General features: G+C 47.6%; 1 protein-coding gene across 1 annotated transcript; it reads right to left on the bottom strand.

The window, feature by feature from the left end:
- Positions 1-41,652: 41,652 nt before the first annotated feature.
- On the bottom strand, positions 41,653-57,499 carry LOC114860722 (neurexophilin-1-like). Its single transcript, XM_029159517.3, has 2 exons — positions 56,928-57,499; positions 41,653-45,755 (listed from the first exon to the last, which is right to left on the bottom strand). The coding sequence occupies exons 1-2, from the start codon at positions 56,979-56,981 to the stop codon at positions 44,982-44,984; spliced, it is 828 nt and encodes a 275-aa protein (XP_029015350.1). The 5' UTR covers positions 56,982-57,499; the 3' UTR covers positions 41,653-44,981.
- Positions 57,500-72,089: the final 14,590 nt, after the last annotated feature.

Raw genomic sequence — 72,089 nt, 5'->3', positions numbered from 1 at the left:
AAACGAAACCATGGGAATTTACCTCCGAGCCGCTGCTCTTTCCTCCTGTTGGTCTCACCCCTTCTTTCTCCTTTACCTTCCTGCTTTTTTGAGACCAATCCGTTTGGTCACAGCTGCTGTCTCCGCGTCGCGTCCCCTCCTCACCCGTCCTCCCCTGCTGTCGCTGCCCTCCTCCTGCCCTTTCTGGGTCTGCTGCCTCAGCCTGGCGCTGACCATTACGCCGAGCAAGGCACCACTTGGTCCTCAGAGGATGGGGTCAGAGGTCAGCTGGTGGTCTGGGCGGGGGGGGTCAACCCGTGACACGACGCACACAGATGAACACACGAGCAGACATGCCAAGACACACACACGCACGCACGCACGCACACACGCACACACACACACACACACACACACACACACACACACACACACACACACACTCCGTGTATTATTTACACACGACAAAACATGAAAAATGTCATTAAAGGCCACACAGCGGTGGGCGTGAGCCCAGCGCCCCGAGGGTGTCAGGAGGGTAACGATGGCCACAGGGTTCTCTGGAATCAGCTGACTTCTGTAGGAAACGAAGGCCACAATTAAAACTCAGCGGAAAGTTACCGTCGAACTTCGTTTGCTCTCGATTTTGATTCATATCTGAGAATCTCGAGCCGCACAATGACAGCGAAACTCGCATATGATGTGACAAAACTGTGACTCAATAGATATCATCATCGTGTGCCCACATATTTCTGATATTTAAATGTTGCCTTTATATTCCTGTGATGTTTTTCTCCTCCAAAGCGACCTGCGAGGTTAAATATTTAAAAATATAAAGTAAATAACAGCTCTGCCAGCTGGTATGACAAATCCTTAATGTCTCAGAGCTGTACTCCACACAGATGGAGTCACATAATCCCAAACTCTTGAGGAGCTGAACTGTGTGTGTCCTCATTTTCCACTATTTGTGTGTCCATGTAGTTTGTTTTCTTTCAACATTCTCTCACCTTCCTCTTTCATTTTCAACCTCCTCCCTGTGCCTTCCTTCCCATAAGCAGGCGGCGGATGAAGGGGACATCAGGCTGGAAGTCTGTGGTTGACTCTCACCCCCACCTGGTCGCAAAGGCCTATTGTTCCCTACACACAGAGGAACAGAGCAGAATACAGGATTCACGATGGGGGTGAATACTGAGATGTGAACCTGGTTATTTATGGGTTGCAGGGCCTACACTTTGGTGCTGGAGAGGTCAGAACATGAAAGGAAACCTCTGACCTGAACAAAACAAAGAATGAGATGGCATCAGAGGTAAGAGAATCATACTGGAACAGGAAGTGAGAAATTATTATTATTATTATCATCATCATTATCATCGTCATCATCATCATCATCATCATCATCATCATCATCATCATCATCATCATCATCATCATCATCATCATCATCATCATCATCATATTATTATTATTATTATTATTATTATTATTATTATTATTATTATTATTATTATTATTATTATTATTATTATTATATGTTAGGTTATGTTATACCCTGTCTACTCGTAGCACATTTCTACCCTTCTTTAAAGACAAAGCCCATTTAAGTACAGTAAACACCATTCTCATTGTTCTGGCCTCTGAACCTGTGAAACGCAGACAACGTGAATGTCTCCCCTGCCTGTCGTGTCTTTTCTGTCTTTGATGTCCTTATATCTAATTATGTGATTTGGCCAGTTAGCGAGTCATTAATGCACAGCCTCTTTCAACTCGCTGCCGGATCAGTGTGAGTGAGTAACACGTTTCTGTTTCACGTTTAATCCTGTCGTGATCAAAGTTGCGTCCCCGGTGCCCGTGCTGCTCACCTCGCCCCATCGCATGCAGCTGTGCAGCGTGTGGACTCAACCGCGGTCGCGGGCCTGTTTGACTTCTCCGCGGCCTCGCTTAAAGAACAGATAGGTTGTAATTACTTCAGAGAGTCGGACCTCGCTCCTGGACACAGGGAGTTCTTTGTGTTGACCAAAGCCGAGGCCCAGCGGGCTTTAATGAAGCTCATCCGTGAGCCCTGCAAAGCGCTCCTCATCAAACAGTCGGCCCTGACCAGCCGTCCTCAGGGACGCTCTGGGTTCTTCCTTGGCACGCATCAAACGGATGGGAAGCCACATTGTGCATGGTAGAAGTCTATGGAGTGCATGAAAGCTCGATTAAGCAGTCCCAGCATTTAGAAATGCTGAGGTCATGTTTTGATGGCGACTCAGTGTTGCCAAGTTTAATAAGACATAAAATAACAGAACTTACAGTTCAGTTATTTTAGGCATTTTTCAAGTAAAGGTATTCAAGTGAACTTACACACTGAGTGTGTTAACAGTGTATTTGTGTGTGTGTATTGATTACTGTATATATTACATGGGCCAAAGACAATAATCTATGTTTGTAAATTCAAGTTCTGTTATTTTGTGCAGCCTTAACTTCTTCCAGCAATAATACACATGTATTATGGATTTACACTTACAGTATTTTGTGTATTGAACTTTTGTTTAACTCAAAATATACATAAATAATAAGGAAAGCGCCTTTGGTTGTTAGTCAAATTTGAGTTATTTCCCACTTAGTTACATGTGGAATCGAGCTGAAGCCAGAAAAAGAACAGGATTTGATAGCTTACATTTTATAATGCATGATAACCCTCAACTAAGCCTGCAGCCAATATTTCAGAGTTTGAGAATTTCCCTGTAAAGGTCAGTGTGTGTGTGTGTGTGTGTGTGTGTGTGTGTGTGTGTGTGTGTGTGTGTGTGTGTGTGTGTGTGTGTGTGTGTGTGTGTGTGTTAGCAGGCATATGGTGCTCTCTGAGTGGGCATGCATGTCAGCACAATGTGCTTTTTTAGGACTGTCCCTGAGATAGGAGGAGGCTTTGTTAACTGAAGTCGGGTCTGCCAGTGTGACCTTCTTCATATGAGCTGGAATTTGAGGCATTAGGGTGTTGTGTTTTTTTTTTTTCCTTTGATAGTCAGCTTGTGCAGCGGCGTAGAGCCGAGCGCCCGTGTGCGTCTGTGTGTCTCCGTCGGCCTTAGATGCGACAGGCAGGGAGATGGATGGAGCGCCGCATGTGGAGAGGCGTCCTCGGTGGTGATGCATGCTGTATGAGTGTCACTCCTTCCTCGCTAGCTCGCCTTGTCGTTTTACACTGCGAGGGGGGGGCGTGAGGATTCCTAGGTATGTGTTACTCCACCATCTCCGAAGACGAGGAAGTGCCGGCCACAGATTGATGCCTGCTGGTCTGGGGAGGATGAGGACACTGTTGGGTCTGAGCCTCCCTGGGTTCTGATTTCAGTGCCGTTGAACGAACGCCACCCACGAAATCCTCCCTATGAATAAATGATTGGGGTAATTTCATTTAGAACATTTTATTTTCTTTTATGTCCTGAGGAAACCCGCGAGATAAAGGCGAGAAAAGCTCAACAACACTAGTAGCACTGTCTTAGTTTTCAATACGTTTTACTTGTTCCAACCCAACACTTTCTGACGACTTGCTGCTCGTTTTTAATTCAAATTTCAGTCACTGATCACATTTAATGAGCTTTGGTAATTGTTTTTATTTCATGTTTAAGTGTTGAGGTAGGGTTGCAATCTGTGTCGGAGTCACTATCACCATCACACTGCATATTACAACCGTTGTTAGGATGGATTTGAGCACATATTCCTCATCATATCCCAAGTAATCCACTCAGATGGCATCGTCTGTGACAGGCGAGGGAAGCTCAGACCTTGGGGCAGAGAAATGGAAGGATGAAGTGACAGGGGTAATGGATGGCTGGGGGGATGAAGAGTGATTGGGTGTCATACAGGTGGGATAGGGCCAGACAGATAGTGAATGAAGGCGTGATGGAGGATGGATGGCTGGAGCACCTCAGACAGTGACGGCGTTGGGAGATTTGTCTTCTTTGTACCCCATTTGTCTTTCTGCTGCGGCTCCACTGCGTCTGAGCAAGTTAAATCTCATAAAAGTATTTACTTTGACTGGCGGTCGCAGCGTTGATACTTTAGCCCACCTGCTCTGGGTTCTCAGCAGACGCCTCTTCAGGAGAACAGTCCGTTCTGTGACGACTGTCCTGAGGATTAAGGGACAAACAAGCTGTGATCCACGGTGAACTGCCGGCTAATAACGCCGGATGAAGAAATTAGGGGCGAAGGAAGAGCAGACGTGGGAGCTGAGTCTCACACAAACACAATTACACACATAAACACAAGCTGCTAATTGCTCTGTGTGCATCAATCCGTCCTGTGACTGTGCAGGTGCAATATTGCGGTGCTGTGGGTGTTTGCCCGGCTCATAACCACAGACCAATGTGGTGGAGACAGGCTCATATATTAAGATAACCCCGAAACGGAATGGAATTGTATTTCCCCGGCGGTTCAAACGACTTCTGTGGTTGTAAACTGATAGTGGATGAGATCTGGCTTTAATGAAGCAAGACTTATTGTGCACTGTGCAACAGAGGAAGGTGCATGAGTGTATGTGTTTCATCAGTGAGTGTGTGTTTGAATGTGCATGTGTCCACGCATCCATTTTTTTTCTTAACAAGCATCTTTGTTATCTATGGCCGCATGTTTGCTCGCGCTCTCAAGATGGCGAACGCTATTGTATTGCTTTCCTTTGCTTTTTTTTTTTTTTGCTCAGAGGTTGGAGTGTGTGTCTGAGGGCTGTGATTTATTTTGCCTGAAATAATCAAGTGAAAGGTTTTTATTTTGTACTCGCCCCAGGTGTAATCTCTCTCAAGGTTGTGTGTCTATGCATGGGCTGTAAGAGTGTCATCTTCATCTGTTTATTAGAATGTTCCCTACCGGCCTCGCCGTAATGAGACCTGTGGAGCCACGGAGTGATGGAGTTGAACTCATCAGGACAACGCAGCGCGACAAAGAGAGAGAGAGAGAGAGAGAGAGAGAGAGAGAGAGAGAGAGAGAGAGAGAGAGAGAGATGAAGCAAGAAAGGGTAGAAAATGAAAGAAACCTGTCTGTTTTCAGTCCTGCGAGGTTATTCAAATTATGTTTGTTTTAAGTTGGATTTTTATCTGATTAGTGATTTTAAATCCGTTCAGACACATTATGGGTTTAGTTGTAAGACGGCTGCTAATTATCGGGTAACATAATCTTTGTTATAAAATAAACCCATCCCTCTTGTGAAAGTCACAGCATGTACTTCAGTAATGACCAAATACCGTCTGGAATTATTAGCCCAGTTACTAAGTAGCATGGGAAATATTTTCACTACACCCTGTCCACTGGAGTATTACTGTAATCCTGTCCAAATAGGGCTGAAGATGTGAATGAAAAATAAATGGGGCCCTGAGCCTTTTGCAGCCCACATTAGAAGAGAGGAATGGAGCTAGAGCAGAGGTTTAATCTCCCACAGGTGCAATTTGGTTTACAGACAGTAGTCACGGTAACGGTTAATGTGGAACCCTAATTTCTTGCTGTGTGGGTAGAGTTCTCTGGCCTCTCTGGGCTGAGGGTAATAAGTCGGCTGTAGTTTCTCTTGAAAAGTTGTCTATAAGCGATAGCAATACGGCAACATGCTACTTTTCACTGTGCTCCTACTCGTATTCTGTGCTTTTCCTTGTAGAACCAGGACAAATGTGCTGTAGGTGCTAATGTTCTTAAGGGACTCAAATCAACGTCAAATAGTAGACGTATATATGTAAAGGGCGGAACATAATGAATAATATTATTTATTTTAAGTAGTTCCACATAATGTTAGTAGACAAATATGAATCATAACACAATCTACTGCTAAACAAAGCAAAGAGCTGCTGTCTGAAGTTTAACACATGCTCAGTGGCCCCTTGGGCTAAATGCTAATGCTAACCTGCTGAACAGTAATACGTTATCCATTCTTTTACAGGGTGCTAGCATGCTGTACTTTACTATTCACTGCTGACCACAAAGAACAACTGAGGTTAAAGGGAATGTGACTTGGTTTTGAGATATTTGACCATAAACTAAAGTATTGAACACATGCAATTTATGACTTTCAGTGACGCTAGATAAGGCTCAGGAAGTTATTACAGTTCTTCCCAAGGGGGGCGTGAATATCTGCACCAAATTTTATGGCAGTTCCTCCAGTGTTTTTTGAGATACTTCCCCCAGTCTGACGCGGTTAGCTTCATCCACTGGGGACCATGAACATAACCTGGACTGATAATTATAGCGCCAGATGCAACACTGCCCTCCCCAGAGGCCGAAACCCTACAAACAAAGTAATTAAACAATCTAAAAAGAGCGAAGGCGACAATCAGCAAAGACAGCGCCGTCTTGCCACATTTGCATGACATAAAAAACATTTTTATGTTGCTTTGTGAAAAAACAAAATCCTAAAAACATAAAATGAAATGTCTCATCTGACAGTTTGCCACTTTTACAAGAGCAATACACACGCTGCTAGCAGACACGCTGACAGCTTGGAATAAAGCAAATCCATGTTGAATTGGCTCAAATATATTATAAACACAACACAATTTAACAAGCTCCTACCAAAAAGTCCACAAGAACAAAGTAGAAACCTTTGTAGGGGAAATATTTAGGCGTTTCTTGTCTATTGCTTACACACATTTTGCAAAATGTAGCTCATTATGTCAAAACTCAACACACAAGCCAATCAGAAATGATGATTTGGAGATTAACAACCTACATCTTTGCCCAAATGAAACACTGCAATCAAACCTTAACACTCCTTTCTAAAAATCTAATTGTTGCAACAAAACCTTACACACAAGCTCCATTAAATGACCCTTTTCGTCACCAGCAACACTGATGAACTTTATATAAAACACTCCAGTCTTTGTGTTTCTATTTTTAATTCTAATTTGCTCAGACTCTGCAGTAATCAAACAATAGTTTTCACACACAAAACAAACATTCTTACAGAAATTTATCAACAAGATCCAGAAGAAACAGTGTGTGTGGTGGGGGGTTATGGATCCTTTGTGGGTCTGTCCACAAGACCTCATCCCATCACAGGCGATGTCCGCACGGGCATCAGGGAAAATATGGCCTAGTGTGTGTAATCCACACACAAGGTCTCCTTCTCAATGTCTCACTGCTTGCAGGAGAGTCATGTGGGTGTATGTTTGCTGATCATATACTTTCCACCATCTCAATTGCATTTAGAAAGGGGCTGTAAGGGGGAGGTATAAAACTGTGAACTGGTTCTGGTTGTTGAACCAATCCTGGACCAGAGCTGGACATTGGAAAGTCACGTAAACCTGGGCTGCTCTGGTCTGTGCTGCACAAGTGCATACAGTATCCACGTCCAACTCCTCTCTCTCTCTCCTCCTCTCACTCTGACTCTCATTGCATCTATGTTTGCATAGTTCTCCACACGTCTGACCTGGGGCCTATTTGTAGTGCTGAGGCTCAGACTGTTTGGTGTTGTGTTTTTTGTGCAGGTTTTTTCAGGTGTGTGTGTGTGTGTGTGTGTGTGTGAGTGACTACAGTTACCAGATGTGCACTACTTTTTGAACAGAGTGTTTTCCCAATGATTTAAGCTATGGTTACATTGTGTTTGACATTGTGCTACAAGAAGTTTAAGCATTGAGGCTTTAGTCTAAGCATTTGCTTTTAGTGTAAATGGCTGAATGTGAGGCAATACAAAGTGTGAACTAGGCGACGGAGGAGCTGCACACTGAAGGGCGTCGCAGGGAAACCAGAGCCGGGCTCGTCTCACGAGCGCCGAGGTCCATTTGTTACCTGCGCGTGAGTAAATGAGAGCCCTCTCTTAGCCTCGTTAAGCATGATGCACGGCCTCAACCACCGGCGCAACGCTGATTAAAATTCACCCTCCAGAGTTGGTGTCGGCTGCAGGAGCTGAGGCTGCAGCGCTGCTCCGGCGAAGCCAAAGGGCCAAAGGTTCAGGGCGCGACGACCCCCACCTTATTTATTTAGCCTTTAGGCTCCACATGCTGAGGGAAACAGACCTTAATTCAAGCTCCTGCTGGCTGCACTTCACACACATGAACCGTTATTCTTCTCCTCCCACAGTACACGATCAATAGCATATCGACAGTTTCCAGTCATGCAGTTTGAGTCGATTGCGCAGATATAAAAATATTTGTAGTGTCGAGCAATATTACGCCTGCTTTTAGCGGCGTGTCTTAATACGGCACAGCAAATGTAATGATTGAGATGTTGATCTTACGCTTTGGTTGTAGAACTTAATAACCAGGTAACGACCATCGCCCGTGTTCTAAAAGTTTGTCCAGATGATTCTGTCACTGAAGATTCACAGAGGAGCAAACTTGCAACTTTCGAAGAAAAAAAAAATTATATAGTATATAAATATATATTTTTTAAATATATATAATAGAGAGAGAGAGAATAATGCGAGTCTTATGTTGGCTGAACCGTGAGCCGCAAACGTTTCGGTGCTTTGATGGTTACAGTAGTTGATGGCGCTAACGCTTGCTAAACGACGCTACACTTGCTAAAAAGCGCTAACGCCAGCGTCCAGCTGAGGCACATGTTCCTTCAGCTCCGCAGATGCGAATGAGGAGAACCCGCTTGTTTCGGTGCTTTGATGGTTTAGCTAAATGGCGCTAACGCTTGCTAAATGGCGCTAACGCTTGCTAAACGGCGCTAACGCTTGCTAAACGGCGCTAACGCCAGCGTCCAGCTGAGGCAGATGTTTCTCCAGCTCCGCAGATGCGAGTGAGGAGAACCCGCTTGTTTTCGGTGCTTTGATGGATTAGCTTGATGGCGCTAACGCTTGCTAAACGGCGCTAACGCTTGCTAAATGGCGCTAACGCTTGCAGGTGGTCGGCGAGCTGACCCGCCTCGTCTGGAGGAAGCAGCCTGTGATGTACTTTTCTTCTCACTGGCGCGTTGCGATATGAAGAGTCACAGAGCAGTTGGGTTGTGAAACGCGGCGTCACGAAGCATGATTCATGGTTTTTTTTTCTCTCCGTCAACTCTTTGCGCCATTTGTCCCATCTTTTAGCCCAGCTCGGCGTTTGACCCCCCGAGGCGAAGGCTGACATTGCTTTCTTCTCACATTCTGTTCTCAACACTTTCCTTTGCATTTCGCTCACCCCTCCAACTCTGCCCTTCCCTCACCCTCCCACTCTCACCCCGTCTTCCAGCCAATATCTCCTCCGCGCCCTTTCCCCCCCTCTCTCATGGTCGGCTACCTCTCCATCCCTCCCTCCAGCCTTCCTCATCTTCACTCCCGCTCGTCTCTCCCTTTCTCTTCCCTCCACCTCTGTCTGTTCTTCCCCCTTGGTTCGAGGTGCAGGTCCAGTGAGGTGTAATTGGGTTGTGCTCCGTTAGAGAGCTGCTGGGAGAAGGAGCTTTAATCTTTATTTTCGCTTAAAATGTAAAGCGAAGGCTGAAGGCTCCTGGCCACCGCAGATGCGTTTTTATTTTTTCTTCTCTTTACCACACCACACGTTTGCATATTCACCTTTCTTTCTGAAGACACAATACATTAATACATCTGGAGGATTATTCACTCGCCGCCTCAGTCATGCATGAATCCAGCAAAACACACAGGATCTCTCTCACACACACACACACACACACACACACACACTGGTCGCATTTCCTTCGTGGCAGCTCTCTCCATTCAGTGTCAGTGCGTTCATGAGACAAGTGTATATGCTGGTTCTGCCCACAGCAAGTAAAGCGCATTAGTGCTCTCCAGGTGGTGTGTTGACTAGATAATGAGCACTGAGGTAATTGATTGGAGGTTGTAATTAGTGGTTGGCTGTCACTGATTAATCACAGTCCACTACTTCCACCGTTATCATCCCTGAGCCTCACATTGTTTTGAGCATGTGTATCTGCTTCACCAGGCAGCAATTGTTCCTTTATTCCCATCGTCACGGTGCTTAGCTCCGACCCGACGCCACCAATCAATCGCACACATCCACACACTTACAGTATTTCTGCTGTGTGTTTGTGTCTTTCCAAGTATTTTTCTTCAGCGGTTGCTCGGTTTATCTCGTTCCCTCACACGCACTCTTCTGTCCTTTTACAAATATATAAATAAACGCGAGTCTGCAGTCGGCGCTCGGCCCCCGAGGCGATACTATTGTCATTTGTGATTAGTGATGGTTGGTCAAATTAGCCCACTTAATTCTCACAATTAAATGATTTAATAAGTTCTGCAGTTGTATCAGATTAAACTTTTGTAAGTGACTCATTTGTATGCCGACGCTTGTAGAATCATTTCTGTTAATGGGATAATTTTGCCGCTAATCAGCAAGTTTTTGCTGTGATGAGGTGCTGCTGAGCCCCGGATTACTAACACGCAGGTAGAAGAAACGGACTCCTCGCTCCCCTCTTACCTATGCACACAGCACATACATACGGCGTGTGGTTAGGGTGTTGATTGATAGTCAGGGTGCAGACTCTGGGCTGCCAGTGTCATGGAAACAAGCCCAGACCCACAGTAGCTTGACCTTCTTAGATTTAGGGGATGTATGTGAACCTGTCTACAGACACGAGTCTGGGTCTTTGTGCTCGTGTCTGGTTCTGGTACAGTAAACCCAGGACCTTGGCTTTAGGATCAATACCCATTTAAGATGTTTGCTTTATATATATATATATATATATTGTTTAGTGAGGTGTACTTCACATTAAAGGAATAAAATGTGCATAAATCATTGTGTATTTGGTTTATGCTTCAGTCATAAGTATTTCAAGCCACAATCTGTCCAGTGACTTGAGTTTCCTGTTAACATCTTAACCCCCCTTTCATTTTAGTTGCACAGACGTGGAGGCTTCTGGATATTTATGCCTCTTGTGTTAAATGAAGCTTTCGGGATGCAGCGCAGCTGCTGGGAGGAGGCAACACACTATATTTTGCTTGAAGAGTCCGGGGTTACCTGCGGAGTAAGATAGAAAATCCCTCATTTCACCCCTGTGCAGAGGGAAGCCAGCGTGATGTATGAGGTCAGTTGTCCTTCAAGAAGCTTTGCTCCATCCACTTTCATCAGGCCTGCTGTGCCCCCCCACCCCCCACCCCCCAGCCCACACACAGCTCCATAAACAAGCCTGCGCACACCTCAAAGGTCACGGTGAGCAACGTTGCTCCATCACTCTATTACCCTTCATTAGCTGTAAAGTATCTCCGTCCAGCTGACTGTGTGGAATTGCGGCTGCTTAGAAGACGTTTTTTGTCAGGGGCTCATGAATTCTTCAGGCGGCCGATTGCCCTCCTCCTGAGGTCCCTCGTAGCTCAGGTGGGCTGACGGGCCCAAACCCGAAGTCATCACACATTCTCCTCACGGCCGAGCGGGACGGGTGGGTGTGTCGGTGCCACACACGTGTAACAGCAGCACAACTACACACATAATGCCACCTGGTTAAAAATTCCATCAAAATCCCCAAAGCTGACGCTGTTTTGTTGCTTTTTGTTTATGTACCGCTGTATTCCTGCCTTTATTTACATTCAATTCAAAGTTTTCATTAAAATGCAAAGGTTTTTCCCTCTTTTACTGATTCTTCTTCAATCTGTCAATTTTCTCGTACTGCACTTGAAAATTATCTCGACTGCCGAGGCTTTGCAACTTTGTCCGTGTCTGTTTCTTTGCACATTCTCTCTTTTTCTCATGTTTGTGATTTTTCTCCTATTAGTTAATTTTCCAATTATTAACCCCTGCTGTTTCTGTTAACCTCATGTTTATGTTCATGCATCTTAACATTATGTCAGTCAATTACTTACTAAATCTTATGTCTCTGACCTTAAGGTTGATTTCATTGTGCATCACAGCATCATGATGAAGGATACAAATACTGTGCAAACACTTAAATGAGGACAAACGACCGACTGCACGTATCACTGAAAGGAAACTCATGCATGACTTTTTCCCTTCCTTGACACGATGCATAACTTTGTATTGGGTGTAATTTATGTAAAATAAATGTAACCATAAAGAATCCAGCATGCAGAGTCAGAGTGATGGAGCCGGTGGAACATGACGGGAAAATAGAAAACACTATTTTCTCCTTGAAACACTCTCACAAGTTCTTCCTCATTTGGATTAAGCCTCGTCAGCCGTGCAGGTGTGTTTGCGAAAACCTCCTCTCTCTTTATTTACGACGCGTCCTCGTTCGGTAATTTAGCGGGATGTGATTCGTTTAAAGACAGGCCCTTCTAAAGCTGTGCAGAATAACGCGTGTTGTGATAATGAGCTACATCATCATTAGAGCCAAAGGGAATAAATAAATAAATGAATGAATTACAGTAGCTGCACAAAGGTGTGTGTGCAATGAAGGGATTAATAATTATCATTGTGCTGTCACTCCAGTTAATGACTGTGAGCATGATGCCTTGTACAATATGTAGCAGTGGTTCATTGCTGCTAATTTGCAGTATGTAATTTAAGTCTGTCTAAATTAAACAAATCTCCACTACAGCCTTTCATGGCATTTAATTCGAGCAGTGCTGCTGAACTTTCTTTTAGCGCAGCTCCATTTTATTGTCCGTTGAGCCGTGCCGAGTCTTTATTTCTTCTTCTATTTATCACAAACCCTTAATGGCACACATAATTGCCTTTACATGTAATTCTTCCTCAGAAATGAGAGCAGCAGCCGGACTCGCTTTTCAGAGAGCGGCCATACAGTAAGTAGGCTGAATCGCTCTTGTGCTGCAGGGGTCTGAGAGTTGCATGAGCCGCTCCGCTGAGTGTCCATTAATAAGCGGCTGATGACATGATGCACGCCGTAAAGCAGAGCCGGCTGACTGGAATAAAGGACTTTCAGGTACGCGTCTCATGGCTGCGTGCGGGCGAACACGTGGCTCGCCTCGGCCTCAGCGCCAGCGTGGGGAGGCTTGAACAGCTGACATGGGGTCTGATGGGTATTCTCTGCTCTCCTCCATCTATTCTCTCCTTGTTTTCCTCCTCTGAGCTGCAGACGAGGCTCAGATCTCTGTTGGACGACACATCTGTTCAGCCTCTGAGGAAGTTCAGCAGGAGTGTGTATGCGAGCGTTGCACGTGTTGCGCAGAAGAAGCCTGTTAGTTGAGTGAAAACGAACATAATTGATAAAAGATAATGGACATGTTTACTGTGATACCTTCGTGGTTTCTCACTTGTAGTTTTCAGGTTTAGTGACACAAACACTGGATTGAGGCATAAAAGACACTTTACCTGCAGTTTCACTTTGTCAGTCTGACCTTAGTATATAAAGGTTTCGATCAAAATCAGTCAGCGAGACCATATTTCTTGCTTCCCTTCTCTATTTACTTACATTTTTCTTCCCTGCTTCCAACTCAGTCAGCTGACTAATGGTGTTCACACTGTTTTCTTCAACCATCTGCTTGATTCTGTCTCCAGCCTCCGTCGCATCCATCCAGATCCTCAGCCAGGCTTTTTCTTCACTCACCGTCACTGGTGAGTGAATAGCGGGAATATTAAGGGGATGATATTATGTTTCTGTGGCTCTTGCAGTCAAAACATGCAGAATGAATACAGAAATGAATAAATGTATATGTTGCCTCTTTGTATCTGGGTTTGGATTAGTTACAGCTTGAACTTTGAACGTTGGACATGTGTCTTTTGTGCCTCCGTGTACTTGATGCCCAATTAAAAAAATATTATTAATATAATCCGGACAGGTGGCATTTTAAAATATATAAGTACAAATATATAAGTTATATAAGTAATATATAAGTAAGATCACTTAACAGGACAGTTTAGTTATTGACCAGTTAAATCAATGTTGTTGTAGGTGGAATCAGCAAACATTGGTCTGATTTATTGTCTAGCTGTAATTGAAGTACTGTACACACACTAGGGAGGATGCTCAGTACTGCTGCTGCCACTATATTACAATGTAAATACGCGTTGTTCTCGTATGGATGGAGATGTGACGCAATGCAAGTCGCTGACCAACAGTCTGGCGTGAGCGGTTTGCAGTATCTTTAAACTCCTCCGACATGTGGCGATTCAAATCAAACCATCACCTCCCCCAATTAATAGACTTGCTCTACCTGCTGAGCCTCAGCTCCTCAGTCGATGCAGCTCATCCATCCATAAAATGATGCGTCTTAGCAAAGAAAGATGAAAACGTCTGCCCACAGCGCTCGGGTTTCTGCAGTGGCGTAAATGGAGCAGAAGTCTGAGCATAATTTACCTCCTCTGTAATTGTTGTGAGGGATTTCTCCACGATGCACATAAATAAAAATGGATGGTTTTAGCCACTCGACTGCTGAGCTATGAACCAACTGTCACAGCAATGAACATATTCAAATGAATGTGTGCTGTAGTTGGCCAACTCTATTTTAAGCTTTTACTGTACATGTTCTCATGAATTGTTTCCAATTCTGCTTAATATAAGACATCAATTTATTGTTTTGTATTTAGATAATTATTGTTCTCATTAGAAAGATTTATTATTACTTTGAGGAAGTCCTAGTGTGATGGCAGATGATATAAGACTGACGTTGGCTGGACATCAAGCCTAAAAGATATTGGTCCACACTGGGGGTCTTTAGTGATAGAGGTGGTAATAAAATAAAGATGAGACCGGACCCATGATATTTACACAAGGACAATGTGATTACGAGAGGACTGTTAGTTCTGCTATGAAGCTCTCGGGTTGTGATGAAAAGCAAGGGGAAGATATTAAACCTGAACCGTTTTGTAAAAGGCTGCCTTTTGCCATCCACACCTGCCTCTGAGAGAACCTTGGTGTCATGTAAATAAAGCGAGAAAGGAAGAAGGATGATTGCTTCAGAGGGAGAGGGACAGCAAAGCGATGGCGGTGGTGGTGGAGGGGGGTTGTGGTCTGAAAGAAAAAGTGAAAGGGGCTGAAAAATGTGTCAGTGAAATATAGAGAGAAGGTAAATGGAATCTTCTGAGAAATGAAGGATGAAGGACGGCATATTGAAACCTGGGAGGGAGAATGTCGGGCTGAGGTAAAGATGAAAAGTGAGGGTGTGGGAATGACAGTCAGGGGCCGAGGCTGCTCGGGATTATGGGGCAGAGCGGCAACGTGGGAGCAGGAGCTCCTATAACGTAGCACAGGTTCAGCGCCGTCTGTGTGAAGCATCAAACTACAGCCTTAATGCTAACGCATCAACACGAGCGTGCTCCTGAATGCATGAACATGGTTTTGTAATACTATTAATAATACTGACTAATATTTGCTGTGGTTCATGCTCTGATAACACTTTTGAGCTGCAGTGGTTTTAATCTTTCTGGGGTGAAGACTGGGATGTTAAACGGAGTCAGAGCCAGATATGAGAACTGGAATATGTTCAATTTTATAGCAACAAAAAAGATTTAAATTACTCATTATATGATCAAAACCAGTTTAGGCCACAGTAACCTTGAGTCGCTCCGTTCATCTGCAGGCGTCACCATCAGAATAACAAACTTTAAAATAAAAAATTAAAATCTCATTCACTCATATGTTGGGTTGAATATTTATTCTAGCACTGTACCTACAGTACCTTGGAAAGTATCCTATACTTCTTAAATATATTTGTATACGATATCATAGCCTGTTTTCCAGCTTTCAGCCGACTGCACGTTCTCTGAACCGCAGACAAAATCAGAATTAGAACCTGACTCGTGAGACATTGTGATATGGATCGGTGTTAAATATCGTGAAACTGCTTGCACAGTGTGACACTTAGTTTAATCCAACCTGTCAAACATAAGGGTGTCTAATTAAATCCTGAGTGGATGAATTGCATTGAGCAGCGGAACAAAGCCATTAATAATGCCATTAGTTGTGTCAAATGATGTGTCCAGTGTGACACGGGTTAACCTGGAAGCCTCTGCTCAGCACCTACAATAAGTCCTTACAAATACATTAAAATACAGTCAACTGCTCTGTTTGTGAAGTGTCATCCTCATGTTAACCTCCATAGACAGTTTCTGAATGCGTAACCTGACAACGTACGGCACCTTTTAATGCTTTGTTTCCCCACGCAGCTTCTAAAAAGCCTAATAGCAAACGTCTGGGGTCAGTGAAGGTGTCTTGTAACAGTTTGGGGGTCACTCGCAGGGGCCTGAAGGTCACAACACTCCACCAGTACTGAGCTACGCGGTCATTTCTACCCTGCTAGTAGAATTAGCAGGCCATCTGTTTTCATGCAGCGTGCCAGCCCGGAACCCCTGCTAATTATGTTATAATATCCCGTTCAACGGCAGTCGTCTTTTTAATATTCCCCCAGCAAACACTCCGGGGGCAGGCTCCAATAAAAGCAGGTGGCTAGAGACAGAGATGCAGAAACACAAACCCACATGCTCCGTTCTAATGAAATAACACTGTAGCTGAAAGTGTATATCTTACCGAACTGGGAAATATGTTCAGAGCCTGAGCCATGTTGCCAGGCGACTGCTGCCTGGAAAGGCGTGCGTGGCCGTGGTGACAGACAGATGGAGGGAGGAAGGACGCGGCGGCGCCAAAAGGCTGGAGCTACAGTCTCTCTAAGTCTGTGTTTGTTTGGAAGGAATGGGCCGGCGGTGCTTGGCCGCCGTTAGCGTTAGCGGCATCGCGCTTTAGCACATCGGGGGGGGGGGTGAGCGGCGCGTTTAATAACCTGGCTGGGTTCCACCCCTCCGTATAAAAGCGCTGCCGCCGCGTCAGACGTTGCTCGTAACGCGTCTGCCGCCACGGCCTGTGTGCGCGGCCGTGTTTACAAGGCCTAGCATTGTTTCCTCTGCGCGCCCTTGTGTTTGCCGATTGACCTTGCCGCAGAAGGCGCGCCCGTCACGGCGCTCACGGCGTGCCTCATTAAGCCAGAACGCTGTCAGAGGGGAGCTGAAATAATGCCGCTCCGGCCATCGCGCGTCCCCCTTTGTCATGTGAACGACGTCGGTTCCATTCCCGCTCACGCTGCCTCTCGCCTTTTAACAGATGTAGATACTGATCATGTTCACGGGGGACGTCACACTTCCGCCTTCACAGCACAGGCCGCTTTATGAGCATCACCAGTCTGAACATCATACCTGGATGATGTTGGAGTCATTTTATTAAGGCCTGATGCCTCCATCCAGATCACAGTAATTTCACGTATCAGCTAACAGAAATGACAGCCTGTTGTTTTGTGTCTGCGGCGTGCTTTTGTTGTATATTATTGATCATCATATGGGACTAATTTAGTTGTGTCTCATCGTCATCCGCTGAGCTCAGCGTTCCCCTCATTAACTTTGAATCTTAAGGGACTCCTCAGAGAGGACGGAGGCATCTTTATCTCCTCCAACATTCTCCCGCTTTGAATGTGAACAAATTGCCCGCTGATTAGCACATCAGGAAGGCGGCCATGGCGTGGGCCCACGCTGATGTTACAGGAAGAGGCGAGATAAGAACGAGACGAGAAATGAACATCACTTTGAAAGCGGCGGCGGACGCTATGTGGCGACGCCGCCGCCGCTGCTCTGACAAGTTGTGTTGATTGGGATTTTTCCCCTCGAGGTGAAAGACCCCGCGACGGGATCCGGGGCTTTCGCCCGCCGACAGATGCATGCCTGTAATTTGTGATTACAGCACAAGCAGAGGAGGTGGGAGGGATTAACTCAATCCAACACACAAATCTGATTCCCCATATTTGCATATTAATGACAACGAGAGTGTTTTTGGCAGGTGGCAAAGCAGAAGATGGTTACAACTTGGAAATTTGGATATTTACTGCTCTTGTGTCTGGCGAGTTGAGGTCAGTGTCTGGTGTTGCATGTATTAGCATACATTTGCATCTAAATGATGCGATACTTGTAGAAATTCCAGTGGCTTTGTGCCGCTTTCCCTCCCACGGTTTCATGTCCATTCATCACACTTTAACGCGCCGATCACTCACTTGTACGATTCTCGAGCAGAGTTTGGTTCCAACCGTTGCGGAGGATCGGCGGGTTCGCGGCGCTGGCCCAACCCGGCGACCCGAGGTGACGCAGGAATCAACAGTCCCCCCACTCATTCGGCTCCTGTAATTAACCTTGAATGAGGGACTGTAAATGATTAATGAAGGTTGAGTGGGTCACAGCCACGCGCATGTTATTGGAGCCTTAAACATTTCTCCTCAGACGCTCGATTCAACAAGCCGTGTCGCTGTTTGAGCTCCGGCTGCCTTCAAAACGTAGCTTCACCTGAAGTAAACCACAGTGTCAGGACTGCAGAGCGGAGCAGCACCTATAGAGTCGTAGGAGGCTGAAAGAACCAGCTCTTAAAGTACCTCAGCATTACCCTTAACTACGGCGCTCGATGCGATTGCCGGTCTCCGTCTGATTGCCGCACGCTTGAAGCTACCAAAGTAGAAAACAAGTAATGACACAAAAAATGGGCTGTGCTCACGCTTTCACTTTGGCCCTGAGACGTGCGACGCTTGAGCGCCGCGGTGCCGCGGTCGTTAGCCGCCTCGCGCATTAGCTCCCCCCTCCCGACCGACCGGCGCCCGCGGCCGCCGGCGTGCGATTCCCGGCGGCTGTGACTTACTGACTCGTGCGCCCGTCGCCCCGGCAGTAACATTTCTCTGCAGCAGCCTTGAGTGAAGCCGGCTCCCGGTTTCTGCCGCAGTCGGATGAGGTTGTGGTTTATGAGCCACGCGGCCAGCCCATTAAACCCGCCGCTCTTTTGTAAAGGTTGTCTGCCTCTTAAACGGTGTCATCTTTATTGATGTGTTTCCCTCTCGGCCCCCCTCCTATCATGTACAGAAATATGTGAAATGGCCCCGGTTTAAATTCAGTCCTCCAACACGAGCTGTTTATTACCGCAGACAGGCCCGCCGCCGAGCTCCGGCTCCGGAGCCAGGGAGAAGCGGGTGCGTGAAAAGGGAGGGAGGGCGACTGTCCCAGCATGAAGCGATACAGCAAATTAATGTCTTCCTTTCACAGATAGCTGCACAAGTGCGCACACATGAGCGCCGAGAAATACACACGGCGGCGGCTCCGCATGCCACGTCCCGCTTAGCCCCGGCGATATAGCAGCTGTAAAAGTGGCCGCCCGTGTGATCGGACACACAAATCACAGCGGGGGGCCGCTCGGAGCGGCGGGGAGGGCCGCGGCAGAGGACAATCTGCCAATGGAGCAGTCGCTGCTCTTCTGCAGCCCCCCCACACACACACACACACCCATGCATCAGTGTCATCTTCACAAGCCCACTTTGCTGCATGTGGCCATTCCTTATCTGCGGAAACGGCCGACTCGCGGCGCTAACCTGCCTCCTATTTGCTTTCGCTTCCACATTATCTTTTATGCTCCTTTCGTGCAGAGTCACCTTTGACATCAATTTCACATGGTGGATCTTGGAGCTGCCGTGTCAATATAAATGTAATACACTGAGTAATAAGTCTGGATAAGTATCGATCCTCTGGGATTCCTTGACTGTGTTAAGTACTCCATCTCATCGGCTTCAATCTCCACATGACAGACAGCGCGTCTATGCCCTGGTTATTTTGTGGTGGCACCGCATGCTGATCTCGACCCCACACAGACAAACACAAAAGAAAAGCACTGGCTGCGGAGGCTTGAATGACTAGAGAAGCCCCCGGTAAGCTCCCGTCATGCTGCTGCTGTCTGTTCCCTACTTCAGCGCTCCCCAGCCCCTCACACTCCCTCCTCTGTTCCCCAGAGCTGCTAATGACTGCTAATTGTGGCACAGCAGGGGGGGCAGCACTGGCCATGCCTGGCAACGCCACTGCCCACCGGCTGGGAGGCTGGTGGCCGCTCGTCTGTGCGCTGGGCTTGCTAGGAAGTTGTCTCAAGTTCTGCGTATTCAGGGAAGCAGCCTGAAAAACAATGTTGGCATCCATTTGTGTCTCAAGGAACAATTCACATTGATTGGTGTTCGAAAAAAAATCTCCACCTAGTTGGAAATCAGAGCTTTCATTGAGGCTGACTATAATGGCTTCTGTTAACATTCTGTTGAAGTGTCATCAAGCAGCTGTTTCATCATTTGCTGTCAATAGAGGCCGGATTTGTGGCTCTCACCTCTTAGAATAACAGCAACACTCTGCTTTACTGCAGGAAACATCAGTCAGGCTATGAAAAGTGGAGGATGCGATGCCACACACCTGGATCTGATACAGTACGTAGGTTAAATATTAGAGGTTAAAACTGGGAAACATCTATCGGAGGAATCCCATTACGCAAAATCCAATTCCATGCCTGTTTTTTGTGTGTGTGTGTGTGAGTTGCAGCTTATGAGTTGATTCACTGTTCTCTATCAGCGAGGAGCTGAAATGCCAAGTTAGAGCCTGTGCATGAGCTCCTATTCCGTCTTCCAGGAGCTGCAACCTCTAAAGCAATTTTCTGTGACAAGCCAGTCACATTAGAATCAGTTTACAGCCAGTTAAATCAATAATTCACCGCTTCCGTGTGCATTTCAAACAGACAACTGATGCTGAGATTTTTCTAGTGTTTAGCAAATATTTATATTGAGGATTAAAACGAATGAGAAGCATTGTTGACGTACAAAGGTCTACATGCATTTTGTGTCTTTTCACTGCAGTGATCCTCGTCCTAATACGCTGAAGGACAACGTGATGGGCAGCTTTCGGAGCTTATTTCCAGGAGGGTCATTTTTTAGAGAGATGGGTGGAAATGGAGCCTGTGGTGATGTGTTTGGTGACTGAGAGTCCTGTCACTCACGCTACGCTCCCAGCTCCCCGACAAATTCTGATGATGTCTGCAGCTGCGACGTGATGAATGGTGCCCGCTAATTCTGTGCTTACATTTTGAATTACTTTGACCACCTCAGTCCATATGAAGTTAGAAAGGAGATTTTAGCTTCACTCAACATGAAGTTGTTTTATTTTTAAACATTAACTGTGTGTTTGTGACAAAATTGTCTCCAAGGGGCCGTGGGATGAACAGGTCAACCCGGTGTCCAGGCACAGACGCTACAGCTTCGCTATATTTCAGCTCATTCAGCGTCTGATAGGCTCGTTGCACTCGGTGTAAATCCACTGTTCAGCCCTGTCCATCCTTTAGTCCCGGCGCTGTCTCGCCCGCTGAAACTCGCTCTCACCTTCGCCTTCCTTTTAGTAAGTTCCCCCACGCTCGGCTCAGACGGCGCCGCAGCCGAGACGGGACAAAAGGAGGACACGCTGTAGCCGTGACAGACACGCGGGGATGTGCGTGCTCTATATCCCCGCTACTCCTCCACTGCTTCTCGCTGTGTGAAGTGTGAATTATAATACCTGTGGATGAGAGATCAGAAGCCATGTATGCAATGCTGTGAGGAATTTCTATTGCCATCCCTGTGGCGGCCTTTCATTTGGAATAGGATTTGGCAGAGGGGAGAATGTAATGCTCAGATGAAGAGCCTGACCTGCTTCTTTGTCCAGCGTTAGCTCTCCCATATCGCTCCATCTCTCATTTCAGCGAGGGGAAAATTTCCCTCTTGTTTCAAACCCAATTTTTCTCCCGAACCCCCTGCATCAGCAGCGGCCCCTGCGCTCGCCCCATCCAAGGCACAGTGTCCAATTAAACTCTCATATCCATGCGCCAAAGAATCATTTCTTCCTCACCCACACAATCCATCATTAATATCATTTCCTCCCGTTCCTCAGTTAGTGTTCCTTTTCTCGCTTCCTCTGCCTTGTTAGAAAAGCAGACACGCCCGCGTACAATATGAAAGACTAATTACAGCCGAATGCAGAGCGTACATTTAAATGACACATCAGCAGCTTTTTGCACCTTCCGAGCGGTGTGTTTCCCAGGGCCTGCTCCCTGCCTGCCTCTCCCTGCAGCAGATGGCTTTGGTCAGAGGTGGACAGGCAACAGACGACACCGTGCCTCCCCCTCAGGGTACCTGGGCCCTGCCCTGCCCCACCTGTCCCCCCTCTCTCCCCCGAACCTCCCCCACCTCTGTCGCTCAGCTTTTCAAACACGCCCGGCCCCTTTGGCTCCCTCCGTCGGCCTCCTTCCCCTCCGTGCTCCCGCGTGTCATCCCCCCCTCCCCTCTCCTCTCCTCTGGGCAGAGTCTGTTGGGCCAGCTCACCCCTCCTCCCCCCAGTGGTGCAGGCCTTCTGGACGGAGCAGATGGCTAGAGAGGGCCAGGAGGAGACGTCCTCTAACCTGGGAGCCTGGCCAGACCTGGCCCACAGCGGATGCCTGATGCCTGCTTAATAGACCTGGACTGGGCCTGCAGAAAACCTTCTCCCTCCATGTGTCTGCCCGTGTGCGTGTGTGCACGTGCTAATGTGTGCTTTCCATGGCGCCAACATGACAACATGGGTTTTTGCTGTAGCAATTAGCGATGTAAGTTATTGGAATGTGTGTTATTTAAAGGCCAGAGTTTGAGCATTTGGCTGCGAAGTTTCACTGAAGCCTAAAGACTTGGTCGGTGCAAGGCATTTAATTGCAACCAGGGGCATATACGGTATATATATATATATATATATATATATATACACATATGAGCACAACTTCAAATTGAATTTGTTCTATATTTTAATTATGATGTTTAATTATTGGTTAAGTAAGATGAGATGAGCTGTCATAAAACTTTATTGATCCCCAGGGGGAAATTCATGAGCACAGTCACTCAGCACAATATAAAGTCAATAAAATTATTCCCACCGACAAGCTGCTACTGTAAGTCTGCCGAGGGCTTAATGCACCAAACACTCTTCAATAACATACACTGCCTAATAATAATCCTTTGATTGAACATCTACTGTTGATTGCGTGGCTTTTAGTTTTATCTGGCAGCATTATGAAGGTAAATCCAACCCACAAGTGTTTCTGTAGTTGCCTAAACGCTGGTGTGCTTTAATCATAAGGTGACTTTTTAAAAGCTAAGAAGTTTTAATTTGAAAACTTAAAAACATGGTGTTTGGCCTTTTCTGCGTGAGTGTTGGGTTGGAGTTGTGTGTAATTAAAAATATCTAAACTGTTCCTATGGCAACGTGCGCATCCATGGGCTGAGGTTGAAGACTCCTGGTTCTCCAGCACTTGCAGAGGTCATAGTGCGACAGTGTTTTGATGTTTTAATAGGTGGATCTGTCGCTGGTCAGAGGGAAGTTCAAAAGGATCTCTGAACTCAGGACTATTTGCTTTTTGATGAGGATTTGAGGCAAATGTGAGTTGGATCTCTATAGAATTAGAAGCTGATAATGAATAAAAGTCAGATCTATCAAATCAAAAGTCTTGATAGGTTCCACATCTGTCCCACGTGCAGCTGTGGTTTCAGGGCACCTTTACAGTATAACTAAGAAACAAGCACTCGGTCTTAAGTCGAAGCAGAGACTCACGACCCACTCACTGTTTTCAAAATGTATTTATGGCTATTCTCTAAAATTCATTTAAAATTCATTAATACCACAGGGACGAACTCAGTGAGCTCAGCCTAGTTTTCCTCATTTGCCCAGCGAGTCCAAACGGATTGTTGTTCTCCCCAGACTCTGCTCCTCTCCAATCTCTTCCTGTTATTAAATATTCAAATCTCCACTGCAATCACTCTGTTTAGTAAACACTCACGGGATCTCACGAAGCCTATTAAAGCAGAGATGATTGCAATAGTTTGTTTTTGTTTAGTTTTGTTCCTTGATGTGGCTGTTAATTGTTAAAGCATTTCCAGCTAATAGCTAATAGTCCCATCGCTTGGCTGGATCTCGTCGTTTTTCAGCCCACTCTTGTTTTTCTCATCATCCATGTTTGCATTTAATTTATTATTATCTACACCCATCAGATAAGAACGCACACGCGCTCAAAATGTGCTTCCGCGCGTCGTGCTCTTTGATCCGCTCTTAAGTCCTCATCCGCCGTCAAGAGATACGAAGGAACATTACATTTATCTTCCATTTCCCCGTTTTACATCATTTATCACCCGCGTTCGCTTCCGAGGGCTCCTCGTCGCCGTCGCGCCAGATTGTTCCTCGTTCGATCTCCAGCCTCGTGCTGTTTTCTAATAAGCGCCGCGGCAATTTCTGCCTTTTATTAATGGTGGCGCGCGCCGCCAGCCGAAGGACTCCAGCTGCGCGGAGGCGAGGATGGGCATCTTGTGCCCCCCCACATGCCACCACGCGCTCCACGCGCAGGCTGCCGCCCCCCCACCGCTGCCTGGGGAGCGTGGATGTTTGCCCTGGAGGTGATGCTAATGGGAGATTTTAACTACATTTCCCTCCTTCCTCCCGTCCTCGCCTCCGCTGCCTCCTCTCCCACTGGTGCTGCGGATATGAGCCCAGAGCAAACACAGGGCACTCTCATTAAGGGACTAGTGCTGGTATTAAATTCGCTGTTATTAGAGAGGCCTGCTTTCATTTCACTGGCACAGCAAACCACAGACACCCACAGGAGACTCCGGGTGAGGACTAGATTACGCTCATACACTCTGATGGCGTGCGGGTTGTGTGCGTATGCACGTGTGCGTTTCGCTGTTTCAAAAGGGGGGGGGGGGCGACGGGAGAAAGCGGGAGCCAATTGCATCAAGAGGAGCCCAGCTTAAAAATAATAGTGTAATGTGGCTGGACAGAAGGCGTCGCTCTGCTGGCAGCTCGGGCCTTGCTCCGCTGCTTTTTTGGCAGAGACACCGGGTCATTTTTCACATTACTGCTCGGCCTCCGCCTGACACGTCAAAGATGGACAAAATCAATATACATACGGCAACAAAGAATCAGGCGCCGCAGAATCGATGCCACTCATTTGATCAAAGGCTGCTTCCGCAGGCCGGAGCCGATTGTGCGGGAATGTGTTTCCAACGCGATGTGGCGGGCGTGCATCCGGACGAGCGCACGCCCTTTAGGACACCCTTGGCCGCTCCTCCGCCTGCCGATACGGCGCGCGCCGGAGGGCCCCCGGGGCGCGGCGGCTGAGTGACGGGAGCGGGCGAGAGTGAGTGTGACAGGGGGAACCCGCATCACGCTCCCTGACAGTTACCTCAACAGCATCCTCTGATACTGCCGCCGTGTCACACGCGTAAGGAGATTACTGAATGGATTTAGTGAATGTGAAATGTGAGTGAACGCTCTATGATACAAGATTTTTTTTTTTTTCTCTACCCCCCCCCCGTCGCCTGCCTCCCCGGAGCCAGCACATCCCGCCTGTGTGATATGCCGCTATCTGGTGTAGACACTCGCCCCGGCTCCACTCGGGAGGAAGACAGAGCAGGTGGCAAAGAGGCGAGAGCGAGGCGGAGCGAGTGTGAAAACGCCGCAGGTGTCCCCGGCCCGTACACACCGAGCAAGAAATGCAAGCAAACCTAATGATATTAGAGAGCTACTGCGGGAGGACTTCATCGGACTCAGCCTATTCGTTCTGGTGTTTGTGGTGGTAGCAGCCAGTCGGTTTCTCATGGTGGCAGGCCCTTCTGTTAGTGCTGTAAAGCACAGCAGTGTGTTCAGCTGTGACTGGGACTCATTAGAGGAGGAGAGTGTCCGTCATAGAGCCTGGCTGTCTGTGTGCTGGTCATCAGCAGGGGACCGGGGGGAGAGTGGGCCGGGCCCATCCGAGCCTCCTTCCTTCCTTCCTTCCTTCCTTCCCTCCTTCCCTTCCTCATTTACCCTGTGCCGCTCCCTCCCTCATCCTCGCCTCCTTCCCCGTCTTCCATCTCTCAGCGGGGGTTCATCACTTGTTACCAGTTCGCCGCCAGCCTCCATCCACCAGCAGCCCCCTCAACAGCAACACACCAGCACTCGATCAAAGCGCCAAGAGGGCCTGTCGTTTGATTGAGAATCAGAGAGTCCGTTGTTTTTTGACCCGTTTCCATTCTCTGCCGCCGTTATTGCAAGCCTCTCATTGCATTGTACCGGTATGTTGTTATCCAGGTGTTGCTTCTGCTCCATCCCAAACAATCTTCAATAATAAAACATGGAGCCAGGTGTCCCTGAAAACCGTGACAGGCCCGGCTGACATTCCCTCATTTAAAGCTGGGTAATGTTGTTTGGAATCGTCCTCGATGGCGCTCGCAGCCACAGACCTACAGAAACCAGCGGCAACGACGTTAGGCTTCAAACGTAACCGCATCACAATCCAAACAGATTGAACACTTGATCTTATGTGATGTTTTTTTTTTTTTTTTTTTACCTTATTCCCCGTGAACCCGTGCACGGAGCAGCCTGCGAAAATTTCATTCCGAGGTCAGTAATTTCACACAGAAAGTTGCCGCGGTTCAGTTCCCAGAGCCGACGCGTGCGCTGCACAGTCAGAGGAGGCGCTCGAAGATGCCGCGCAGAGAACGCGTGCATGGCTGGAAATGAAACAAAGGCCATTTGTTCTAGTTAGCGCGTGAATACCCTGAACTGGAGCCAAAACAGAACCGGACAGCTGAAGTCGCGAATGAGCCCTTCTTTTTTTTTTTTTATTGTCCATCGACCCGTTTATGAACTCATCGATTCATCCTCTGCATTCCGCTGTCATTTTATGATTTCTTCTTCCATAAATCTGTCTTCCTTCTATCAACCCTGCCGTTCTTCTCGCATCCATGGGGATATGAGAGTGCTGCGTCAGTGTCAGATCTCCTCTCATGTGTGGAGCAGTTCAGACATGAACACCCCAAATTCTCCCTCCCTCTCTGTTCTTCTCCCTCTCCTCCCTTCTCTGCGTCTCTATCTGTCTACCTCTTCCCCCGCTTTGCTGTCTGTTTCATCTCCTGTCTATCCCTCTAAAGGGAGATTACCTCCTCTTCACAGGCCACACTTGATATTTCATTTCCAAATCACTGTAACTCACAGTGGGCATTCTTCTCTTTCGTGCTCTTTGTTTTTTTCAGTGCACTGAGAGACAAACACAACAAAGGGAAGCGGGAACACGCGGGACGTGTTGCTATGTAGGACGAGCCGGGCCCTGGAAGGCTCGGGCCCCTGGTGTTTAAAAAAAAAAAAAAAAAAAGAATGACATCATTCATTTCCAACTTCAAATTGCCTGCTTCTCATCTTTGACCTTCACTTAACAGCCTCACTGGGCGATTCGCCCATTCTCTCTCACGGCAACATGTGTAAACACGTCAAAGGCACAACACGCGCTTCAGATGCTAAAACGCTCACAGTAAGCGGTCCTCACACAACACAACACATGACAGCGACCGGGCGGCCATTTATAAACCCTGTGTGCTCTGTGGGCAAGACCGTCGCCATGGCTACAACATCATGCTGACCAGTTAAAGGGCTAAAAAATAATGAATACCTGGGAGGCGCGGTGATTGATTACAGCTTTCTATGAAGGAGAATCAGACAAATTGTGCAATCATCTACTTGTGATTTCACCTCGTGGACAGGGGATGAGCGGGTCCTCCACCGGCTCCTGTGATTTCCATCTCCTCATGCCTTCTGTCAGATTGCCCTGTGGAAACAGCTCTGCTCATATAACTTCATTACTTTTTAATGCAGCCATAATTACTCCAGCATGTTGTAATTGGACAGAGATATGAGAACAATAAAGGATGTCAGGACAGAGAACAGGATTTTAATTGCGGGTTAATGATATTTATTTTGCGGTGTGCTCTTTTTCTTCCTGGTCACGGCTCAGTCGCGTGGGCTAAGTGTTGGGTCTTCAGGCACAATGAAAAGGTGCTTATTTCTCTCCCGGTGAGCCCAGGGGAAGCTTTCTCCTCTCTCACGCCGCCTTTTTTTGTCATCGAGAGGCTGCACATTACCCTCAGATCCGATTAAGGGATGTAGCAGAGCCAGGTCAGGCACTGGCCAAGCGGCGGGGCTCAGATTAGGCCTGACCCCTGACCGATGTGTCAGTAAAAGATAATGAACTTTATCAGGCCCATTTGTCTCCGCAATGGTCAGCACAGCTCTACCCGGCTACGCTGGGTGGGTGTAAACTCAGAACAGTTCAGGGGTTAATGCTCCGATAGGAATCACACCGCTTTATCTGCTCTGCCTGAGCTGCCCTGGAATAAATATATATATATATATATATATATATATATATATATATATTAATATAGCAGGAAGCAGGTGTGGTGTGAAGATGCAGTGAGAAATAATAAAGCTCTGTTAAGAACGTGATAGCGTTAGCTCTATTCTCATTCATTTGTTAGATGTGTTAACTGTGTGTAATTTGCTGGTGGGAAACTAAGGTTTGTGCAAATGTGTAGCCTGATTGCGGCTGAATAGGTTTTGAGATTGGTGCCAACTTAACGGTGACACGCGAAGGGCGCGCCGATATTTTCCAACACCCGACGAAGGGCTCGTCGCTGAGTCACGAAGCGGCAACAACAAGCAGAAGGACGGACACGAGGCACAGAGACAGGCGGAGGTGCAGTGGGAGTTTCATATCCTAATCAATTACCCTCTTCGTCTACCTGCGGTTTGCATATGTTGTTGATGAGGAGGGGATTATCAAGCAAAGAGAGCAGAGATGAGGAGATGAGTGAAGCCGCTAGATTAATATCCTGCCACGGCCGCCTGGGGAGAGATTAATTTCCTCTTTACCACCACTTAAAATTAAGCGCATGCGGCTTGGACCGCGGTTGCTTTAATGGAGCGAGCGAGAGGGGGAAAGTGATTTGTTCTGTTGCCCTCCGCGCTCACCCCCACGGGGTTGATGGGCAAGACGGTCGTCGGGTAGTGAACTTAGAGCGGGACACGCGCGCGTGTGTTTGTTTGTGCGTCTGAGCAAAGGTATGATTGATTGGATCTCGAAGTGCTTGTGCCACTGGGAAGTGAAAGAAGGAGCAGAGGAGCGTGCAGGATTGGTGTGTGTGTGTGTGTGTGTGTGTGTGTGTGTGTGTGTGTGTGTGTGTGTGTGTGTGTGTGTGTGCGAGCTAGCTTCCTAAGCTCTAATTTCATTAAAGGCGACTGCTGTCACTGTAACCGATGAGAAAGATGATCTCACACCAATTTCTCTAATATCGGGCTGATGGAAATGATGGCATTTGGTGGCGTTGGAGCAGAGTAGTGTAACATTGCCGGGAGCCTAATTGGTGATGTACTGCGCTAATTAGAAAACATTGCTTCATGCAGTTTATTTAAAATTATGAGTGAATCTGTGAGTCCGTCCCGATCGGAGGACGAGTTCGGCAGCGAGCTGTTTCCTGCTTCGTGGCCTGTTAATGGGGCTTTAACATACGTTCAACAGCAGCACGGTGGCGACTAATAGACCCTCATGACCTCGTCGCGGCTTCGAAGACCCTTATTTTCCCCGACGTGACGCTCGGCCGACTGGTTCTCACGCTGATTGTGTGCGCGTCAGCTCACCGCTCAAGTGCTCCGCCATTACTGCGCTGTCGTTATAAATCTTCCCCCTTATTAGAAACGCAGAGAGCTCAATAGCTGGAAATGCAGCCACTCACAAACACTCTATCAAGACATTGCTTTATTGATCGGCCCCTCTCCTCCCATTCACCTGGGCGCAGATGGATGGACCTCGGAGTGTCAGTCGGGCCTGTGAGTCACACGCCTTCTGTATCTGCCTCCTTACAGTCGCTTCCTGTGCCAGCGGCTCAAATGTCAGCGTGGATGAGCTGGACCGGCTGTGCAGGCGTGCGCTCATCAGGCCGCGTCCCCCCACTTGTTTGTTGCCGCCGTCTTCCAGATCACCACACACACACACACACACACACACACACACACACACACACACACACCTGCGCACCTCCAACCTCCCTCTGCCCTCCCCCCCGTCGTTCTCTGGGGGCTCGAGGTCATTTGCTCGCTTATAGATGTAATTAAAGTCCTGTTAATTATTAAGTCTGCTGCAGGAGGCGAGTCCATCCTTTGCCTTCAGTTTGATCAGTGTGAGACTTGTTGAGCGTAGAAAAAGGCCCAAAGTTACACATCCGTTTCTAGGAGCCTGCAGTTTCCCCCTTCTGAGCAAACCCATTAGGAGCAAAGTCATTTATTAGTGTGTTTTATCTGTTTTATTAGTGCTCAGATTGCCTGATTTAGTTTAATGAATTAATTAGCACATCTTGTTGTTGTTTTAAACGTTGGAGCCATCATGTCTCCCAGTTACTGCTCAGAACCCAGAAGCATGGCCTTACTGGGTCCAGTGATGGATGGTGGACGGTTTGGGGAGCCTGGTTTCTGAATCCCAACGACCACAGTTAACCTTGTGCAGAAACTGTGTGATTATCTGAAGTATGAATCTGAGCCAGTACGACTCTTCTTAACCGCGTTTCCTTCCCCAGGTGCCAGGAATCAATTTAGTGGGTAAAATAGTATTATTAAAGATATGAATCACGACCAGAAGTACAGAATTAACATCCCAGCTTTATAAAAGTCGAATCCTTCTCCTTGACATTAAGTATGTAATTCCTAAAAACACTTCTGCTCCGAGTTTGATGTGTTTCAGTCCATACAGAGTAATGACGAGACATTTGGACAGCTGCCACCCTCTGATGGCGTAGTTATTCTCTCTGCTTGAAACACCCCCGCTTGTGCTGCACGGTCCCAGCTGCACAGGACCGACTGACTTTCTAACCCTTTGCAGGTCCACCGTGAGCCGAGTGCTGTTTCCTGTATCGATTGGACTGTTGGATGTGAACATGAACGTGAAGGGATCACAACGCAACAGAAAGGATAAGCATCAAATCAAATCATGTTTTATTAAGTGAAAACATGCTAATTCTTGCTGATAGCATCATCGTTACGATTAATAATATATTTTGTGAGTTGTTACTGTGTTATTAGCACTTGGACAATAAAGTCTAGAAAACATCCCATGTACCAGCAGCACCGCTTCAGGCTGGAAAGTATTTGGATTGCTGCTGTCCTGAACGCCTCCTCACCTCCACCCCCCCCCCGGGTGGGTGATGACACTAATACCTGTAAACAACACTGCCTCCATGCCAGGTGGGGGAGAGCTGTGGGTGGGGGGCATTAGGCCTTTTAAACCAATTTCAAGCCCATAAATTAAGCTTTTGATTTGTGTTGGACAGAAATCAGTCCAGCGCTGCCACTTCGATGCCCCCCCCCCCCTCCTTTTTGTACACACCAACTGTTCCTCATCTATCCCACAATCCTTAGGGATCTCAAAGAGCCATTGATTGGTTGAGCTGTTCGCCCCACAGACTAATCAATAATCACCATGTTCTCACCACACTGTGCCGGAGGGCGGAGGCTGGATAGACGCCTTTTTGCCCGTTCCCATGGGAACCGTTTCGAATCCCATCAGATGTGGCGCTTTCGGGACCTCGTTGACTTTTCCCTGAAGTTTGTGCTTCTGAGGTTTTTTTAGAAATCAACCTCAGAGCCTGATTAATTTGTGTCAAACGATAAAATGCTTTAATTGGCAGAGAGACTGGGACCAGAAAGTTGTGCCCATGTTAGAGGGTATCTAGGTTATTTCTTCTTTCTCTGAAGATGGATGGCAGTGGTTCACGTGGCGCATGTGTGTGTGCTACGGTCAAATAATGAATTTCTCTTGATTAAAAATTCTCTCGGAGTGTGAGCGTTGAAACCTTATTGATTTCCATTAAAAGTAATCAAACTTTTCATGGTTCCAGATGGGTGCAGGGTTTTTATTTCTTTTTTTTTTAAACAATTTGACTTCTGCTTTTGAAATGACCACCGGCCCACACAGGCGGCTTTGATTCATCCCATTCATCAATCAGCTCTCCCGTGCCTTGCTCCAGTATCAGCTGGTAATAGTCTGAACCCTGAACTCTGGGAGTATTGGCAGGGTATCGCTGAAGCCATGAAAAGCTGGGAAAGTTTAGGGCTGTGTCTTCTGATTTATCTGTCTCTAAACCAATAGCTCCAAGTTGTCTCGGACATGAATCTCCCCTCAGTACCGGCCCTGAATCGTTGCAGCCATCAATCTCCCCTCTATTAGACTTGCACTGTCTGCTCCATGGCCATGTCTCCACTTTGGAGTTATGGGTCGAGGGGAGAGAGGGGGAGGACTGTGGAGCAACGATAGAGATATGCAGCGAAGGAGTGGCTGCGGAGGTTAGAGCAGGCAGCGATATGCTCTGTATTTAGGCAGTGATACATGAAGAATGGTTCTATATGTCATTTCCTGCCCTGCTGTCTCCACCCGGTGGTCCCCGCCGCTCCATCCATTCATGTTGGTGGCTCATAAAGAGTCCCACACAGCCCTATGTTCAAGTCGTAAAACCGAATTAAAATATTAAATCTGTCAGGTCCTGTCCTCGTAAATAAAGCCGTATATTACTCCTCTATCTATAAAAGTGAAAAAGGGTCAAGGCATTTTATGAGAGGGAAGGAGCCAGGCCTATTTCGGGTGCAGTGCTAAAAAGCTGCTGCATCCCTGCCCCCACCTGTGGACTCAGCTAATTACCCGGCATGCGGAGGAAGAGGAGGGGGCTTTATGGACAGTAATACGATGCAGAGTCAGACTAGAAACAATGTGTTTTTGATCTGTGTCCGTGGATTGAGGATGTGGATGAGACTAGTCATAAAGTCATGATAACTACAGCTTGTGCATCAGAGGTGTGGAGAGTGTTGGCTGCCATATTTATTCCCGAGTTAGTCAGAGTTTATGCGTATTATAATTATGATGACAACCAAGTCAGATTGACGGGAGCGGCGACACCATCGCACACAAACGGGGCTCCGCGTGTTTCATGTATTGTTAATAAATGGCAGGCGTCCGCTGAGCCGGTGACAGCGCGCGGTCCTCTTTGCAGTCAGCGCGTGAAGCGAGGAGCCCACAGACATCAGCTCTGCCCGCTGGCCTCCCTCTCCGTTGCTGTTCAGCCCGACTGGACGTGGCCGCTCCGCGTGTGGCGGTGCCGCTCACGCGGCGGTTGGACGCGCGGGCTTCAGCCGCGAGGAGGTTGTGGAGCATCGTGGGGTTTCGACACTAAGCTGTGGAAGCTGTTACGCTATCAGCCATTTTGGGGCCATTTAAGACTTTTTAAAACTGCCTTTTCGATTTGACTGGCGTGTTAATTAGACTGATGAAGGCTGTGACACACTATGTTTGTGTGTGTGTGTGTGTGTGTGTGTGTGTGTGTGTGTGTGTGTGTGTGTGTGTGTGTGTGTGTGTGTGTGTGTGTGTGTGTGTGTGTGTGGGTGTCGGCTGCTCATCACCTCCAGCGCCGATGTGCTCATGACCTTGTAAACGAGAGACGCCAGATGGACACGAGCAGACAGACACGACTCCATTTTAACGTTACAGACTCATTCTGGACTCGTACCAGGCGGTGGTCTGGGTTTGCGTGCTGGGGTCTCACATCTCCATCCATCTACTGTGCCTCTGCACAGAGCTCAGCCTGAATGATTCCTATTCACAGCTGACTCGCCTTCCCCCGGTGCCCCAGTCCAGTGGTCCCTGGGATCAGAGCCATTAGCATTAGCAGGTGGTAGGGATGTTGGGATGGATGTCCACCTGCTACTGGGCAGCTGCTTTTGCCCGCTCAGCTAATTGGCTGGCAGGTGGCCGGGACAAAGCAAGTGTGTCTCAGCCAGGGAGAAGAAGAAGAACGAGGACAACAAGTCTCCCGGTATCCTGGACCAGAGATAAAAAGGCTCCTGCAGAATGAAAACAAGTCATGCACACAAACATAACAATACACATACTTCCTCTATCCAATTACACCCCCCCCCAACACACACGCACACACACGCACATCTTACAGCATTTGTTCACAACACTCGCTAAGCTAAAATAAACACACACACACTGTTTCCTTTCAGTTTTATTTTATCACACACACACACACACACACACACACACACACACACACACACACACACACACACACACACACACACACACACGCACGCACACAGTCTTTGAGCTTTGTAGAATAACCTTGGCACCAGCATGGTGCCTGCTTCGCCAGCCTGGTAGATAGATGGTCCTCAATGCTGGCTGGCACAGGCTTTTCATTATGTTCACTACCAGTCCATAAGAACTGGCCTACTCGCGTCCTGGATTCCTTCCCTGATCCTTCCCTCCTTTCTTGCCCGTGCGCTGCTGGCATTGTTTATCCTGTACTGCGTGTTTTCTCCCTGCATTGTCAGATACAGTAGCGTTCGCTTTCCTCGTTATTTATCGTCTTTCATTTGCTGTTTTGTTTCCGCCGCTCCTCTCCTCTAATTAGGATGTGGGGGAGCTGGATGTGGTTGAGTAAGCTTAGTATCAAGTGATTAATTGCTAGAGGGGGGTACAGCCGCTCAGGGGCAGTACCGCAAGGTTACAGGATGGTCTAACCCACCGCCACCTTCTCCTCCATCCATCCACTCTCTCTCCCTCTCTCTCCCTCTACGTCCTCTCTCTCTCTCCCTCGCTCCATCTCTGTCTCATTTACCCTCACAGTCTCCCCGATCTCCTTGTTGATCTGTCGTAAAGCTAATTCCCCGTCTGACCCGTGCATGTTGCTGGCGTGCGCCGGCCCGGGCCTCCGCGCGGAACCACCGCCGCACATATGTGTGCCGTTAATTAAGATGAAGGGCCGAAGGCAGACGAGCGGCAACGCAAACCAGCTGTTCATCACCGCAGCGATCATCAGCCGCGTGTGTTCATTAACGAGGCCCGCTTTTACGCCTTCGAAACGCTCCCGCTGTGGTCTTGCAGTCGGTGTTTGGGCGGTCGGCGGCGGCGCGACCTTCGCCGGCTGCAGGTTGAGGGTGTCCGACCGGGGGCTCTGATTGGTTTGCAGATAGTGGACCTCGTCTCCAGTCGGCCAGAGGGCGGTAAATCTATTATGTCACCGCTCGGTCGGCCCCGTGCTCTGCAGCAGCAGCATCAAACAACAGCTAAGTCTACACTCTAAATTTAGATTAATGGAAGGGAGGCCGGCTAAGTTTGTAATTAATAGCGGTGACCTGCGGGGGCTGCACACATTACCATCGCCTGAACAGAGTCGGACCCTCGCTGACCCGCACACTTCTCACACACTCTGTCACTGGGAACGGAGACCTCATCTGTTTTCTCAGGGTCTCCTGTTATTTATGGCTTGTTTGACTTCAGTGCACCTCACGCAGTGTTGCCGGGCAGGCAGCGGTTGCCGCGGCGTCGCCGTGGCGTCGCGGACTGGACCGAACCCCGGCTCCACTCGTCTCCATGCGCTGCCGGCGCTGCTACAGAGGAGGACCTCTGCATCAGCCGTTCTCCTCTCGTTCTCTTCCTCCTCCATTGCTCGCTCTGTTTTCGCTCTCTCTCTCTCTCTCTCTCTCTCGCCCGACGCTGACTTTCTCTCCCTCCATCATATCGGGCTGTCCGTCAACGCGGGACCTCGCGTCTCTCGGTCCTTGATGGATGGGTAACACGTAGGAGGAGCAGCCGTCCTTAATAGACACGGCGGATTGAAACGCTGCTGAAGTAAATGTTAAGGGCCTCATAAAACATCCACTTCCCCGTCCTCATCCCTGCTGCCCTCCCCCACATGCCCACGCACCTTTCTCCCACATTACGCCTCCCTCCCTCCTTAAATGCCCACCCACACACCACCACTGCCTTATCAGCCGTCTGCAAGGGCTTCTGCCTGCAACTGTCTTTCTCAGGACTCAGACACCTTTATGTCGAGCTGAATTGACATTTATTCAGGGTTCGTGCCTCGTGTTTGTGCGCATGAATGCGACCGTGTCCCTCCCATGCGGTCGCAGCAGAGGGGACCTCCCCTCAGCCCCCTCCCCAATTAGATGTTCAGGTGAGCTGTACATCAGAACACACGGCAGGTCCCAGAAGTGACATGTCAGCGCATGTGTATGCGCCGACTGTGGCAGCTCTGTGACCCTAACGCTGGATAACTATTAGGTCTTTCTGGCCAGTGGAAGGGATTAAAAAGACATTGGAGGAGTTGATTTATGTCCTCAGGCCTCAGGCAGAGACAAAGGAACCATGTTAAAAAGCCTCCATCAATAAGCCGCGCTCCGGCTACCATGTTTGTGAGTGGCACTAAGGTCAGCTTTTAAAGTTATGGCTGCAGGGTGATCGCTGCACCGCTGAATAACTCAATTCCAGCCAAGGTGGAAGGGTCAAAAGGAGTCAAGGACAGTGGAGAGGCAGGGGTGGCTGCAAAGTGAATTTAGCAGGAGAGCGGAGACTCGCTGTTTCATCTGGAGCATTGACCCTGGTCATAATTCCAATTGCCTGACTTGTTTGATGCAGAAAGAAATCCCTCAGTGTGAAAGGAATTGCCTTACCCCGGCAGCTCTGTGTGTGTGTGTGTGTGTGTGTGTGTGTGTGTGTGTGTGTGTGTGTGTGTGTGTGTGTGTGTGTGTGTGTGTGTCTGCGTGTGCGCGCGTAAATTGAGGATGGGCTCAGACTGTGATTTAGATCTTTAAAAAGGGACCGTGAATTGAAAATCCCGCAGCAGCAAAAAAAATAAATAAATAAATCTGAGGCGATATTATATGAATGTGTCTAGAAAGAAACCTGAAGCTAATAAGTGGGCTCTGCAGATCCAGCCATTAATCATCATAATGCAGGAGGCATCCAGCGGTGAATTAGAATCCCCTGGCCCATGCAACCTCAATAACCCAATTATTTAAAAGCCAAAATAGAAGTTCTAGTGCTATGCTAAAATCTTTAAGGTGAAGGTCGACACATTACAGCGTTGTAAGTCAGGAGGCATCGGCTCCCTGTTGTGCCTTTATTCCCTCATGGCCGGACTCGTGCGGCGAGGTCGTGTTTGGAGCTCGAGACAAAACAGTGAATGATGTGGTGCTCGGTCAGAGCACTTCATAAAACCGTGAGCCGTTCGGGGCTTTATGCGACTCGTGTGCTGATTTGGCTGCAAGTTGTAATTCCGGTTTCGAGCAGAAGTGTGAGAAGGTGCAAGGCTGATATTGTCCTACAGGTAATGAGCAGAAAAATAGTGCTGAATAGAGACAGTGTATGTGCAGCGCCGCTGAATGAGTGTCAGCACATTATTGGAGCCGTCTTTGAGAACGGAGACAATGGCAGAAGTGCCCTGCTGTAAATACTTTAAATAATAGATGTGCAGGGAGAGATTACAATGGATGCAAACATGCTCAATAAGTGAGTGCACATATCTGAACACGTATATGAAGGTTATGTTACATACGTGGGACTTGAACCTGTGATCTACTGCTCCAGTGTATGTTATCAGAGGAAGCTGTGCCTCATGTTCTGATATTTTGTGATTCTACTGGATGTAAAAACGCACATGGTGTGCGTCTGAGCTGGTGGCGCTAACCTGAGTCAGGTGCATCCTCCTGTTGTTCAGGAGCTGGTACAGCTGCAGGGCTCGGTGCCGTGTAATTAAATCCACGCGTTGAGTGGCTCCTGGTGTGAGAAGTTTACACTCCATTAAACTTCCAAGGGAAAAAAACACGTCCTTCACAGCAGGATTTCTTCTGTTGATCCTTTTGGTCTAACTCCGAAAAGCCTTATCTCATATTTCCCATAATTTAGCTATTATAATAATTCTCTAGTTTTTTGAGTTTCTAGTTTTCCTATTATATAAAAAATAAATATAAAATTTAAAATGCTTTTTCCACTTTCTTTATAACTTCACCTTTAGGGAAACGACAAAGTGAAACTTGTTGAAGGTCTCTCTGTTTCTGTGATGTATGTAAACTAAACATCAACATCATGCTGAGGTCTTTTTATAATTTACTATAATATCAGACACATTCATGACAGTCTACTGTCATTGAGAGGTCACATTAAAGTCCAGTCTTCAAATTACCTTCCTGCAGGGACCCCGCTCTCCTTCGTAGCTTTTTCTCTTTATTGAGCTGTAAAGCAGAAAACCCAGGCGTGATTTCTCTCCATTCAGAACAATAAACGGAGGCGTTTGCAGCCAGACGTTCATTCAGACATTTTACAGAGGGACCGCTGCCAAATGTTCCCATTTCATTTGCGGAAAGCCTGCTATGTTTTTATGTTGCTGAGATGAAACAACTGTTTGTCCATCAAACATATTTTAGTGTTGTGTGCGGGGTTTTTTATGAGCGCGGTGTTCACGCAGGTGCCGTTTGCAGCCAGAGTCCAGCAGCACTTCACTGTTTTCCAACGCCTTCGGTCTCGGCCTGTGTTCTGTAAACCTCTGGAACCGCTGGATGCAGCTCATACAGTTATTCCAAAAAGCAGCCCTTTGCGAGAATGCAACTTTTGGAAAAATATCTCCCCACTGAGAGACAAGGTGAGAAAAAAAAACCTTCTGACTTGACAGATCTGAGTTTCCTCTTCCCCAAATTAGAGGGAAAGTGGTAAAATATGACAAGGAAGAGGAGGCAAATGAAGACTGATTGAGGTGTTGTGTGTTGCCTGCAGCTGAGTCTGCACATCGTTGGGTTTGTGATGAACTCATGCAGGAGGGCTGCTAACGATGAGCCCGCTGCACCCCCTCCCCCTCGCGACAAGCCTGGGGAAGGAAGATTGGTGTGTGTGTGTGGTGAGAGAGAGAGTTTCTAGAGAACAGCCCCAAGATAACAAGACGCATCAGGGCCTCCAACTATGTATTTTACTTATCAAGCAACAGTTCTGCAGTGAGGATTGGACTGTCAGCAGAAACAAACCTGTGCGTGTGTGTGTGTGTGTGTGTGTGTGTGTGTGTGTGTGTGTGTGTGTGTGTGTGTGTGTGTGTGTGTGTGTGTGTGTGTGTGTGTGTGTGTGTGTGTGTGTGTGTGTGTGTGCCTTGGGGGTACTTGGTTAAGGGCAACAAAGGGAACTCGGGGGAAATGGAGCAGCGCCAGGAGGAAAAGCACCGAGGATGCGTTGGAGAAGATAGAGGCACCACCGGCGCCAGGAAATCCGTCAGGCTGCACTTTTTGAAGGACAGTTTCCCAATGAGAGCCTCATCCCATCAACCCCAGAGCCGGGCCCCTGTCTGGCCTCATCAGGAGAGAGCTCCTCCCCCCGAGATCCCGCCGCTTCAAGTTTATACGGGGGAAAAAAAACGCATGTGAGGAGAGGAGAGGTCGGTGAGAGACGGTGATGGAGCGCTGGAGCGCTAACCTTTAGCAGCCCTTGTTTTACCCCCCCCCCCTTTTTCACATGCTCATCACCTGATACGGGCCCTTTCTCTCCTCTGAAGATTTTGGCATAAACACTTCTCAGTTACATGGAAAAAGGAGAAACTGTAACATTTCACACCTCCTTCGCTGCCTCCCAGCTCCCTCGAATGCGCACACACACACACACACACACACACACACACACACACACACACACACACACACACACACACACACACACACACGCACATGCACATGCCAACACGCTCGTCGCCAGGCCGCACGTCCGCACCTGATCGTCTTCTAAGGGAGTGAATAATTACTTTGCCAAAGGGCACAACTGTGATCTCTAGCTGGTATTTAAAGCCTTGTCACTGAATTTAAATCACTCCTCCTCTTCGCCGCTGCCTTTAGTTAAGTGGAAACGTCCTCTCTTTTGGGCTAATACAGAGATCACCGCCCCAATGTGTTCATCACAGCCTCCGGCTAATACTGGCACATCGCGTGACACCGATGCCCAGCGTGAATCTCCACTGAGGCAGCTGCGTGTGCAGGTATTTGCCGTCACCCGACACAACACAAACCCAACTCTCTGTGTCATCGCGCACACAAAGCAGCGAAGCGCAGCCTCGAGTGTTCGCCTCCTTCTTCCTGTGTCTCGTAGACGCAACATATTCTCCACGTGAAGGTGAGAAGGTGTCTGTGAAATCCTGCCCTCCTGATTGGTTTCTCCAGTTATTCCCTCCTCCGCCCGCCATGTTGTAGCCCTGGGCCATCTGTGCTTTCTTCCGCAGCAGCCTCCACCGCCCCCCCGCTGTCTTCTCAACCCCTTTACTGCACTATAATTTTCCAACCTCTCTGCTGAGCGGGTGCACCCAGTGTCCGGGCTGTGTAGCAACACAATGGTCTGCACATGGGGGCCAGCACTCCAGCATGAAAATAAGCAGGGGGTTGAGGGGCTGATTCTGTATTTATCCCTCTGATGTAACCGGCTCCCATGATGCTCTGGCCTCCCTGCTTGTCCACTTGCTGTGGCTCCCTGATTGGCACAGTGACGCCAAGAGACTCTTAAAGTGTGTGTGTGTGTGTGTGTGTGTGTGTGTGTGTGTGTATGTGTGTGTGTGTGTGTGTGTGTGTGTGTGTGTGTGTGTGTAGGTAGGAGAGGTATGATAACACACAGGATGCTGGATACAGTTGGTATCCAGGTAACAAAAGCCTGATGTGTAATCGTATCACTGTACAGAGACACTAGTTATAGACCGAGCAAAAGCTACTGTATGCAATTGGGTCTTTTTTTTAAATAAATTAAATACACTGAATGCACCACTTGCACCTATTATTTAAATTTCCCCAGAAATAAATTCTTCTCAGGGTGGAAAGTCTTTGAAACTGCATTTACACCATAATGAGACACAGAAATCTGTAAAATCCCAGCTAATGAAACTTTCAGATGGGTTAGAAGGCTGACCCCACATATCCTCCCCATGATAGGGCAGAGTTTATGATTTATTAGTCATTTAAATTGAAAAACTTTCTATTTCTAGTAAAACCCAGAGTTGCTCCTGGAGGCCGAGTTCATGGTCCGACGGCCTGGACACCGGTACCAGCTGACTGATAACACCCGACTCCCCCGTGTGTGACTCTGTGTGTGTTCCTGCGTGTGTTCTTGTGTGTCTTTCTGTGTGTGTTTCTGTGTGTGTTTCTGTGTGTGTTTCTGTGTGTGTTTCTGTGCGTTTCTCATATGGCCACGCCGCTTTAATCCTCCTCAGCGATTTTGAAGTGTGAAAGCGCGTGCCTGAGTCTGGACTCTGTCGACGCTCGCTGAGGGGATGATGTTGCCGGCTGCAATATCTGTGGCAGAGCAATACTACAGCACACGCCGTGGTGCAACGTGTGATTGAGAAAAATGACTCATAATTACTAGCGGGTAAAATCGGAGCCCCGACTGCCGTGTTAATCACTCATTACGTAGTTTCTCCAGTTTTTCAGACACTTGTTTTCATACCTCAAGGTTATTTCTCTGAATGTCTATTTATCATTTTAAGCTTTGCACGCCTCCTCCCGCCTTCTCCCGTCATCACTACTTATTTTCTCAATTGACTATTGTCCAGCTTCCCATTACTCTTCCTGAAATGCCCTTTCCTTTCTAAGAAGCTCCCATGCTCTCGGATTGTTTTCCTTTCCTGGACAACCAAAAGGCTCATACTTGCTGTAAAACATTTTGTCCATTAGCGATGATTGTTGCCTGCAGTTTTCCACCTCCTGCGTGTGTGTGTGTGTGCGTGCGTGTGTGTGTGTGTCGGTGCATATTTGACTCAATATGCTGCTCTCACAGATTTCGCATTAACCTCAATCCTGCTTTCTTCTAAATTAGATTTCTATTCTTCTCCTCTCATGTTGACTTATTTGCTTCCCTTTCATCATCTCTGGCAAGGTTATCCCGAGGCAGCCAGCACTTTTATGGGAACAAGAGGGCGTTGGGGGGGTGGGTGCGTGGAGGGCCTGGCTTTGCCGCCAGCCATGCCCTAATCGATCTTGTTTAAAGGGATGTTGTGAGCTGAATGTTTGAACCCATCCCCTCGTTAACAGTTGTCTGGGATTTAATTAAGTAGAATGAATTTAATGTCAATTACATCTTAAAATGAACAGGAGTTTGAAGATGCACAACAAAGAAAGCGAGAGTGAAGGAATCAGTGGGGAGGATAAAGGGGGCTAATTAGGGGATGGAGTTGTGTTCATGCATCATTCTAGTCAAAACATTTCCTTTGTCTCTCTCTCTCTCGCTCGCTCTCAACCCTGTTTTCCGCTCCTTCTTCTTCTCCCGCCTCTCGCTCTACATGTATATCTGCAGGAAGCCTCGGCGCGTTCCTCCGTCACATCTTTTCTTTGCCACTGGCGCGCAGTATAGGTATGCAAATACGGTGGAAGAAAACAGACTCCAGCGCTGTTGACACACTCTTCCTACACACGAAGTACAACCAAACATGAGACCAGAGCCTGTGTCTCCGCGCCCGGGATGGTTGAAGTACTTCTGTGTACTTTATTGACTCTTAGAATGTTGGAAACTACAGTAAATGTCATATGATCGATTCAGTACCGTCCGCGTAACATAGGGAAATAAAAACCATGAATAACAAAAGGATAAAACAGACAACCTCCACTGCATGACCCACATTTAAATACAACTTTATTCACATCTCAGGACTCATAGCTTTCACCTATATATATATATATATATATATATATTTATATATATATGTATATTTATGTTTTTGACAGTCTGATTTTGTTGCTATTCTTTATTTGTTGTCTTGCAGTCTCTAAGGCCAAAATATCCACATGCCTGTTGGCATTAGCTGGGTCACCAGTAAGGCTGCTGCTCTAACAACGCCGTCCATCCCAGAGGAACATCCCGTACATCCCGCTGCCTGTAACATTTGTCCAGCAGCCGTCCTTAAATTTGCCCTGGAGAGGCGGAGCGGGCGAAGCCTCCGTCAGAGTATTGCTGTAAATCAGACAGGATTGAGGAGCAGAGTAAGTGGCTCCTCCACAAGCAGCCCAACATGTGTCCTTGTCCATTTATTTATTTTTTTTTTATCGTCAGGACGTTCCTGTGGACCAGCTTTCATTCCAACACGGTTGAGTATCCAACTCCTCTCTGGATGCCCTGCAGGAGTGGGGGGGGGGGGGGGGTACCGGAGCATATCTGTGTTGGGCACTCTGCTGGCATGCTCTCAAAAGATTTCCGGTCCTCACAACCCAGGGGCTTATGTACGACGCTTTGAAGAGAAGAGAGGAAAATACCGAAACCAGCGCGTCTTAACACTGTGCCTGTGCGCGCATCTGTTTGACAGGATATTGATGGGGAGGAAAAACAGATGGATGGAGAAAGAGAGAGGGGAGTTCTCACTGCTGATGTTCCGCTGGCTTGGCGCTAAGCTCTGCGAGATTAGCCGGCTCCGGTCGGCGCCGCGCACCGAAGGGCAGGCGGGGCAGCGGCGGGGAACTGCCCGCGGCGGGGTCCGGCGTTGGCCGGGGTGAGGGGAGAAGCTGGGCCCGGTCGGCCGGGTCGCGGCCGGGGAGACGGCGGCACGCGGGAATGGATGGGGAGCGCCAGGCAACGGATGCTGCATCCAGGCTTCCAACAGGTGCCGGATGTGGAGTTTGAGGCATCATCTACGATGTATTGCATGTTGTACTGGACCCAGTTCAGACAGAATTTAATAGTGTGTATGTGTGGGAATAAAATCTATAGTGATTAATGGATCCCTTTAGGAAAAATCCCCCCTCTGACAGATACACGTGTCCTCAACGAGCACATATGAATGCACCGGCTTAGATAACTCAGCCCCAGCAGCAGCAGGTGGAGGCTGCAGGTGGTGCAGACGTGTCTCCTGCAGACTGAGCTTCTGCCTTTTTGCTCCGGGCCAAAAGTTGATTTGGTCGCACGCTGTAGAGAGACGAGCCCCCTCCGCGATACGCATGCTGACAGGCCTCTCCTGGCATCTTCCTCCCTGAGCCTGAGCCGCTAGCATTAGCGTTAGCGGCGGCCACTCGCTGCTGCCTGGCTCCTCCGCTAACCGCTAACTGCTAACTACTAGCGTTAGCGGCGGCCACTCGCTGCTGCCTGGCTCCTTCGCTAACCGCTAACTGCTAACCGCTAGCAGTTGCGGCGGCCGCTCGCCGGCTCCTCCTGGGTGTCCCACCTGGCTCCACCCCAGGTCCAGCCAACCGTGCACATCTCCCCCTGATATCCCAGCACATTACCATCACACCATTATATCACCGCCTAATGACTCTTCACACCTGTCTCGTGACTGTTCGCCGTTAATGAACCGAGAAGCCGCTGTGTCCCCATAAGCAGGACAAGCATAACCTCTCCATGCACAAATGTCAGGCTACCTAATTCATAGCTCCATTGTGCGATGCTCTCCACTGATATTGTTTGTGAGAGCAACAGGAGATGGGCCAGCAAGTGGCAATTTATCTTAATGAGAGCAGTTAACTCTGGGCCGAGCTCTGGCTGCCGGCTCCATGCAAAAAGCAATCCCCATGAACGTTCTCTTATCCTCCTACCCGCTGACTCGATTTCTAGGAATACATTTCGCCCTCTCGTTGAAACCTTAATTAGTTCTAAAGGAGATTAAATTATATGTAATTATTATGATAATATTTTCATTTATTCAAGATAACGGGCTGACTTTAGTGAACACAGTGTTTGTCGGGAGAGAGCAATCTCCCTCACACAGTCAAAGTTATCAAGGCGTGAAATCAGGAATCCTGACGGCAACAAAATGTAATCTTTTTCATACAGAGGGGACAATAGAAGGAGCTGCATACTCTACATCTCCTTCTCCACTTTAATTAAAAGAGCTCACTGAATCTTTCCCTCTCTCACTCAGCCGCCCCTCTCTCTTCTTCTTCTTCTTAAGTATGGAGGGCCAATTCCATCTCTATGCAGAATCTAGTTATTTCCTGCACACTGAACTTGTCTTAAGCCCTGGCCCCGAATCTTTGTTGAGAAATTGCTTTTTCTTGCAAATTTTATTATTTTCCTCCTCCGCTCTCTTTTTCCTATTTCACTCAAACTGACGTGACATTACTGAAGGATATACAGCGGTTTCATTATGCAGGTAAACACGCCGCGGTGGGCTGGTCACGCGTGAGGATGTGGACACGCGTGGGCGGGGGGCCGGGGGGGGCTGAGGATGCATTTTGCATGTTATTCAGGAGTTACCGTGAGTTCAGCTTAGAAATAAATGCCCTTTGAGCAGCGACGGACCCCGTGATTGGCTTCTCTACATTTATCAGCTCTGTATGAGACGAAGCAGAAAGCTTCACATTCTCTCTGGAAAAGTTTCAAATCAATATCAATTTCCAGAATTTCAAACCGGCAAAACAAGCCACAGCATTCAAATGTGTGGTTTCACTGAAAATCCTCGTGAAGGGGGTTGAGGCGGAGGTTCACACGTTCACAAACAACTCGGTGGGTGAAAGAAATGCTGGCATTTAAAACCTAAATTGAGGTAAGAATGTGTGTTTGATGTTCTACTACCAGTTAATTGATGAACGCTGTATCTACGCATTGGCAGCGCCGCTCCGTCTGCATACTGTACTTCTTGTTTTGCATATATGTTTTTACATCGTATAATAGTCAGGCTACAGGCGTCTCCAAGCCACTTAGTATTAAGGACAAGTCGCAGCCCTGGCTTTCATCGAATTTTGCAGTCACTCTCTTGTCCTCTCCCCTCTCCCCCTCCTCCCCCTGTAGCTTTTCTAGCCAGAGGGCAAGTAGGGCATCTCGTTATGGTAGTTGTAGTCTGGACAAACCTTTTGCACCAGGCGGTAGTCTGTACTATAGAAGGAAATGTAGATGCAGATGACCTTAAAAGGCTTGGAGCAAATCCAGGACACGTGGCTCTGAATCTGCTCCTGGAAGCAGGTTTTGGATGGATCGTAGTTGCACAGCGAGGTGCGCTTGCTCCTGTCCACCTTCTCATAGTCCACGCGGCAGTTGAAGATCTTGGAGTCCTTTGGGTAGACCACGCTCTGGCGCTCCAGGTCGAACTCCACCGCCTTGACAGGTGGCACCAGGCTGACCGAGATGTTGCCCTGGCCCGTGGAGTTGTGCCGAAAGTAGACGCTGAACGTGCCGTTACCGTGATCCACGATCTTGCCGGTGATCAGCAGGTTGAGCCGCACCGTCTTGATGTTGGAGTAAAAGTCTCCCCAGCCGAACATCTTTTTGAACTTGCCGGTCTTGACGATGGGCCGGCGTTTGACCCTGGAGCTGGAGGCGTCGGGTTTGAGTAGATCGCTGCCCAACATCTCCCAGAACTCCTGTTTGGAGAACTCCTGCTTGGAGAACGGGACTGGGGAGCGGTAGGGCAGCTCCACAGACGTGGCGTTAGCAGCTCGGCTCTTACTGTGAAGCATCCAGCGACTCAGGGGCGAGAGGGGAGGCTGCCCGCTCAGCAGCCCCACTGTCTTGGACGAGTCGTGGGAGGGGCTCTTCGGACTGGAGGAGTCATCTTCTTGACCCAGGGCCACCTGGTAGGAGGAGGTGGGGGTGGAAGGAGGAAACAGAGAAAGGGGCCGTTATTAGCGAGGTAGAAAGAAACGTGGCAAGAAAACAAATTAAAGGTTTAATCGATACTTAATTTACCGTTCATACCTCTAGTGGTAGTAGCCGTGACATTCTATCAATGTTATATATATTAATAAATGCTTGGATTGGTGCAGGTATTGCTATTATTGCATTCCTCTGTTTTCCTCGGCGGCGAGAGAAAATAATCCAGCACGTCTAGTTTTCACGGAGCTGATGTTATTCCCTGAGATCACTAATAATGGGCTCGCATGCCTCCACTAAGCCACTGGTGAGGCCACAGGGATCAAGGAACAACATTTAAAAAATCCACACCAAAACCAGAGTTCACATAATGTGCATTACTGTGATCTTGAGAAGTCTGATCAATGTTTATGAGGGTGGACAAGGCAATAATCCGGTAAAACATTAAAGTTCTGTCATTAGGAAACGCTTTCTCGTGTAGTTTCTCTGACAACCGAGGTTGGAAATTGATTTAAATGTCTGGCTGCACTAAAGAAAAGCAGGATAAATGCGCACACTTTAAAAACATCTCTGCGTTGCCAAAACATCATCCAAAGCGAGATCTTGATGTTTCCCTGTAGAATAATCGAATTTCTAGCAAAACTATGTCAGAAAAGGTCACTTGAAGATCGTCTCACTACAAAGAAATTGCTCTCAAACAAACAAACTAAAACTGACAAATAGTCCAAGCTGTGTTTTTTTCTTTTGAAGCGAGCTTTTTGCTTCTTAAGCACAGCACTGTGAGCCTAAGGAAGGAGAAGGAGGGGGGGGGGGGGGGGGGGTCTATTATTGCCTTGACAGAGTTGGTTGGAGGATCAAAGTCTTTGAGAAAGGGGAGGTGGGCACGCGGGGGGCTGAAGAATAAAGTGTAATGTCCAATTAAGACTTCCAGTGTTTTAATTAAAAGGAAAAAAATCTGTGTCGGCACACACGCAAAGCTATCAGATGTTAACATCAACTGAGGGGAGGGGAAGAGGACTAAGGAGATAAGATAGGACTGCTGTGCTCAGCAGTCGCTTTGTGAAGTGTGTGTGAATGTGAGAGCAAAGTAATGGGTAATTATTCAACGGTAATGATCTATTAACAGGTAGCTTCTGTCTAATGTGCCATGGACGTATCCTGCATTATTATGTGTCTGAATGGCAGCGCACAAAACACAAGCACACACACACACACACACACACACACACACACACACACACACACACACACACACACACACACACACACACACACACACACACACACACACATATCAACCAGTCGCTTGTTTGCATATTCACGTTTACCCCAACTCCCCATTCACAGCGGTAGTGTGTGTGTGTGTGTGTGTGTGTGTGTGTGTGTGTGTGTGTGTGTGTGTGTGTGTGTGTGTGTGTGTGTGTGTGTGTGTGTGTGTGTGTGTGTGCGTACCCAGAGAGACTTTACAACGATGCATAATGCATGCATCCCAGTCTGCGCTCTGATCCATCGACTGTCTTGACTGCCAGGGCTTCCTTATGCTGGCTTAGTCAGGATTATTAAGTCTAACTCGTTTCCCTTCTATTTTATGCAGCTTTTTCAAGCTTGCTACGATTTGTTCACTAGTGCCGCAGTCAGTCAGCGATATTGATTTTCTGTCTCTCCAAAAACGTGTATTTCCTTTCATAACAATGTGTATCGCATTTCAACTGCCTGGCGAGGATTCCCGCTGATGTGGTTGCGGTCTGGCGCGTGGACCCGGATAAGAGGACTCCCCTCTTCCCTTAATCTGGGGTCACCCCCGTGGGGGCGTGGGAGGACAGATGCCCACTCTTCTAGTTACCTGTCTGCTGCTACGCTCCGGACTGGAGACATATTGATCTTATTGTGTGGAGTTTGGGAATGACTTTGATGACCAACACACTAAAGCCCATGACTCCTACTCAAGAACTCCTTGTGTTTGATTTCTTCTCTTCATTAAGCTAGAGGCTGCGGGCACAGAGGCTAGACTTCCCTAATAGAGCTTAATAGCCCTGGTGGGTCCTACAAAAAGGCCTTTTAGGGTTCCTAAAGAATCTGCCACTCATGGCTTCTGTCAAACAGCCTTTTGGTTAAAAGATCCACCGAGCGACAGCCTCCCGAACTCTTCTGTGCTGTGGTTTCCATATTGAGCAAGGCACCCTCCCTCCCTCTCACGTCTTCATTAGAGAGCCCGAGCGGCCCGGCTGCAGGAGCAGAGATGAAGTGAGCATTGTGCTATTGTTGAGCAGAAGATTTAAGTGTCTGGCACCGCTGGAGGTGTCGTATTCAGTGCGAGAAATCATCGTCAAAGACAAACGTTAGAATGAGCTTAATATGGCTATAATAAGAGCCGGATAATGCCGAGCCAGAGGTGTAATGATTACTGCAGCCCAGCACTTGTCGAAGGACCAGGATGCCTCCAACACATGCACATATGAGTTAGAACTCATCATTCACATTTGCCTGTGATTTGGTTGGGCAGGAGCTTCGTCTCTAAGGTCAATGAGGTCACGCGTTCTGCAGCGGCGTCGGTGCGATAAAACCCTCTAACAAGCGCGAGTTTGCTACTAAATCCTGAAAAGTGCACACGGCTACAACTCTCCTGCTCTTGTGCATTTAACTATCAGAGTATATGAGGTGTACAGTGAGACTTTACTATCAGCACACTCCCAACTTTGACTTGTGCAATGTAAGCAAGTTGAAAGCGGGTGGAGGAACCCCAGAGCTCACTGTTGTTTTCGCAGCGGCGAAAGAATAATGCAACGCTTCACTTTTCCACACCCCAACACGGTTTCGTTAAGCGTTGAGCACTAATGTCTGTGCTGTGGGTATTCGCATCCCTCACATGCTTTTCTGCAGTACGTAAAGACGCTGGAAGGCGGCGCCGTCTGATTGTGCACCGCGAATAACGCCTGCCAGTTGGTTGATAGGTCTACAATTGCAGCAGGGATTCCCAGGGCTGCAGCAGTAATGTCAGAGGTTCACTGTGCACTTGGTTCTACATGTTTACACTCCCCATCATGACAGGGTGAACCGCACAAGTTTGCTTCAGAGGAAGTTTGTTTTGCCTCACGAGGCTTGGCAAGAGATATCCCAGCCTTAAGTACTGTAGGCAAAGTGTGGGCGATGGGCAATCAGTTCTTAGTGAGGGGGTGGAGGTTGAGGGTGATTTTGTCATTTGTCATGTGCACTAAGTGAGTCAGTGAAATGGCTGGAGAGGATGGGAGGCGGCTGCAGGCTCTGTCGCCGTGGTAATTGTGAGTCACTCAGCCTCAATGAGCACAGGCCCCAGACCTTTCTCCCAGCGGGGGGCGAGGGCAGGGGAGCGGACCTCGCTCGCCGGCCACCTCCACGGGCCATAATCAGACTGTTACTGCGGCAGGTAGAGCGCTTTAAGCCCTTTCGCCCGCTCTCAGAGGCAAACGCGACCGGAGGGCGGGCATCAGGGAGAAATGTGTGGCGTGGCAGAGACACGGGGGGCTGATGACACAGCGGTGCGTCAGCAACAGACGTCTCCAAATGTCTCCAAAGCTAGATTAAACAACGTTTAGCAAAGTTTTACTAATGTTCTGAAACATTTTATATAGATCTGCTGGAATTGAACACTTTAAACTATGAAAATGGGAAACCAAAAGATGTGACGTGTCTCTCTCCATTGTCTTTTCTGCCCGTGGTAATATTTTATCACATCATCTCAGCAGACCCACCGTGAGCTGCCTGTCAAGCGCCAAGAACGGAAATCGAGTTAGCCAACGTTAGCATTTAGCAGCTAACAGCGAACCGCGCGGGACTGACGCCCGCCGTTCGTCCTGTGGAGCTGACAAGTTCAATAAGCGCTAAGTTTCCTAATGACCGTTGAGTTTTCATATCAAATAAGACATCAATTTTTAATTAAAGAACCTGGAAGCCCAATTTTTTAAAGTCTTCGTCAATGCTTTATTTCTTTTCCCCCCCAGTCTCATCTCCTTATTTCGGGAAATAATATGTTCACTATTGGAGATTTCTCCCTTATATGATTACAATCTGAAAATGGCAGTCCCCTTATCGCTAATTATTCTACTGGCAGGCGTAGATCTGAGTAGAGCTAATGAAGGAAAAGGTAATTTCAACAGAAACAAACCATGTGACTCCTAATGAATAATCTTCTTCTCTGAGGTCACGGGAACTTAGATCCCAGCGGAGTGAATAAACTCGGCGGTGACTCTTTATTCTAAACTCTTCTCATCTATTCCTGCATCCTCCACCCAGCTCATTTTGGACAGGTTCATCTTCTGCGCTCCCACTGGGTCCGGGGCTCATTTTGTATGCTCTGAGAGGAGCCAGGCTTTGAATTGGCTATCAAATTTTTACATTATAAGATATCGACAAGTTGGCAGCGCGTGGAGAGCCGAGCGGGGCAGTAGGGGGCAGTTCCTCACCAGGGACCAGACAGCAAAGCAGGGGCTGATGGGACGGCGCTGATTAAAGCTGCCGCCTCTGTCTGCAGAACGTTGGACGGACTGCGCAGTCGTCTCGTGGACGCAGGAGGAACCTTCAGCACATCCGCAATTTGAAATCCCCAGAAAAAACGTAGACAATGATTAATGCTTTCGTCTTCATTATTATGCTCCCTGAGCAAAGGAGGTGGATTGGAAAAGTGCAAAGTGGTCAAATCAGTGTGCAGCACCCGGATGGCGCCTGCTCTGTGCCGTAAACGTGTGAACTGTGGTTGTATGTGAGGCTTGAGGTGGCATTTTGAGGCGCGCGGCGCATTCGTACCCGCTGTCTGGCACCGTCTGCACGCGTACGAGACCCAGAACCCGGACGACCGAACCGCTAAACCAGCGGAAGTCCAGCTTTTTTTTTCTGTTTAGCAGCAGCTCCAACTAAAAGCCAACTGGAAAGTGAAATCTGATCACAAGTGCTTACTGGCGAGACATCTGACACCCGCGTCGACCACAGGTGTGAACTGCAGTCGAGCTCAGCTGAATTACGCAGGCTGTGGAAATGTCAGAGGAGAAATGACAGCGTCTGGGTGATAAAAAGCTAGAGTCACACTCCACTTTTCCAAATAATAACTTACTTAATAACTTAAAGGTTGCTGTTGTTTAAACTCAACTAAACTAAGCCTCTAACTGCACAGTCAGCAGTGGGGGAAAATGCTTACAAGTGACATTTCCCAAACAGTCATATGTCACTTTTTAATGCACTGACACAAAATCTATTTCATGCTTTAGGTTAGGGGACCTTTGACAAATAGAAAATGGCCCAGTTGTGCATGGGGTCACTGTGAAGTGAGGTGTGAATAAGAGCTTAACTGCTCAAATTGATGCTTCCTGGGCTAATAAAGATCCAAATAATGGCCGTCATATTCTACAGCGGTACATTCTGAATTCAATTCATAAATCACTTGGCTCTGCAAAAACGATCACATTACCCGTTTATTGTACTTGAAATGTTCTTCTTTGAAGCTCAGCCGAATCCCCCGGTTCCTTTACGCCGCCTTAATTGGAAAGCCCTCTACAAAGACCCCCGGAGGGCCCCGTCTGGACGCCTGAGCCACGCTGACCCCGAAAGCGGCCGCACCATCGCTGGATGTCCGTTCGCGCGGAACCGATTGTTTACAGATTGTGTGAGAATGGAGAATATAAATGCGTAGCGTCCGGCGGCTCCCGCCGTGAGGTCGTCGCCAGCCTCGGGCCCTGCAGCTGCACAGAAGCTAGAGTTTGCGGCGGCGCTAACCTATGCTGACAGCCCGGTGTTCCCCCTTCAAATAACTCCACATCCCCTGCTCCCACAGCTCCGTTCTAATATTATTGGATGCCTGCAAGTCTTGGAACAATGGAAATTTCTTACTATATAGACTTTTCACAATAGTTTGTGTGTGCACAATTCAGTAAAACAACATTTACTACTAGCATCACATCCAAGAGAAGCTGTGTGAAATTAAAATGCCTTTTATGCTTTTTCTCATCCTTGGTTATTCCTTCATTTGAAAGTCAAGCACAGTTTTATCTGGATCCCCTGGGAGTCACACCCACTCATTCCACCCAAGGCTACAAGTCATTTTTCTTTAAACTGTGCAGTGTACTCCACAGAACTGGTGAACAGACCTACTGATTTTCTTGCAGGGTCTGCTCCGTCTCCCCTGCAGTGTCCTAGAGAGCGATGCCACAATAAATTGAGCAGGCAACATATTCTGTCTCAGGGAAGCGCCGTGCTTCAGGATGAAGGGCTGTCAGTGTGTCAGGGAGCATGCTTCCCCCCTGTCTGTCTCTCTCGGCCTTTTTCTGTCTGTGCAGTCTGAGGAGGGGGGGGGGGGGGGGGGGGGGGGGGGTAGCTGTCCGCTGGGCTCCTCAATGGGTGGTCAGTGGGGAAGGAGTCTACCTCTGGGGTCGCTCCCGCTGTGGCTGTGCAGGGCTCAGGCTGTCTCCGCCACAGGCAGATAGCAATGGAGGCTGTCCACGAAAAACACCCACAGCGCCGATGTCTCGGCAATTATTCATTCTTGGCTTATTTGTCTGAACAATGACAAAATAAAACGCGGAAAGTCACACCAGATGTGCTGGCGGAGGACAGTAAGCCAGGATGCCAATTATGTGGAGCACACGTCACATTTACAAGGGACGTTTATGGATTGAAAATCATCAGGCAATTATGTCTGCGAGCCAAAGAGTTTATAATTGCAGAACTATAATAAGTACAAGTAGTTGGAGATGATTTGCTTAACTTTTTTTCTTCTCAAAGGCTCTGGAAAAGCTTGTGAAATGAGTGGTGTTTGAATTCCAAACGTTACATCTGGCATTCAAAGTGCAGGCAGAATCTGTGTGTTTTTGGAAATTCTAATGTAAAAATGCAACAATCACAATTATTTATTTCATTTCATTATCCGTTCAATAACTGACTAATTGTTATTCTATATTCTGTTTTGTAAGCGAGGTGTTGTCTGTGTTTCAGCTTCACTGTAGTCTACTAACATGTAGTATATCTATCTATCTATCACATCATTCTGGTAATATATGTTTTGTCTGATTGATTTTGGAAAACATGCAGGTGAGAGCAGTGAAGCAGTTCAGTCTCCTGTTCAAGGGCCTCTGTTGGTGGTTGTTCAGTATTCGTCCTTTAGCACGTTTTACAAAGGTCCACGGCCCCGACCTTGGTGCGAGCACCACTTCTACAGCCCCGCAATTAATTCGACGAGTCCGTAGTAAATGAGAGTTGATTAAAATGAAGGTAAATATCTAATGTGGCTGCTGTATCTCACGTCTGAGCTTCGGTGCATACTGTAAGTGCGTAATAATAAGCGACCTCCGTCCGCAGAGATGCCGTCTACACAATAAACTGTCTGCTTCCACAGGGCTTCGCAGTCACACCGTCCCTTATCAAGCAAACAGAACAACTATGAATGACTCTCCTGTTTCCGGCGCCTGTGTGGGAGTGAGAAGGAGAGAAGAAGCTCATGAGCTCTGACATCCACGCCGCAAAACATGATGGCAGAGAGGACGACTCCAGGGAGTGAGGAAGCCAAAAAATTAGCATTCACTCCGCTGCTACTGTCTCACATTGTGTCTGCACCAACCAAACGCCGCGTCGAGCATCGGTTTGTTCCATTTGTTTCCCCTTTTTATTCCTTGTGCTGGGAGTGCATCTGGGTGGACAAGGTCAGCGACCCTCGCGGAGAACAGGTCTCCAACAAACATGACGAAGCACAATGCCGCAGCAAACCAGCGGCTTTTATTTACAGTAGCGTTCATGTCGTGCTGCTTTGTTTAGATTCTAGGGTGTATTCTCTGTAATTACGATCCCTTCTTTGTATGACAAAGATTGTGTCTTTGAGAGGCTTTGGGGCTAAGAGCATAATTTGTTTTTAATTGAGTCGCCTTGTTAAATAAGCACGTCTGCCTTTGCTGACGGCAAAGTCAAATGAAGGTTGTCGGAAAAGTTTAGATCTGGGTGTTAATTTGTTTAACGCGAGTTTATGCAAAAAGTCGTGTTTTCTTCATCTCGGAAATTACCTACAAGCGCGCAGAGGAGGCCTTGGAATATGTATAAGCGTCTTCACTGAAATTCAATCAGCAAAAAAAAAAAAAAAGTGACATTCTGTGCTCAGCCACCGAGGTGAAATTCACTTATCAAGCGCGATGGCCGGCGCCTGCTGAAAGCAATCAGAGGCGGAATAAAGCGGCGCTGTCTCTCACGGCCACAGAGAGGCTACCTTAAACTCACCCATTCCAGAAAAATCCGGCGTGAAAGAGCCGCTGTGGGCTCCGTGTGAGCGTCTATGAGGAGCTGAGCGGCGGATCCTTAAGACGCCAAGGCTGCGGCGAGGGCAAGGTCGGACTCTCTCTTTGTGCTCGTTTCGCAGCATTAGCGCGCGGACGTTAGCGGCGCGGCTACGTGTGAGGTGTGAGCAGCAGGAGGGAGGTCTCACCTCGACAGGCCCCAAAACGGGGGACGATTTTAGGAGGTGAGCGGAGCCTGTGGCCTCCGGTTCAGTGCCTTGCTCGAGGGCACCTCAGATGGCCGTTATTCAGGATGTTGTTCGACCAAATTCACTGGGGCTCCAAGTCGTCAGTCACGAGGCTGCGGCTCAATTATAACTGGATTAACACCTATTTTCCTTTATGGGTTGGTTCAAAGGAGTGATCACTGAAAACAGATGTTTAACATCTTCCTTTACAGCACTTTACTCTGTCTGTACCTCCTCACGCGTCCTCACATCCTCCTCCTCTGTACAGCGCCCTGCGCCTCCTCTGTCTATTTCCAGGCTGGGTCTTATCATCTCCACACATATGTCTCGCCTCTGTTTATGCTGGGAGTTTTCAACTTGCATCTGCTGCATCTGTTTGCTGATTCGCATCCTCGTAGAGGCTCCGACGCTCCCATTAGAGCTGAAATGAGTTGTCTATCAACAGAAACACAACCAGCAGTTTCGCTAAGTGATTAATCTTCTTTTTTCAAGCAGCCAGTGCAAAATATTTGATCTGCAGCTTTTAAATGTGATTCGTTTCCGCTTCCTTTCCTTTCGCTTAAACTGAACACCTTTGGGTTCTGGACTCAAACTATGGTCTGGAAGATGCTGATGAGACAGTTACTGCTTTACAGACAAAGTAAAAAATGGAGAAGCGTAAATAAATGAATGAATAATTCTTCAGCTCTCCAGAAACTAAATGCAATGACCACTAATCAGCCTGACAGCAAAAGGACACAAAGCATCAAACTATTCAATCTACTATACAGATTATTGTCTTGATATATGCACATTATCCATTCAATTCACTGAAATATATTCACTCAGCTTAGTGAGAAAATGAATAATATCTCCAACTGCTGCCAAAAATAAACACAATTTCTCAAGCTGCCAATTACACAACTAAGATGGTTTATATTATTCATAAGGCTCCATTCAAATACAGAGAATAATTAACATTTAAGACACATCATTCATTATATAAACAACATCCAAAGTGGCACCTCGTGTTAATAGTCAGCTGTATTACTATCCATTATCAAAACGTCCCTCGAGACCTAAACCCGCTTTGACAGTTTCAGGCCTATTACAGCAGAGAATCATCCAAAACTGTGTTTTAATGCTTTTATAATTATTAATCACGGGCTCTTTTGCATAGTAGAAACTCACTTAATTTATTAATTATTGTATAATTTATCAATGTCACTGAGCTAATGAATTACCCCAGATCTCCTGCTGAGGGATGTCATGTAGGGTTTTTTTTATATATGTACACGGTCTAAAGGAGGGAAAAACACCCAATTAATTTCATTATCACCAGCCACAGACCTTCTGGGCTACAATAGGCTGCAGCTCACAAAACACTCCCAGCACTGACAACACTGAAGTGAGTGTTAAGCCTATTATCCCACACTCTTGTATCTAGTTATACCACGGCTGAAAAGGCGCTCATCCCCCATATTCCGAATCAGCATGTGGTCTCGTCTTCCTCGAATCCGATCGGGTCTGATCTCCAGTCTCTGAACTAAGTAAATCCGTGTGTGCGCAGACATTTACAGCCGCTGAGTGTTCAGACCTCAAATCACCAAAAGGGCCATTACTTCACTTTGAGCACCTGAATAATAGCTTAATAGGGAAACCGCAAGGTCATCCCTGAAGAGATGCCGACACAAACGGGTGCATCAAACAGCCACTCGGCCTCACTTTCATATTTTTATTGCTCTTGTGTTTTTGGGAGCTTGCTCATTTCCTGGGCCCGCCGTCGACTGAGCTCCACTCAGCCCAGGGGCTTCCGAGCAGGAGGATGTTTTCAAATTTCCTCTTGTGAATCTAGCGCCGATTTCTCATTAAAGGCTGCTTTTTAATAAATGTGTGAGCGAACATGAAAGGGGAGTGGGCGATCCAAATTTGATTGTAAGGTTATATAATGTCGGCCTTCAGTGAGACCGAACCGGTTCACGTGTACACGTCTGTTGTATTGTGAGGTTTACACAGGAATTTATCACAGTAAACGAAGGAAGGGCCTAATTAGACGAGGGTTCAGTTCACGAGTTAATCTACTTTACCAAAAATAGCTTGTTAAGACTTTACGCGGATGGACGTGCCTCTGTGTCCTCATGCATCATCACCTGCAACGTTAAAACGCGGTATTAACGCGTAAACCCGCATCTCCTCAGCTCAAACGCTGATCTGTTTGCAGTTTAAGCCGACGCGCTCTGACAGCATCCACACGACGCATATTAATAGAGAAAGTTTCGATTTTTTTCCGCTTCCCAGGAAGTAGACGCCTGCTCACGAGCGTGCTCTCAACCGTGTGATAATTATTAGTTCCATGTGCGGATGCGCGCCTCCATTTGCATCAATGCATTTGCAGCATCAACCGGACCGGCGACGCAGCGCACGCGCGTCCGCTGGGAATGGCGCTGTTGCCCCGCTGCGCCCGAGAGGGTCACGCGGAGAATGATTGCCCTAATAAATGCAAAGTTTGCGCCCAAATGAGAGAATGGTAGAAAGGCAGCGGACACGACAGTCACTTCTACAAAACACTCAAAATTGTTGGTTTGGAAGTTTTTACAGCGGAAGTGGCGGCATCTGACCGCGGTCCGAGGCGTGACGTTACGAGAGAAACCACATCGGTGAACTACAGTGTGACTTTCCTCCCCACTCCCACTTCCACTCTTACCAAACAAGCGGTTCCGTTGAGGAGGAGCAGGATGAAGCCGCGGTTGGGACGCATCGTTCCGGCGCGTAAAACCCACAGCTCCGGTAGTAAAAAAAAAACAAAACCTAAAAAAAAAAAAAAACAAGAACCCACTCCCGCACACGGACTGTTCCTCCTTCAGGAAGACGCTCTTCCTCCGGCACAGGGTCTGTCTGCGGTGACGGACGGTCCCATGTCCAAGGCGGTGTGAGGCGCTGCGTCCATAAACCCGCAGGCGGCTGGAACCCGCTCACAGCCGCTCTGCGCGTGTCTGTTCTTTTCACCGATCCCGCGGCGTGAGTCAAATTAGTTGTGCTCTGGGAAATCCATGCATGTGCGTCGGACTGTAATCATCCATGCGGAGGAAACGACGGGATCCCAGCTCAGGGCGGAACGGGCTGGGTGGAAAGCGAGCTGCTCATGTGTGGTCACCGGCGCCGGTGGAGATCCTGGAGGGATGGAGCTGCAGCCTCCTGCAGAAACGGAGCGATGCTGAGACTGGAGGGAGCGCACACACGTTTTAACAGTTCCCACTCTCTCTCCCCCTCTGTCTGTGCGTGCCCCCCCCCCCCCCCCCCCCCCCCCATCTTTATCTCTCTCCACCTATCCAGCATCTCCCTCTCTTTCTCCACTTCCTCCCCTCTCGTGCACAGCATTCGTCCCGCGTACAATTAAATAGGAAACAATTCAAACAAACAAGCAGCAGCTCACCAACAATAAACATCTGTTCTACTCGTGCGAGTGCCTCTGTCTCTCCGTCAAACCCTTGCCAGTGTTTATGACATCCGTTTTTCAAGCCACACAACAGCCAGCCTCAGTAATTCACTGCCTGCTTTACGGGCATTTCTCATCGCCGAGCCTGTCATTAAACACAATCATCGCCGTGGGTGGGTGAAAAATATTGATTGGGAGAGACCGGGCCTGCTTTCACACCCAGCTTGTCACAACAAAAGCGGCGCCCGTCTCTTATGGTAACTGAGGATGTTAAAGCTGAGGCTCGCAGTTACGGGAATTTGTCACAAAGCCTCGTCCCCGTGCGCGCTGCCACATCATTCATGCTACAATCAGATTGTTTGTCCTCCCCACGGGGCCCGGCCGGTGATCCATAGCCCTGCTGCAAAGTATCGATGTACAGCGCGAGCGCCAATGAACCGGTGACTGTCGCCTCAGCGGGGTGTGATTAATACAGACTTTGCCCAATAATGCCCGGTTCATCAGGAGCCGGTTAATGGCTGAAACTCGGGATCTAACGGCGCCGGTCCCTCCACTCGCCACGACTCAATTTCTGCTAAATTAGATTTATAAATAATCTTTTACACGCCGTGTCCATCCCTTTGTCTTTCCATTAGCGCGTGCGCCTCTGCAGCGCTCATCCACCTGACGGGAAGCCGTGCTCTGTGTCTCTTAGTTACTGTGTCTGAACCTTCCCGTCTGTGTTATTTTCCGGCGAATAAGCCAATTTTGAACCTTTTGATCAGGTGTTTTTTTTCTTCCACACCTCCTAATCCTCTGTGTGATCTTATTTGCTCGCGCTGACGCGAAATTGGTTAATTGATCTCGGTTCAGGGGGTTAATTGGCTCGACGGGCCTAACGCTGAGGGAGCCGACCCCGCCAGGGTGCAAGGTCAGAGCCGAGGGGGGGGGGGGGGGGGGGGGGGGGGGGAAGGCGAGACCCCGTCATTTGATGGCGACTTCAAAGCGTTGGGCTGTGGGCGCGACGGCTCGCTGCCACCCCTCAGACTGCATGCGCACATACAGATCCACGGCTCATTACGATGCAGGAGACGCCGGTGAACGATGGGAATGAGCTCATCGACTTGGGAGGTTGCTTGATCTCTCCCTCTCCCTCTCCCTCCGTCTTTTTATTAGATTATTTCAGACGCTAAACGTGTCTCTGTATAATTTGAGTCAGCCTCTTCAGTTGCCCAGGGTGCCGGGGAGCTCTCTGGGAGTGGGAACAGCAACCTATAAAGGGAGGTTCGCTCCCCGGCCCACAGTCTGAAGAAACAGCAACCGTAATAAAACGCTTTTTAAACCGGAGCACGTTTCATTCATACACTCTTTCACTCCTGCACATAATTATAGGGCCATAACTCAGTCTGTATACTCTCCTGGGAACGAGCAGACAAAAAAAAAACTGGAAGAAAGCGTTGTGAATGCTAAGATACCCATCGTTTGACACCCAGCGTCGACTTATCTTAATGTCGTCTCACAGATGACTCATATCAGCGTGACAAATAGCAACGCGTGTTTGTGTACTTCCTTTCATTCGGCTCTCCTGCCAAAATCCCACAATTGTGCTCAGTCATTGCATTGCTTGACACGTAATCCTATTTCACAGTATAATTCTTTTTGAATGAGGAGCTGCAGGCGTCAGACAGCCTGGTGACATGTCAGGACCGGGCCTGCTGCCTTCATAGCCGAGCGTAGGCTGCCCTCTGCTGTGTGCTTCTTGGCCCTGCAGCCCCAGGATGAGAGCATGTGCTGGAGCATTTAGGACATTTAGGGCTCATGTTGCTGCTTTTTAGTGTGGTATCAGACTTTTATTAAATTGTAACCGCAGCATCGTCCCTTTTCGGGGACACTGTTTGATCAAGGAACGCACTGTCATCGGTTTTGTTGTGGTTCCGGTGTCTGCCTCGCAGTCCACAAGGGATCACGCTTGGCCTCCTGGGAAAGCGCCGTGCGTTTGATGGCTCTCCCGTGGACGTTTTCAGTGCACGGTTCTGCAGATTGTGTTTAAAGGGAGCAGCCCACAGTGCAGCGTGCTGTGATGGATTCTCCTCCTCAGTCTGTTGCACCACTAGTATTACTGTGATAAACCCAGAATCAACACCTAAACGTGTCCTGTGGGAGAGTTGAGACTACACAGATTGTATGTGCAGCCAGAATCCATTGAGTTTGGTTCCCATTATTTTACATATTTGCCAGTGAGACATGAACAGGAAGGAATCCTGCAAACACCAAACATGCCGTCTCAAACGTTTCAGATCAACTTTGCAAATGCTTTGTACGTTTAGCATTAATTATAAACTGTGCAGACAGAAATAAAATAGTAAATTAAAGCCTTTAAATTAAATGTGCTCACATTTAAAACAACAGAGCAGAAATAAGAAGAGCAGAAATAGAGGCACTGTATATGAAGACGTGTCACAGAGCAAAGAATACAATAATATACATCCCATAATTTTCTCATGTAGTTGTCTTTGAAATGTAGCCATGTTATAAATCATAATTATATTTGTAAACATGTGGCTTACAGATGTGTTTGTTTTACTACATGCATCCAGATGTGACATTACCTCCCGCGGCCACTAGGGGGCGGTGCTATCAAAGGAACGCCCTTAATTCCAAGACCTCTAACTGTCTTTGGGACTCCAGCGAAGTCCATCCATCAAACACGGTTGACTGATGTCTGGGACAAAGTGTCGTGTCCATGTTGGCTGTGATAGTTTGTTTTAAAGGCGCTTATTAGCTCAACCTCTGTTTCTAGTTTAGGACCTTCAGTATAACTGAAGCTCACTTTAATTCTCAGAGACATAAATAGGCCCTTCAGTCTAACAATGGACTCACATAATGCTTAGTCCTGAGAAGAGGATGAGAAGAGACACGTCAGGAAGGAAGCTACAGTGATGACAGATGCTGGCACTAGAATCACTCGGGATGGAGGGATGAACGGGGTTTTAAATGTGGATTTTGGGATGTAAAGAGGTCTGGATGGATGGCAGAGCATCAAATCTCCAGCTCTGGGGAGGTCTACTCACTGTGGATCCACTAATCTACTGCACATCTTCTTTTCTTTATGTTTCATTTCCTCAAAAAACGAAGACAGCACATTTTCCTCTCCACTCAGGACTAATTTCTTATCAAGCCCTTCATCTAACAGCTTCTGCCTCCTGATCCCACTGTATATTTTTACTGTCTCGTTTCCACTGAAAACATTTTCACAGGCTAAATGTTCTCTGTCCAGCTCCGCCTTGAGATCTGATGTAAACTTTAACAGCACCACAGAGAGTTGACTGAAATGCAGGAGAAGCGATACACGTTTGGGACTTGTCGGCTTTAGAACGTGCTCTCTCTTTTTTTTTCCATTGAATGTGAGTGGATTATTTCCAGATCTGGACAAAGACGACCTGACACAGGCTGGTTCTATCTGAAATGTCCCTCCAAATCTTTTCAGTCACGCTTGTGTTTGGGCCGTGGGAGAGGACTGTTGGTTCCTAGCACATCGTCTGCTATAAAATGAAATTTTTGTTTATTATGTTTTAATATTTTGACCTAATTAGACCATTAAGTGTGTAACTATAGAGATGCTGGTGGTGGCGGAGGACCTACTGTATTGTAAAACTGAGCAGTTAGCTTTTAGCTTTTATTGGGTTTTACAGTTTGCTTCTTGGTTAATTCTCAGAAAGCAGTGAAAACAAAGTATTAACATTCACATGTTGCAGAAAATTTCTAAAAGCTTTTAGTCGTATTAGTTGCTCGTAAAACCTTATTGGATCAATGTCAGTGCTGCTGCATAAGCTTTACGCATAATGTGACCGACGAGCCCGAGGAGGTCGTTTTCTGCTCATGTGCTTCCGATCAGTCGCATCTGCAGCCCGTGTTTGGGTCCGAGCGTGTCTAAAGGTACCACCGACTCACCGCTGTTTGTTTGGGTTTTGTCAGCGCAGGTGAGAGCGACTCTGTGTGAAATGGGTTTCAGATCTGACTTCCCTCTGACTTCACTGTGTTACTTCGCTCTAATGCTGTAAATAAACACGGCTCAGCGCTCAGAGTGCCAGCTTAGGTTTTCCCACTGAGAATCACTCAGTCTCCATCGAGTTTCCAACAACTGACACAGTTTAAACCAATCTGGCTTGTTACACAACCTTTGACCTTAAACAAGTCAGTCGGCGCACATTTTCTAACTGGATCCATGCGCCACAGGGGAAAACACCTCGGGGCCTCAGACCTGAGTGCGTTTCTGCCCTCGTCAGAAGCTTTTCCGTAGGAAATCTATTAACGCGGGGCTTTGCTTAATCAGCGTGAGTGATGAGCGTCAGCGTCGGTTACGCCGATGAGAGAAGTGGAAGCCGTGTCGCGAGGTCAGGTTCCAGCGTTCCCTAATGACAGCGCCTTCTGGTGGCTCCACATATCCATCACCTGGAAAGTGAGATTAAAGGAGAACGCGAGGTTATGCTCCATTAACTCACGTTTCCCCACGCTTTCAGTGGACGCCGTGCAAAAGGCAACAAAACAAACTTTGATCCAATATCATGGACGCAGTTTTACTGTGATGAATAAGCTTGTTCAGTTGTTATCCTATCACTTATAGTCATCTCACAATGGGGGGCTCTTCAGTCACCAGATCCTGTTAAAGCCCAGAGAACAGGTGAAGCTTTGTTGTGGCTTCTTCTCCTTTGTCCCCATCGCTGATAAAGGCAGTAACAGCCTGCAGTATATGTAACACAAGGCCGCTTCGTCCATATGCTCCATATAGTGAGTCTTCTGGTCCTGATGTAAAGTTACACTGTGGGCAGATCAAAGCGGAGGGATGCTCTGAGCGTCAGAGACCCACTGGAAGGTCACCAGGCGGGGCTGCTGCTGCTGAGGTGTCCGACTTCAATGCCCCTGCATTGAGCAAGGCTCCCCTCAGGGATCCGAGGGACAGGGACCCTTTCACAGCGCTCGGGTTGTGGCCGCGTGGGCCCCACCCTGCTCCCAGACGACACATATGGACGCCTCAAAACCTATTCCTGGGAGCGTTACGGGTCTCAGACCCAGGCAGTGTAACCTGAGAGCGCTTGTAGCAGCCTGTCAGACTCCCTGATGGAGTCTCCCCATTGGTCCAAACAGGAAGTGAATGTGACCCCGCGGAGCCCTGGGGTCAAATCTGGCCCTTGGAACAGTGACAATTGGATTAGTGTCCTCTCTGCGCCAGACGGCCTTGGGATCCAATAAACACAGACACATTCACACATGTAGAACTAACCTGGGAGCACTTATAAATCTGCAGGCAAATGCATCTTGGTGCCTGCTGCCTGGCTCTGAGGCACGTCGGCCCCGTTTGAGCTTTTATCTGCAGGCAACAGCAGTGCGGCTCGCCGAGCACATGATGTCACCATTTCATCTTTGTTTTATGAGACATTCTTAATTGAGAATGTGCTTATCTGTTTCCAGTGGATGAGTCACCCGGCCGCCGCGCTGCCCTTTTTTAGATTTAGCCCCACATTTATTTTTCAGCGCACTCAGTTTTGATGTGAAGAGTCCAGCGGCAGATGCGCACCTCCACCTCAGGGACGCACACGGACGCTGTGGTTTATAGCCCCGTTCCCTGCTGCCGCTCTTTAAATTCTACCCGCTCGCCTCCGTCCGTCTTGGTCTCGTCTCGCTGTCCTCTCTCTCTTTGGTGAGTGGATGAGGGCACGACACCATCTCCTCCGCAGACTTGAAATCAGACAGTGGGACAGATTTAAAGCCGCTGGAGCCGGTCGGCCCGTCTGCTCCGAGCATTTGGTGTCTACGAGTGCATTTGTATGCATGAGGGCACGTCTAATGCATGTTTGTATGTTATGGACATGCATGTGTGTGTGTGTGTGTGTGTGTGTGGTCATGTACTGTAAGTGCATGTAAGCATGCGGCTGGCTCAGCGGAGCACCGGTGCATACACTACTATCAGCTTTAATGGTTGTCATAATTAAAAAAGCTTTTAGAGGCGGGCGTGGCACCAAAAGGGGAGGGGGGGGGTCTGTTGGTGGGGGTCACAGAGAGGCAGGACAACTGTGAGAAGAGAAGTGCCCCAGATGAGAAGGTTTCTAACTGACTGGACCTGCGTGAGCAGTTAACAGCTGTTTATTTAGACGTAGCATAGAGTGACATTAATATTCATTTGGAGACATGTTGTTATAAACTTTACGTGTTTGTGTCTGTGATGCAGGACATTTCTGACACCAAAGCTTGTGACGACCCGTGACGTTCACAAGCTACTGTGCAGCTGCTTTTCAGGCCTGAGCAGGTTTTTACATGAAAAGTCCCAAGACGATAATTTAAAAAAAAGAAAAGTCCACCACAACAATTCCATTCCCGTTGTTTATTAATAAAAATGTCATTTTTAGCATCAGGCTCCCAGCGTTCCCACACTGGTCCTTTCAGTGACGACGACTAGAATCTCACTGTGTTCTGACTGTTCTAACTTTCCAGTCATAATTAGTCTAATCATGTATCGTGTCATTATCCCACTACTGAACCATTAGCAGGCGTGTTTATATGTCCAGTAAACGTTTGTTTTGCTGACAGATCTCTGGACCATAAACGCTGTAAACATAGATGGAAACAATTACGCGTCTCAGACCGGCCCCCAGCGCTAACCATGTCAGATTATTTGAATGCACCATTGAATATAAATATTCATAAGCGCTGAGGAGAAGCCGATCTTGAAGCTGATACAAAGGTGATTAAAGGTTTTTCAGCTCTGAGTCCTGACGGGGGAAATAGAGTGGAGCACGTTGAGCTGCTCCACTGCAGTCGTGTCCCATTACTGTGGCTCCAGCCAGGTAACACAGGGTTTGAACAATTCTTCATCCAAACCAGACGCGTGAGTGATATTGTTTTGCACGGGTGAACCTTACAGGCTGTACTGTATGTGGTCCACAGCGTGGGTGAGTGTGGGACTGTGTCAGAGTGGGAAGTGTGGTTGTGATTAGCAGGTTCCCTAAACACCCCCAGGTTGTGAAAACATTGGAAAACACTTTTCATTTCCTTCGCTTGAACCAGGGAGCATCCTGAGTCTCTCTCACACACACACACACACACACACACACACACACACACACACACACACACACACACACACACACACACACACACACACACACACACACACACACACACACACACACACACACACACACACACACACACACACACACACACACACACACACACACACACACACACACACACACACGCTCGCTCCTCTCTATGAAGTGATCCAGCGGAGCAGACCTGTGCTGCTGTGTCTTCTGGGGTCGCATGGAGGAGGTCAAGGAGTTAAACAGCTCCGTGGCCCACGGTGCATCTCCAGTGAACCTATTGAATATCACCCACGAGGGAAAACATCCCTCTGTTTACTGCCACGCCCCCTGGTACGAGCAGTGACTGAGAGGAGGAGGTGGGAGGTTTGGGGTCAGGCGCAGGTTGAAGTTAAAGAAAGGTTGAGGTCAAAGGTCACTCCCCTCTATTTGTTTTTGCTCACAGCAAATTTAAATTAAACTGCAGCTGACCATCCATTATGCAAATCAGCAAAAAATTACATACAGCTCAATAGGAGGTTAAGGTTATAGAGGTTATTTATTTTTATGTCTTTAATTTACACTGGCGTAAATTGGCCACTACCTGATGTTTACTAATTAGCAAAACCTTTTAGAATGTCCGATTTATTATTGAATTCACCAACCAGCTGTGCATGATCTCCCCTGCTCCGCTGTGCTGCACAGTGCGCTCCGTGCTTCCCACACTGCTGGGTTATCTGCCGCTGGGATGGCCCTAATTCCCTGTGGGGATCATAAAAGTTTAATTTGAGCTGATGTTACACAGTGTTTGACATGCAGCTGGGGGTGCACGGGGGAACTGGACGGTGCCTCTGCTGCAGAAATCAGTGGCTGAATATGGAAAGTCTGGCACCGACTGTAACACATGCATATAGTGTTTGATTTGATACAATATAACCTGGTCACTGTAACACAAGCATCAGTAAGTAGGATGTCTGCCTGTGTGCCTTTGTGACTTGTTTTTATTTATTATTATTACTGATTATGCTGCCCTCCTGGTTTCTGATCCTGTTCAGCCACCTGACTAAAGTCCAACCTGCATATCCTTTTCCTTCACTTATCTGACGCCTGTTAATGCCCCTGATCGCCACCTGCTGGTCTGGAGGTGTCTTTACGTGTGAGGCCCCTTCGTCAGCTGCCTTGATGACTCACCCCTGTCTCACCCCTAACTCTTGTTTTATTAAACCTGCAGAACTCACTTTGTTGCGTCAGTGGACTCAGATGACATCCAGGCTTCATCCTTTAATAAACCTTTTATTCCAGGAAGCATCCAAACGTCTTTTAATGGTCTGCTTTTAGTCACGACAGAGCAATATTTTCCATTTTTGCTGCTTTTGCCTAAACCGCTGTCGTAAGGAGGAGGCGTAGAGGTTTGCCGTAGCCTTTGGTGGATTTTTTTTTTTTGCCGCTCTCTCCTGTTTCTTTCAGGCTTCATTTATGCAGAGTGTATAATTAAAGCGGCCATTCAATTTGTGCAGCCACATTATGAGACGCGGCTACCGTTAACAGGTCCGTAGATTCTAATGAAACAGGAACTGGTGTTAATTTGATTGCTAGCCTCGCAACAACAACTCAAACGAGTGCAGCTCGCTCCGTGCCACCGCCTTCACCGGGGACTGGGTTTGTTACGATGTGCGGAGCTGTGTTAACCAGACGCCAAACCAGAGTTAAAGACTTACTGTCACCATGCATTTGTGTATAGAGGTTAGTGATGCTAACCATTGGGTGGGTACTTCATCTGAGGAGGGGGGGGTGAACAAAGGGTAGGCCCTGCTACCGATATGGTGAACAGATGGCGTCTGCTGCGTAGTCAGCTGTGCTGTAACACTGAAAGTTCAAATCTTACAAACAATAAATCAATAATCTCCAAAACAAGAGTCAGAGCTGAGAAAAAGCAGACGAGGTCCAAAGATCCAAGGAATGTATCCACTCAACAATGAGGTACATGTACACTAAAACATCAGGTCCAGTGTCAAGTCATACTACTCCTACTCCTCCCTGTTTAGTGAAGTCTGGTCAGTAATAAGCAGTAACAAGGCATTCCATCCATCCATTTTCTTAACCGCTTACTCCCTAGTGCGGGGTCACGGGGGTGCTGGAGCCTATTCCAGCTGGCTACGGGCGAGAGGCAGGGTACACCCTGGACGGGTCACCAGTCCATCGCAGGGCAACACATAGACAGACAACCATTCACTCACACTCACACCTACGGGCAATGGAGAGAAGCTAATCAACCTAATGCACGTCTTTGGACTGTGGGAGGAAGCCGGAGAACCCGGAGAGAACCCACGCAAACACGGGGAGAACGTGCAAACTCCACACAGAAAGGCACCAGGATCGAACCCAGAACCTTCTTGCTGTGAGGCGACAGTGCTACCCACCGCATCACCGTGCCGCCCAACAAGGCATTCGAGCCTGGTAATTGTAGTTGTTTTCAATTTGCATTTTGATTAATTTATTTCAGAAATGTTGCTTCTGCTATTGTGTTTGGTCCACTGCCAATTAACAATTCCCCGTCCGTTTTTTTCTGCAATTTATTTGCTGTAATTAGTTTCCCTGCTTAAATATATTACAGTAATAATACTGTATACATATTGTATTTAGGATTATATTAATACTTCTCAAATAGCTGTTGGGGCTTTGGCCCAGGTGGAGCCTATTGTTGTCTAATGCCACACTTACACCCTAGTGATCATACCCATTCCCACTTGTTGAACATTAGCCCATCAGCGGTGGGAGTAGTGGGTGAGCCAAAAGTCCCAGCTGCTGCTGGTTTCTCTGTAGTGACACAGTTTTTACTCAGGTCAGGAACCAAAGCCTGGAGGGTTTGTGTTACACTCAGCATGATCACACTTTTTGGGTGATTCCTAAAATAGCAGCCCACAACATAGTCTGTGATCATTTGCTAATAAATAGCAGTCCCCTAAACGTCAGAGGCACGTTGGTTTACGAGCCACAAGGTGAGTTCAGTGGATGTATATAATGAAAATGACAATATAATGACAAAATAATAGAAATAACACACTTAATAACAATAACAAAGAGCAATTCTACAAGCAATTTAACTCGGTTCTGAGTTCAACTCCTAGACTAGGTACTCAGTTCGTCAGGTGCACCTTTTAAAAGTCAAGTCGACAAAATTATTTTGTTTATGAACCAGCATGTTTGGCTTCCAAGCATGAACATACAATTTAGAGCATTATAAAACATAAATTGTACATACATTTGTTGCTTAACAGCTTAACAGTAACAGTCTTGCAACAAGGACTGCAAAACGAACCAAGAGAATATTTTAATAAGTGTGGTTTGGTTGTACATTTTGTAGTATAACAACATAAACATCTTAACTTCTCAAAAATAAACAAAGCAGGTTCAGGGGTTCTCGATAACGTCGCAACAGTTAGCCACGCTACAACCAACGTTAGCTACGTTAGCTAAAAGTTTACTCATCTTGCGTGATGCTAATGACAGGAAGTGCTTCAAAAAAATACAGCAGTCAAACATAACTAACATAATTAACGCTCCTACTCTGCTTATGTAAATCATGACAAATGAATGAAAGTAATACTAATGAAAAATAATAAACAAAACAATATTATTAATCCTGCATGCACATACACATACTGTATAAGTGTGTGGCGGTGGCTGCTGGGTCTCACCTTTACAAAGCTCAGGACGAGAGACGGAGCCAGAAGCATTAGTGAGAAATTAAAAACTACTTGAATCAGTACAAACAATAATATTGCTACAAATTGTAGTTAATCAAAGGACTTGAAATTATTATATGGCACATAAAATATTGATGAATTATTATAACCATACCTGGTGTAATCCTGTGGAGCCTGTTTTCAGGCTTTAGGCTTCCCTGATTGCCTGGAACAGTCACAAAGCACATGTCAAGTCAAGCGCTTTACAAATGAGCAGATTGTGTTTGATCAAATTAGCTCTTGTATATGAACTGAAGCTGCTCAACAGCAGATTTAGGCTGAGAGGCTGCTTCTTGTCACCGTTTTGGCCTGCTGTCGTGTTCAGGAAGGGAACCGTCAGAGGTGCCGCATCTGAGCAATTAAACTATTTAGGTTAGCGGGGGCTATTTGTTTGAGCGGTCCGAGGCCTTTCTGTCGATGGGGGGCCGAGCAAACGGGAACGTGATAGCGCTCAATTGGATTTATTTACTCTGCAGGCAGGGGCGGCCCAACAGAATGGGTCTGGTGAGAGGAGAGAGTCAGAGAGGACACGACATGTGAGCGGCCTTTGAGTGCGGTCCTGTAGTGCGAAGGATGATGCAGAGGACGCGTCCTCCATCTGCCTGTGCATCCTCACAGGCCACGACACCACGCTGACGACTGATCTACTGCCTCATGTCGTATCCTACCATAATAAACCTGAATTAACAACAGGAATGACCATGTTGACCCCTGACCTTTTTGGCCTTAGGTCTAGTAGTTCAAATCACATTAGATTTGCATGTTTTCATTTCACTTGTAAAACTAGTTTGATAAATCCTTCACACATAACTTTGTTCTGGTCCTCCAGAGTTTACTTCAACTCTGTTTATGACGCATAAAATGACTATAATTCTGTTCTTTTTCCAAGTGAAAGTTTTATTGGATACAGGAAAGTAAGAATCAAAACACTGGAACAGTGGGTCGGCGCTGGGTCCAAGCTACGCTCTGGTCCCCCCAGCGATAGATGAAGCGCACTGTGGGAAAAAGTTCACCGGTTTACTCACATAACATCTCCGCAGCGGACGCTGCAGCTGTTTGCTCCACTTGGAGCTGCAGAAGTGAAGCCGTTCCATTTTTAAACACTGTATCATGTTGCTAATTTTACTTTGTGTGTGGGTTTAGAGGCGAAACCACAGACGCATGTGACGAATAATCAAATGCGGGGAACATTGTTCCCTGTCATCATTGTCGTTGCTATTTTTTTATTCCCACCTTCATTCTTTCACTCTCTCTCACACACACACTGAGCGCTAACGCTGACCATGTGTGTCTCTGGCAGCTGTTTTAAACTCCAAACCTTTGGCCCTGATCTGCACTCAGACGCTTTCTGGAGCTACACAACTAATCCAGCTCTTACAATGCTGCAGAGGATGTTCAATCAGCGAAGAGCCACTATTATTCTCCAATACTGCTGACTTCATTCATGGCTCCTGGGGGTGTTCAGAGTCACCTAGTGGTGCCTATTGTTGTGAAAAAGCCCCGCTCCTCGGTTTTCCACGCTGTGTCAGACCTGAAAGTGGCTGGAGGGTTATGTCAAGCATGACGGCAGCATCCGCGTCCTGCAGAGACGCCTTCGTGATGGCTCTCGGTGCCAGACTGAAGGTGGACGACCCGCTGAGCAGCATAACGCGATAGGAAATGCTTCGCTCTTCCTCCATCTGCGATTATTTCGCCTCTGACGGAAGAGAAATGGACTTTTTTGGAGTCTCTATATCAGTGTTTTTACCCCTGGCCTCATGTAATGTAGGTAAACACAGGCACAATGAAAGGACTCCGTACGTCAGTAGTTGTCTGGTTGAAGTTAAAGTTGTTGTCATGACACTGTTTCACCCCAAGGCTCATTATGTGTTTATTAGATTGATGATGACTCACACAAATGACTGATTAGTGCTTATAACAAAGAGCGGCTGATTGTGCTGCGTTACAGCGCTGCTCCAGCGCCTCAGGCCGCCTTATATCAATCTTCTGCCTTGGCAGGACATACGTTGTGTCACCGGGATTCACACTCAAGTGTTGTTTGTTTCTTTGGGACTTGGTGATGATTTCAGTAATAAATATGACAAGTGTGTGATAGGTTGTTTGCTTTGGTTTAGAGGAAACAAATTGAGTATCAGTGTTCACGTCTCCTCCTGATAAATTGTGGCTGAACCTCTGACCCATGATCTAATGTTGTCCCATGAAAAAGTGTCATTCAATCCTATATACAACAGTATTTTCATACTGCAGGTCCAGAATAGCACAGCACTTATAGATGAGGAATGGAGCCCTCGACTCGTTCCAAAGGGCTTCAATTAAATTTGTCAGCAGTGCTGGATTTGGTGCAATCCAACTTTGTACCTGACGCAGCTGTTCAGCAGCAGCTCAGGACGGTCCGATTCAAACATGTTGGACGTTAAAAAAAACGTGAAGGCAAAGCTTTGTTCACAGATTAGAGACTCGCTCCCACTTTGGTTGTTGTCGTTTATTTTCACACTCATTTCTCGTCACCAACCTGTTTGTTTTTCCATCATTTGACTTAGCTGAACATGGCCTTGACGCCGGGCAGCGACATGCGAGGGGGGGGGGGGTTCTGAGCATGGGTGGCCTTTAAAACGGGGGATAGCGCTTAGATTAACAACTTGTGTAGATTTGCCTGTGAACGGGGGGACGGAGGCCGCCGCTTTGGCTCTGCGGAGGCGCAGACGCCCTAATTTGTCGGCCTAATGCTGCTAATCCTGCTCATGGAGATCGTCCACGCTCTGACTGCTGTAATGCCTTCCAGGCCGCCGTCGGAGGGAGGGAGGAGACGATGATTCGCGATAATCTGTTTTTAAGGGCGTGCGAGTTGTCTCATCTCACCAACTCACATACAAACCTTCAGAAACAGCTCAGCGTGTCATCGTTGACTGCTTTACAACGAGCAGCCGCGTCTGCTCGGCGAACGGATCGGGAGATGATTCTGGTTTGCTCTCTTCCTCTCAGCTTCCTCCTCTCTACTCTGACCCGCTTATCCTTTCTCTTTTTCTCACAGGAAGTGATTTACTGTCAGACACATTCCACCAGTCAGGCCCAGCCACACGCACGGATCTTTCCCCACAGACTTCACTTTTCTCCCGTTTCCTCTCCTTTTCGCCCTGAACCTCCGCTTTTAAAGGCTAATTTCTTTATCGGGGCGGCTGTGATGCCCTGAGCGGCTTTATCTCTGGCCTCGCTGTGACTGTGAGCTTTGTTTGTTATTCCACTGCTTGTGCAGACACATTGTGCTTTTGTTTGTTTGCTCCTTCCTTTTGTTTGGTCTGACGTGGATTAAAAACCCGTGGAAACTATGCATTTCTCCATCACCATCATGTAGTTTGCATAGTGTGTTGTTTCTCCACAAATATCTAGTAATGGACTTGTATAAGTGCATGCATTCATGATGATTTCTCTATTCATAAGAAACTTTTCTCCTGTCCCCAATAACTTTGCCTCCTCTCTCTTTGTCCCATCATGTTCCGCTTCCCTCCTCTCACCACATCCGGGTCTGAAACATCCTGTTCGTGACTACATATTGACAAAGGCACAGCTGGTGCGGGTCTGCATGTGGCCGATGGCTCCGGCTGCATTCATGCCTCTCATCTGGTTAG

Source organism: Betta splendens, chromosome 8 (assembly GCF_900634795.4).
Source record: "Betta splendens chromosome 8, fBetSpl5.4, whole genome shotgun sequence".
In the NCBI taxonomy this organism is placed as follows: Eukaryota; Metazoa; Chordata; class Actinopteri; order Anabantiformes; family Osphronemidae; genus Betta; species Betta splendens.
This window is presented reverse-complemented; position numbering and strand designations above follow the sequence as displayed.

Coding starts and splice junctions, on each gene's coding strand:
- LOC114860722 (XM_029159517.3), bottom strand. CDS start 56,981: ATGCGTCCCAACCGCGGCTTCATCCTGCTCCTCCTCAACGGAACCGCT. Junction 45,756..56,927: donor TCAACGGAACCGCTTGTTTG/GTAAGAGTGGAA, acceptor TCCTCCTACCAG/GTGGCCCTGGGTCAAGAAGA.